This window comes from Lygodium microphyllum, chromosome 3, assembly GCF_053477565.2.
Source record: "Lygodium microphyllum isolate KBCC chromosome 3, Lygodium_microphyllum_v1.1.10, whole genome shotgun sequence".
In the NCBI taxonomy this organism is placed as follows: domain Eukaryota; kingdom Viridiplantae; phylum Streptophyta; class Polypodiopsida; order Schizaeales; family Lygodiaceae; genus Lygodium; species Lygodium microphyllum.
The window spans coordinates 192,506,019-192,578,107 of NC_141137.1; the positions used below are offsets into that span (position 1 = coordinate 192,506,019).

The window sequence follows — 72,089 nt, forward strand, 5'->3', positions numbered from 1 at the left end:
TCTTATGTACATGCTTGGAATGCTCCACATACCCTTGGCTCCTTTGATTGGATGAGGCCCCATTGGCCAATGCCTTCATGTCCATCATGCTTCATGCCCATGCTCCATCTCCAAGTTAGAGTCTTGCTCTATGCCCTTATAAAAAAAAGGTCAAGGACCCTCCAATTTCCTCTTCTAGTGCATAGCCTAGCCCAAGCCATTAGAGTAGGGTATTATTTAATTATTCTAAAGCATAATTAAGATTTAATTAATAGACTAATTAAAGAAATAAAATAATTAAATGAAGCTCTAAAATGGGGCCTTAAAATTCTCCATCAATATCATCAAGGTCTAATTGTTTCCAAGATTTGTATTCCCGAAGATGAAATCTAGGGGTCTTTTTGCAAATTAAAAGCACCCAAAAGTCAACATTGTAGGTGGATCTTATGATATATTTGCCAGCTAGTCTATTAGAGAGATCCTCAATGCTAAGAACTCCCAAACCCCCATTCTCCTTAGTATTGCAATAGGTTTCTTAGAAGACCTTGGGAATCCTCTTAATATTCTCAAAGCCCACGCAAAGAAACCTCATACCAAGGGAATTCACCTTGTTGAGCTAAAATTTAGAAGGCTTCCAACAAGATAGAAAATATATCAATGAAGGAAGCATGCAATTGTTCATGACAAAGACCCTAGCTGAAAGTGCGATTTGGAAATTTTGCCAAGCACTCATCTTGTTTCTAAACTTATTGAGAACCCATTGCCATCAAACAGCACATAGGCCCGTTATCGAGGGTAAAATCAGGGGAACCGCGTGTATTTTTTAATTCAAAAAAATGTTGCGCGGTCCCAAAAATTGCCCCAAAACAACCCCCGGTGTCATAACCCCGGTATCACCCCCAATACCGCCCCTAGAAAAACCCCCGAAAAAACCCCCGATATAGGCCCCGAAAAAACCCCCTTGTAAAACCACCAGTACATTACTGTAGAATATACCAGGGGTTTTTTCAGGGCTTATATCGGGTCTCGTTTCAGGGTTTCTACAGAGAAATGTACCGGGGGTTCTACCGGGGGTTTTTTTGGGCCAGAGTTTGATGGGTTATTAGACCCATCAAACTCTGCCCATATAATGGCCATCAAAATGCCATAAATCAACAACGCACAGCTAGATTTTGTGCAGGTATACATAAACAAATAACATACTTCAAAACAATTTAAATGAGGAAAAAAAATTGAAGTTTGTATTCAAAATTTAGAACGTTTGTATTACAAAAAAGGCCATATATGGCACCTCGTACATGTTACAAAACCAAAACTACTATCAAATGACACCTAAAAACTAATCAGAATTGGAAACTTCATCTTTTTGGAGAGGTGAAGGACATCCAGTTTTCGCAAAGCTTTCCTTATTTTGCAACGCCCTCCTTAGATACGCATATCCTTTAGATGATGCGATATCTTTTTCGAGCCGCGTTGATCTGCGGTTAAACTTGGCTATCTGCATAAAAAGAACACACAAACATGGTTAATTCTTAGAATCCTATTTAATTGATCACAATACATAAACTTTTATGTGTGTGCATACGATACTTACAAAATCTCATTTCATAGCCTCCTTGCCGCTACTCCCCAAGTGGCTGGTTTGGGCACTTGTTTGTTGGGCACATGCCCGCACTTGTTGCTCAAAGAGGTTTGGGTTTCCGTCCCTCTCAATTGCAATCATGCTCCATGTTTCCTCTTCCAACCAATCGGGTTTTGCATACCCATCTTTATACCTGTCTCGTGCTTCCGAGCGACGATGCGACAGGAGTGGCCCACATACTGGAGCAACCACTTACTATTGAATTTGTTGTTCGGCGATGGTTCAGGAAACTCTTCTTTGGCACATTATACAAAGAAGTCCTTCGTACGTTGGTCCACTTGTTTCCAGTTTGTGAGAAGGTCATACCTAAATACTTTCATAGAACGTGAACGTACGAACACCGTAACCGCCTCACCATCATCATTTAATATGATGGATCCATTAGCAGCAGCCAAATATGAATGGCCTGCTGGAGTCTTTTCACTGTACGTGTAGTGACGCCAAGGTACCATCTACATATAGTGAAATTTATAAGTATATATGTGTTTTAATTTTGGTTTATGCACACATACACACAAATATGGATGTATGTGTGTATGTTGGGTGTGTATACACACCCAATTAGTGTGTATGTGTTTAAGTAGTGTGTATACACACACACATACACCCAAAGTGGGTGTATGTCTGTGCATACACACTAATTAGTGTGTATTCACACACATACACCCGAATCGAGTGTATGTGTGTGCATACACACAAATTAGTGTGTATGCACACACACATACACCCAAATTGGGTGTATGTGTGTGTATACACATTAATTAGTGTGTATGTGTATGCATACACACTAATTAGTGTGCATACACACTAATTAGTATATACGTGTGTATATATACACCAATATGTGTGTATGCACACACACATACACCCAAATTGGGTGTATGTGTGTGCATACACACAAATTAGTGTGCATGCACACACACATCCACCCATATTGGGTGTATGTGTGTGTATACATACTAATTAGTGTGTATGCACACAGACATACACACTAATTAGTGTGTATGTGTGTGTATATACACCAATGTGTGTGTATGCACACTAATTAGTGTGTATGCACACACACATACACCCAAATTGGGTGTATGTGTGTGCATACACACCAATTAGTGTGTATGCACACACACATACACCCAAATTGGGTGTATGCACACTAATTAGTGTGTATGCACTCACACATACACCCAATTTGGGTGTATGTGTGTGTATACACATGAATTAGTGTGTATGCACACACAAATACACCCAAATTGGGTGTATGTGTGTGTATACACACTAATTAGTGTGTATGTATGTGCATACACACCAGTTAGTGTGTATGCACACTAATTAGTGTGCATACACACCAATTAGTGTGTATGCACACACACATACACCCAATTTGGGTGTATGTGTGTGTATACACCCAAATTGGGTGTATGTGTGTGCATACACACCAATTAGTGTGTATACCCATGCATACACACTAATTAGTGTGTATGCACACACACATACACCCAATTTGGTGTATGTGTGTGTATACACACCAATTAGTGTGTATGCACACACACATACGCCCAAATTGGATGTATGTGTGTCCATACACTCCAATTAGTGTGTATGCCCACGTGTACACACTAATTAGTGTGTATGCACACACACATACACCCAATTCGGTGTATGTGTGTGTGCATACACACCAGTTAGTGTGTACGCCCACACATACACACTAATTAGTGTGTATGCACACACATACGCCCAAGTTGGGTGTATGTGTGTGCATACACACCAATTAATGTGTATGCCCACGGATACACACTAATTGGTTTGTATGCACACACACATACACCGAATTTCGGTGTATGTGTGTGTATGTTTGTGCATACACATCAATTAGTGTGTATGCACACACACATACACCCAATTTGGGTGTATGTGTGTGTATGTGTGTGCATACACACTAATTAGTGTGTATGCACACACTAATTAATGTGTGTGTGTGCATACACACCAACATGCACACACTAATTAGTGTGTTTATGAACACACACATACACACTACCTTGTGTGTGTATGTGGATGTGTGTTGATGTGTGTGTGTGTGGATATGTGTGTGAGAGAAAAGGGGGTGAGAGAGTTGCCTACTTGGAGGATTTGTTGGAGGGATGAGAGTTCTGGAGGTGTAGAAGAAGAGAGCAAAGGTTGGAGGAGGTGAAGGAGAGAAGAGAGGAGAGGCTCGCGCGCTGCTGCTACTGCAGATCTCGCTCGTCTTCTCCGCTTTGGCGTCGGGCGTCTATAAAACAAAAGAGGGGGAATATTTTAGGGGTTTTTTTTTTAAAGTACAGCGCCGATAACACCCCTGGTACAACCCCTAGAAAAACCCCCAGTAAAACCCCCGAAAACTATTCGCATGTTTTCTGGGGGTTTTTTCAGGGGATTTTTTGAGGGTTTTGCCTCGATTTCTATCTGGACAGTCCAGTGTGTACCAAGGTTTCCATAGTGCTCCAAATTTTTGCTACTATAAGGGTACATAGTGCTCCACGGCGCCTCGCGTCCCATCATCCTATTATTCTCTCATGGCTCACGTCCCATCATCCCTTAGTTCCACAAGCTCGACGACATCCCACAGTCCTCGCTATTGTGCACGGTCTCGACGATGTCCCTCGGTCTAACTCGACTATGTGCATACTCGCTCTCGACAATGTCCCACAATCTTGATTTATATTGTTCACGGTCTTATCAATGCCCCTATACGGTTCCCATGATATCGATGTTCCATGGTCTCGACGATGCCCCTATACGGTCCTGACAATATTGATGCTCCACGATCTTGAAGATGCCCCTTTACAATTTTGAAGTCGACCTGTCGTGTCCAATTAAATTAAATGGGACCCATATGGGAGCTGCCTCCACACGGCGGGTCCTGGACTTTGACTAAAAGCTCCCTATGTGTGCGATGTACATGTCTTCTAAGAGCATGATTTGATGTGTGAGAGAGGTGGTGAGTGTGAGAGAGATTATTAGAATTGAGTATTTCATCAAGTAATTCGAGAGTATAATATGTTTTTGTGCATGCACGCTGGTTGGTAAATAGTGCTTGAGGCAGCAAAAATATGGATACCGGTAATACTGCCAGTGGTCGAGTGCTTTGTCCATGCAATTGGTGCAAACAAATAGTTTCACACACATGACGAGTTGCAAAGGAACATATTGAAGATTGGGGAAGATGGAATGAGAATGTGCTAGATGAGCAAATGTGGGCTCATGCCTCTAATAGACCAGTTGATTTCTCGTTGGTAAATCCATTACTTCATAAATGGTCACACTTGAATAAGCCAACATATTCCAAAAAAGAGCAAAGACAATCTGAAGCGCAAGCAGATGAGCTCATGGAAGAGCATGTACAAGAACCTTTAAAAGATCCTGATATGGAAGAGATGATAGAGGCATGTTTTGGTCTTTCAGATGGTGAGGATGGTGACACCGAAGAGTTTGAAAATGACCCTAGTATTAAGAGCTTGCACACATGCCTGTGTGTGAGGGCTCAACAGCCTCAATTCTTTGTACTTGCTTGACACTTTTAAACTTACAGTCAACATACGGATGGAGTGATGCAAGTGTAACAACATTATTTAAACTCATGAAGACCACAATCCTATCGACAAAAAATGAGATGCTAGAATCTAGAGATATAGTGAAAAAGATTTTGGTAGATGTGGGGATAGATTACACTACTATACATGCATGTCAAAATGATTGCATATTATTCAGAGGTGAGTATGCAAATTTAGATGTATGTCCAAAGTGTCAGGAAAGTCGATATCAACAAGATCTCTCAGGTACGACTATACCAGCAAAGGTTCTTAGGCACTTTCCCATCATTCCACAAATATCACACATGTTTAAATGTCCTAGTATTGCAAAATTAATGGCATGGCATAGCACGTCAAGGTCCTCATATGGAATGATGCGTACACAAGCAGACTCACCTGCATGGCAACATATTGATCTAAAGTGGCCACAATTCAAGAAAGAGCCACAACACCTTCGTTTGGGATTGGCTATGGATGGAGACAACCCATATGGTTTGCATGCTCTACCACTTGGAATACTTGGCCAATGGTGTTGGTAAATTACAATATACCTCCTTGGCTATGTATTAAGAAAGGACATCTTCTACTTGCATTGCTCATTTCTCGCAAATATAAGGTAAAAAATATGGATGTTTTTTTGGCTCCAGTGATGAGTTAAAACAACTATGGGAAGGCATTCCAATACAAGACTTATCGCACCGTAGTGGATATCGCCATTTCAATTTGAAAGCAATATTGATGTGGACCATGCATGATTTCCCAGGATATGGACAGTGCAGTGGACTTGCAACTAGTGGTTATCATGCTTGTCCAATATGTGGACCTGGAATCAATGCACGGTATTCACAATCACTCAAGAAAATGGTTTATCAAGGTTACAAGATGTTTCTTCCCCCTAATTATGTGCAACGAGTGGGATTTCCTGGAAGGCCACCAAAAACATGGGATGTTTCTTCTTAATATGATGTATGGCAAGCAAGTCCTGGTGCATTGGGTATGAAACGATTGTCTGTATTTCACTCCTTGCCAAATTGGAGAAAACGTCTCATCAATCATCTTTTAGATCCTATGCATATATTTAAAAATGTGGGGCAGACACTATGGGAACATTTGTCAGGAGAGTAAGACAATAAAAAAGCTCGTGAAGATTTATAAGAAGCTGGGATTCTAGTTATGCAATCATATTGACCTATAATAGGAGAAGGCAATGTAGTTACATTGCCAAATGTGCCTTGGGTGCTGAGTCAAGCTGAACAAAAAAGGGTAAAGCATGTCATAGGTAACTTTCATACACCAACTAGTCACATGCACTCTTTAAGAGGATCTTTTACAAAGGATAAGAAACTTAGTGGATTGAAAACACATGATTGGCATAAATTCTTACAATACATTCTACCTGTTGCAATAGGGTGCTCAACTTCAGAGATTCGTATGATCGTTTACAAAATCTCTTGTTTGGTGAGATGGATCTCTCAAAAGGAGATTAAAATAACCAGTATAGAAGAGAATAGAATCAATGCTACAAAAGTAGTTTGTATGCTTGAGAAACATTTTCCAACAAGTATACTTACAATACAAGTACATCTTCTAGTTCATGTCATGGACGAGGTTGCAAAAGCAGGGGTGGTACATAGTAGATGGATGTTCTTTCTTGAGAGATTCATGAAAACTTTGAAGAGTTTTGTGCGTTAACAAGCTCGACCTGAAGGAAGCATGGCAGAGGGATGGCTAGTGTAGGAGTCAATTGTGTATATCTTTGAACTCCTTGGAAGAAGAGATATACCTATGCCTGTTCTTTGGCATGATCACAACAAGGATGAGAGAATGACAGGCGAGGTGCCACAGGGGAAAGGTCCGGATCACAAAATGGATTCCACACTAGAGGAGAAGATCAATAGATTTTGTATGCTCAATCATCCAACCATGGAAAAATGGATCATAGCTTATGATCAAGAAAGAGAAAGCAGAACTATTCAAAGAGATGAATATAGACGAACACATCAAATTAACCAAGTGTCAGACAATATTGAATATCCACCTAGTCTAAGGGAACTTCCAAAGTTCATTTCCATTGGGTGGCTACACAAAGCACTTCAAGTAGCATCCTTGGCAGGAGAGACTGTGACACAGATTGAAAAGGAGTTCTCCATGGGATGTAGTAGAAGATATAAATCTTATGGTGCTTTAAGGTCACATGGAAGACATTTTAGAGTCTAGCGCATTGAGCAAAATCGACAAACATTTGACTCAGGGGTCATGGCATCATTTGAACAAGAGATACATGGCAGACTGTCAGTCCTGTGCATGAAAACAGAGAAATGCAGGGACTTGCAGTGAAACTGACCATACACAGATGTCATAGACACCTTCATATATGCCTTGAACAAGTTTCATGAGCATTGGATATTGGGTCTTCATAAAATAGCCATTTTAGTGCCGAAATGCTGTCGAAATTTCCAAAAATCCCGCAAAAAACTTGTTCAACCACGCAAACTTGTACATAAGCATACTTGCACTTCACTTGCATCCACACAAACCCACTTGCATCCATAAAAGCTTAAAAAGACCAAAAAATACACTCCAAAACGTCAAAAATCGCCAAAAAGTGTCCATTTGAGTCCAACTTGTCCTATGCACCTACGATCGGGTTCTAGATTAGGCATAGGCAAGGCCACTTGCAACCACTCAAGGTAGTGAGACACATCCACGGATAGCCTTAAACAAACAAGAGATAGAGGGAAGTTTCTCCTCTTCCTCTGAAACGAAATCCATGAGTGGATGAGGCAATATGTACCACAATGGAGGGCTCCATGAGCCCGATAGAGAAGTAGGGACCTCTCATGTTGATGCTACCCCAATCTATCAACTGGATTTCAACATAAAACTCAAGTATGACTACACTAATGCCTGGGGTGCGGAAATCTATCATGATCCAATGCAAAGGCAAGTGTACAAAACGGCAGATTGCCCTACTCCATTTGAAAAGGCTCCTTGGGTCAACTACCAAGGGGACATGTATGTTGGAGAAGACGGAGCAAGGTACGAGATAACGGAACATCCCCATAAAGTGGATGCCACCAGATTCCTCCATACTGACATGAATGACGGCAGAGATATATCCTTAAGAAGGGGAATTGGACCGGATTCGCCCGCAATCTCGAGGGGATCGAGAGGACCAGGTACGTCCACTAATCCCTTTGATGTTATTGATACAAGCGCAAATGAACAAGTCAGTGAAGAACTGGAAGTGACGATGGAATTCACCTTTGAAATGGGTAGGAGAACCTTAGTCAAGGAAATTCGGGTTTGACGAATCTTCCAAGATGATGCTAGCAGGGTTGTTTATAGAGATGAGCGGGGCTATTGCTATGCCACTCGCTCAGCCACGGGATTGAGACTTCCGGTGAGTTACACCCTAACCATGGAAGAACCACATGAGGGAGCAACACGAATAAGAGACGCCTAGAACAATGAGTATCAAGTGCTCACCCAAGCAGAAATAGATGCCCTTCGGTGGAAAGGAAGACATGTGGATGTTTATGAGCCGAAATCAACGACAAGACTGGGCATGAGTGCCTATGGCAAAGAAACTGTAGCTCCAACAAGACCCATTGATAGGCTTCAAGCCATACTCGGAGAACCTCCATCCATACATCCTTTGAGAGACTCCACGGGAACGGTTAATCCCATACCAAGACCACTACAACCCATGACCTCACATCCTACTCAAGTTGAGAGATATCCAGGGGGAAAATATGGCTCTAGTGCTATTTCCATGCCGAGAATCGAGTCTGAAGCTAGGAGACCCCCAAGAAGAGCAACAAACAAAGGGAGAAAGGTAAGGCCCTCGGCCTTGCAAAAGCTTGTCAAGAAATATGACGGGAGTGGAGATCCCTTTGATCATGTAGCGGCATTCAAGCAAGCAGTGCATGCTAGGAAAGTCTCAGACACTCATACACAAGTAGAGGGATTTGAGTTGACCTTGGAAAGCAAGGTTCTGACTTGGTTTCATACCTTGGAACCCATATCCAAAACCTCATTTGAGAGATTGGAAAAGGACTTCATAGGATCTTTTTCCAAGATGGGATTGAAGCATAATGCAGTTGCTCTAATGTATTCATTTAGACAAGGGGAACACGAGACCGTAAGGGATAGCGTGAGTAGGCTTAGGCAATATGTCAATAGGTGCCCATTGGATGTAAAGCCTAGCCAAGGCAGGCTAATCTCCCTATTTCTTGAAGGCCTAAGAGATAAAGTGTTGCACGCTCATTTGTATGCCCAATGTCACAAGACCTTTCAAGAGTGCTGCATAGACGCTATGGATTATGATGACAACTTCGAGGTGTCAAAGACTCGGGGCAAAGGCACAACTCACAAGAGCCAAGACTCCGGGAGCACTGGTTCCATGGCTATCACCCAAGAGAAATTCCCTTCAAAGGAGGAGATAGTTGAATTAGTCTTGTAAAGACTAGGACAGGCCTATCGACCTATCAATCGCTTTAAGAACTATGCCCCGCAAGGAGGTTACTTTTGGTGTGGAAAGTGTAGTGGACCCCATAGGACGGACCAATGTGACACCATCCCAGAACCCTTCAAGAATACTCCCATCAAGAAGTGGTGTCAAATGTGTCAACTACACGCACAAAACCAAGGACTGTAATAGAATAGGTAGGCAGCAACCTAACCTAGGAAACCAAGCAATGCCCGCATACCAGCCTAGGATAGACCAAGCTAGACCAGCTCTAGGGAACCAACCAGTGCCCCCAGGCACTACAGGTCTTAGGTATATGTCGGCAGAAGTGCCATCCATAGGACTTGAGTTAGTAAGCTCCCAGCCTTATTTTGAGGAACCAGAGTACTACCATCCCAAACCATTCGATTACGCCCAAGAGCCCCAACTAGTAGAACTTCCAACTCATGGGGAAGGAGAGCCAGGATCTCTGATGTTTTTGCAAACCCCGCCTAGATCGAGAGTGCCACCAGTGAGAAAAGTAGAACCTTGCTTTGGATGTGGAGGCGACCATTGGTTGCGAGACTGCCCAGACAAATCCGTGATCAGTTACAAGGGGGAAAGGCTACCTCCCATAGAGCATTATTGTATTGGCTGCAGTGTGGAACACCTTTCCAAGGTATGTCCCCACATACCAAATGCCAACCCACCAGGAAACCTAGGACCAAACCAGGGCTTGAATTATATAGAAGTAATTCCGTCTCCATTCACATAAGAAGAAGAGAAGGATAGAGCCTCTCTAAGAGTAGTGACTCGTGCCCAAGCTCCAAAGAACCCTGAAAAGGAAGAACCATAAGCTTCAGAAGCCACTCAAAAGAAATCCCGCAAGAGATATAATCGAAGGGGTAGACCTAGAAAAGAGGAAAAGAAATCAAAGTCCGGCTCTGAACCTAAGCAACCGGAAGACAAAAAGGGAGACTCTACTGAAAAAAAAGGAGAACAAGAGCCTGAGAAAACTGCCAAGGCAAGAACTTCTTCATCATCTTCTCAAGAAGGAGGGTCTGTCTTGAAAGACAAGAAATACGAGCCTTTAGAGGCCGCTGTGAGAGCTCATGTGAGTAGAATAGAGGTTCAACTAGACCTGCTGGAAAAGCTGAAGCAATACCCCAATGCAAGGTAGGAAAAGACCCAGTTAGAAGCAAATCGCCAACGAATTTGGGAGGCTCAAACCATGATTGAAGGGCCGATGCCAATTCAACCTAAGGGTCCCAAAAAACTAAAGCCCAACCTAGAAACCATACTGGAAGTCTCTTCAAGACGAGAGAGGGCTAAGACAGAATCCAACGCAGAGCCACAACATGATTCACAAGCCTCTTGGGAAGCCACTTTCCTAGAGGAGATACCAACGGCTGATGAGGAAGTAGCATCAAGCCTTTGGAGAGAAGTGAGGGGAAAGACGGACAAGACAAGGAGCGGAATAGGTTCTCCTCCATTCTCCTTCATGAATGCCAATCGACCGTTAGAGGACCAATGGGCTGTAGATTCTCTGAATCGACGCATAGCTACACAATCTCTCTGCAAAGAACCAATGATTGAGAATGGAGTAGAGAGTGATCTCCTAAAAGAACAAGAAAATGGGGGAGACCTAGAGGAAGTAATTTCAAAACAAGCCCTAGCAACCTTAGTGCCAAGCACCCTTCCTATCAAAGACCTATTGCGAGTAAAGCCAGGAGTGTGGACAAAAATGTCTCGGAAACTCTGTTTTTCTGAGCTTCAAGTCGAGGCTAAACCTCTAGGGATTCCTCAGAACTCAAAAGAACCTAACAAAAAGGAGCTTGTCTCTATAAACAAAATGAGTAAAAAGATGGGGACATCATAGGGAAACACAACTCTGCCAGTAGAACACGAAAATGTCATTTTCATGGCTATCCTAGATAGTGGTGCTGGTATGAGTGTGGCCACCAAATCCATATGGGAAAAATGGGGAAGGCCCACTGTGAGAAGCACTAGAATGAACCTGCAATTAGCAGATGGAAGGCTCGAAAACCCAATAGGAATACTTGAGAATGTAGCTCTGACCACATGTGGGATAGAGTATACGCATTCATTTGCAGTGGTGGACTTCGGGAAAGAAGCCAACTACGAGCTAATTCTTGGATGGCCATTTATGTGTCAATTCAATATTGTCCAAGATTGGGGTTATGACTATATATACCTCAGACACGAGTGTGCCACAACAAGGGTAAATCTAAAAAACCATAGTTACAGGGGCGTTACTCATATGCCCATGGAAGAGTTTGACTCAGGATCTTCTGAGTGCTCCTTGGAAAGCTCGGACCAACCTGAGAACCCTCACCTATGGCTATGTGGGGCATCCAAAACAAGTATGCAAACTGACGGATCTCAGTGGCAAAAGGAAGTAGAAAAAGAGGATTATATCCCTTGCCCATTCCCAGAAGAAAAGATGGAACCTCTAGAGTGGATACACAGTCTTATCTCATTGGACACCATGCATGTTAGACCAGGACCCAAATTTTGCGATGAGGAGGAATATGACATTCATCCTCTCCACATGATAACCTTGGTAGAATCAGATGAGTCAGAGATCAATATCCCGCACTTGCTGTTGGATGAGGTCTCAGTAGAGAGTGTTTTCCCAGATACACCCAGTCTAGGGAGCAGAAAAAGTGAATTAGAAGAAGAAGTTAGCAAAGAGGATTGGGAAGTCCTCGAGGAGGAGCTAGACAAGGTCCGCTTACTCCTCAAAAATAGGGAGTCAGTCAACATATCCATAAATCCAGGGAAAAAGCCTAGACACTTTTGCAAAAGCCATCAGAGGCAAAGGAAATAGACAACCCAGAGGAGAGAAAGTAAGGAGCAAAACGGGGAATCGAAACCTGTTCCAAACCCTCCACATCTGGAAGGAAAATCAGAGTATCTTTGCTATGTGGGAGCAGAAGATTGCGTGAACATGGAGCAACAATGGAAGCAAGGTTTCCAAATGGTAAAGCCAAAACTTGACCCACAACCCCTGAAAGCCAGAAAGAAAAGAAAGATACGTATAAAGAAATTGGGCAATAATCCTTCGTTAGTTGAGATAGGTAAGTCCGCAACAAAGACTGAGAGAAAGGCCCATTGGGAGGAGCAAAAAAGGGTATTCAAAGCTCACTCATCGAGCGATGACTCTGATGAAGAGGAGATTACAGAAAATCAAGTAGACGTGCCCAGTGCTTTCAAGAGGTATACCATACAGGATAGAACCATTCTCCTTCAAAAACCCAAACAACAGAAGCCCATAGAGAATGAAGAATCTTATGAGGGGCCAGAGGATTCCAAGCAAGTGGATCTTACTTTGGACGGAGAGGAACCCAGGAAGGTGTGGATTGCCACGGACCTTTCTCATGAGGAGGAAGCACTTCTCCTTTCCACCTTGAGGGAATATAGGGATGTGTTTGCATGGAGTTATAGGGACCTAAAGGGAGTTGATCCAGCCATTTGCCAACATACCATTCCCATGAAAGACACAGCCAAACCTAGCCAATAGAGACCGAACACATACAATGATAACTTCGCCAGGAAAATCAGAGAGGAGATTGATAAACTGCTGGAAGCGGAGTTTATCTATGAGATCGAACATACTGAGTGGGTGAGCCCCATAGTGATAGTCCCAAAGAAGAATGGAAAGTTGCGAGTATGTGTAAACCTCAAAAAAGTCAATGCTACAACCATCAGGGATCACTATCCTCTCCCTATCACAGACCATGTCTTAGAGCGAGTAGCGGGGAAGCAAGCCTATAGTTTCCTAGACGGATTCTCAGGCTATAACCAAGTTTAAATCAAGCCAGAGGATCAACATAAGATGGCTTTTGCCACCGAGTGGGGGATTTATGCCTATAGAGTAATGCCCTTTGGCTTGACCAATGCCCCTGCCACCTTTCAGAGACTAATGTCACATGCCTTTAAGGAGTACCTGCATGTAAACTCTATGCAGAGTGTCTTGTTTGTGCTTTCCGCTAAGCCATTAGCTTGAGGGTGGTAAGGTGCTGATCTTTTGTGTATGACCATAAACTCAACTAGTAGGAATTCAATGACTTCATTCACAAAGTGCACTCCTTAGTCACTCACTATCTCCAATGGAAGACCATATCTGGTAAAGATGTTTTCAAAGAGGAATTTAGCAATTGTGCGTGTATCGTTTCTAGGCGTGGCCTTAGCCTCTACCCACTTCGTCAAGTAGTCAGTGGCTACAATGATGTATTAAGCCCCTGAACCCTTTGCAAGAGGTTTAATGGGTCCTACAAAGTTGATTCCCCATTTGACGAATGCTCTAGCCAACATGATTGGCCTCAAAGGCATTGAGTCCTGAGCTCTAGGTGGTTTGGTTCTTTGGCATTCTTCACATCAAGCCACATATATTTCAGCATCCATATGCAAGATTGGCCACCATAGTCCTGACCACATGATTGTCCTAGCTGTTATCAAAAATCATTTTTGATAGCATCAATACTCTCAAATATGACTTTATCTCTCTAGAACTGATCATTCTAGAGAGAGAGAAAGTGCCATGGAGAAGAGGTAAATAGGCAATGTGAGTGTCTCTGAGAGGTCTAAAGGCAAGAGCAACTCACTAAAGTGTCTAGGAAAATCTTACCATAAGTCCATAAGATTATATAGGGCTTAAAACGGGTAAGAAATGCCCTCGAAACGGACAAGTAAAGTCAGAACTGCAGAAACGGAGGCTAGAGAGAGAGGTAATGTATTTGCATGTCTAAATTATGAGAAAATAAGATTTAAATGCATGGGAGGGCTTATTTTTAGTGGTACAAGTCGTGTATAACTAAAAATATCAAAAACTAGGTCGCATGCACAAAAGTTGCGATTTCGGCTAAATAAAGAAGCTTTTTTCGATTCTGCCCGCGATGGGTTGTAGACCAGATCCATTCCGGTTGTTTTGAGTACTTGAACGACCCTATTCTGAGTTTGGAGCAGAAAGTTATGGCAAAAACAAATTGCAGCCAGCATAATTCTGCGTGACACAGTTTTTGCCCGACTTCATCCTCTTCAAGGTGACAGCCATATGTGCTACTGCTTCTCTCTCTAGAGTGCATCCATCCTTGGATGTGCTTATTACAATATTACTAATACTCATTAACTCTCTTATTAAACCCCTATTAATCAAGGAGAAGCTGTCGAATCAAGTAAGTATTGAAGTTCATACAAGGAGTTGTGAGTCTGCTACAAACAACTGTGACTACGACACGGGATAACGGAATCTAGAGGTAATTTGATGCTTATTGAATGATGTGATTCATGCTCATGCTTATGTAAACCAGCCCTAATCAAGAGGGATTAAGGAGCTTTGATAGCTCAAGACACAACTATGTAATTGCTAAGAATTACATTAATGAAAGTCCTTTCGAGGGGGGGCCAGGCTCTAAACATGCGGTCCTCTATGCTGTGTATTGTCTATGGTTTTTTTTCAAGTTTCTATGCTATGTTTATGTTTATGTTTATGTAATGATTATGCATACATGTGTATGTGCAAGGATTAGTGGCTCCATCACTAAATCCTTACACATTAAGGGAAACTTCAATCTACTCTTAGATTAGTGCTACTGTCAAGAATCTAGTGCTTGCACTAGCCATGGATCTATGCCTTACATTGGCCGCAGGTATACATATGTGTGTATGCAGGCGTACATGAGTTGCCAATGGCATAAATTTAAGGTTAAGTGTGCCTAGGATTCTCCTAAAAGGAACCCTAATGAATTGTGATTAAGGTTGTTCATAAAAACGGCTAAGCATGTTAGGCATTTATTAAGTTATGTTGCATAAACGAAAAGACTTTAAAAGATTTCTAAACCAATGCCGTTGACATTACCAATGGTCGTCTCTTTTCGTGCAATTAGCACTCTTGTTTTTCTTCCTAGCTTAAGTGGTATTGCGTTCCCTCGCAACTTAAGATACTCAAGGAAATTCAAATCTTGTGGGCAAGAGTTTCCCAAAACACCGCCTGCAAATTGAATTTGGCTAGAGTACGTCTTTGCTCAGAGCTATCAAGCTCCATGAGACAAATTCTCTCTAGGAACAAACTTCATTTGCATGAAGATGTGTGTGTCTTTACACAAGCTTCTCTTAACCTTGCGCTAAGGTTGTCTTGAGATCGTTCCTTTCTTTTGTAAGAAAGGAAAAACCTAAAGCTCTGATACCAATGTCAACGGCGTCGGTTTAGGAATCTTTTAAAGTCTTTTCGTTTATGCAACATAACTTAATAAATGCCTAACATGCTTTGCCGTTTTTATGAACAACCTTAATCACAATTCATTAGGGTTCCTTTTAGGAGAATCCTAGGCACACTTAACCTTAGATTTATGCCATTGGCAACTCATGTACGCCTGCATACACACATATGTATACCTGCGGCCAATGTAAGGCATAGATCCATGGCTAGTGCAAGCACTAGATTCTTGACAGTAGCACTAATCTAAGAGTAGATTGAAGTTTCCCTTAATGTGTAAGGATTTAGTGATGGAGCCACTAATCCTTGCACATACACATGTATGCATAATCATTACATAAACATAAACATAAACATAGCATAGAAACTTGAAAGAAAACCATAAACAATACACAGCATAGAGGGCCGCATGTTTAGAGGCCGGCCCCCCCTCAAAAGGACTTTCATTAATGTAATTCTTAGCAATTACATAGTTGTGTCTTGAGCTATCAAAGCTCCTTAATCCCTCTTGATTAGGGCTGGTTTACATAAGCATGAGCATGAATCACATCATTCAATAAGCATCAAATTACCTCTAGATTTCGTTATCCCGTGTCGTAGTCACCGTTGTTTGTAGCAGACTCACAACTCCTTGCATGAACTTCAATGCTTACTTGATTCGACAGCTTCTCCTTGATTAATAGGGGTTTAATAAGAGAGTTAATGAGTATTAGTAAGTTTGTAATAAGCACATCCAAGGATGGATGCACTCTAGAGAGAGAAGCAGTAGCACATATGGCTGTCACCTTGAAGAGGATGAAGTCGGGCAAAAACTGTGTCGCGCAGAATTATGCTGGCTGCAATTTGTTTTTGCCATAACTTTCTGCTCCGAACTCAAAATAGGGTCATTCAAGTACTCAAAACAACCGGAATGGATCTGGTCTACAACCTAGCGCGGGCAGAATCGCAAAAAGCTTCTTTATTTAGCCGAAATAGCAACTTTTGTGCATACGACCTACTTTTTGATATTTTTAGTTATACACGACTTGTACCACTAAAAATAAGCCCTCTCATGCATTTAAATCTTATTTTCTCATAATTTAGACATGCAAATACATTACCTCTCTCTCTAGCCTCCGTTTCTGCAGTTCTGACTTTACTTGTCCGTTTCGAGGGCATTTCTCACCCGTTTTAAGCCCTATATAATCTTATGGACTTATGGTAAGATTTTCCTAAACACTTTAGTGAGTTGCTCTTGCCTCTAGACCTCTCAGAGACACTCACATTGCCTATTTACCTCTTCTCCATGGCACTTTCTCTCTCTCTAGAATGATCAGTTCTAGAGAGATAAAGTCATATTTGAGAGTATTGATGCTATCAAAAATGATTTTTGATAACACTAGCAGTGATGTCAGCGGAGAAATGGCCCCCTGCAACACCTGCATGTGCATGTTCGAGTATCGGAATGTACTTTTCCTTGGGCACGTAGAGGCATAAAACTTGGTCCTTGCCTCTCTTGTAGAGTTGCTCTCCAATCAGCTAGTAGTTCTGTGCCTCTTGAGCTATGGCCCTCAGGCGGTGTTTTGGGAGATTCAGGTCCTCACCTTTAAGGTAACTCACTATGTAATTGGCCCAATGGGGGGTTGCCATCATCAGATACAGAGTTACATGAGCTGGGGGCTCTCTATGGATACACTCTGGACACTTCTTGATATACTCTGCTATGTCCTTGGTAAGGGTCGGCCACCAATAACCATTACAGAGAATGTGGTTTTCGGTTTGATTCAAGTCTGCATGGCTTCCTCCAATGGTCACATGTGCCTCTAGGATTACTGAGTTGAAGTTCTCTAGATCTAGGCAAAGTCTAAGCACTTTATCCTTTCCCAAACAATAGAGTCTACTCGAGATCAGGGTGTATCTTTCCATGGTTCGCAGAGTGTCTTCAGGGTTGCTAAAATCTCTTGGGATGGCCAAAAAATCAATGGACAAAAGTCTAACAATTCGTTCGGCCCATTGGGGAGCCGTTTCTACCTGGAAAAGGGTGGCATCTAGCAAATCATCTTCAATACTAGTTGGGCTCTCACCATTGGTTATGTGAGACAGATGGTCTGCTCTCATGTTGGACTTTCCTGGCCTTACACAGACAGTGAAATTAAACTCTAATAAGATAATGAACCACCTCACGATTCTTCCTGTGTTACAAGGTTTGTTTACTAGGTAAAGCAAAGCTTAATGATCCACATAGAAGACAAAAGGGTTTGCTAGAAGATAATGTCGAAATTTCTTTACTGCATAAATCATTGTTAGTCCCTCCCTCTCAGTGGTGGTGTAATTCTTTTTTGCAGAGTTCAACTGCCTACTTGAGTATGACATAGGCAAATCCATGTTGCGCTCATATGGTTGAGCTAAGATGCACCCTATGGCATAGTTGGAAGCATCTATGTGTACATGGAAAGGTTTCGTCCAATCTGGAGATCTTAGGATAGGGGCTGTGATCAAGGCTTGCTTCAATTTCTCAAAGAATTCCTCACACTCTTCCGTCCAAACAAACTCGACTAACAGGGCATAAAGAGGTCTCGCTATCTTGGCATACATGTAGATAAATCTACGGTAGTAGCCACAATGGCCAATAAAGATTTGGACTCCTTTGTAATGCATTGGTCTTGGAAGCTCTAATATGACCTTGATTTTGTCTTGATCTGTAGCTATTCCATTTGCAGACACTATATGTCCTAGGATTCTACCCTGCCTCACCATGAATTTACACTTACATGGAGTACTATGGGCTTATCACATCGCATATAAAACTGCTATGGGAGCAACACCATTTGAGCTAGTGTTTGGATTTAACGCTATCCTACCCATAGAATTTCTCGTACCAACCCTCAAAGTTGCAAAGGAATTGAAATGGACGAGACATGAGCTCTCTGAGCGAGTGGAGCTATTAGAGAAGCTGGATGAGACAAGACTACTAGCAATTGTAGGGATGTATGCAGAGAAACGAAGACGCAAGCAATGGCTCAACAAGAACCTAAAAGAAAGAAACTTTGTAGTAGGGGATCTAGTTCTCCTGTACACCCTTAAAAAGAACAAGAGGAAGCTCAAAAAGCGAGGGTTAGTACCTAATGTGATTCACTCTCTTCTAAGTAGTGGGGTAGTTAAGCTAGCAACCTTGGATGGGGAAGAGATGTCAGCTTTCATCAATGGGAGTCGACTTAAAAAGTTCTATGAGCCTTTAACCCAACCAATGCTTGAACAAATCCACCTAGCTGAAACCAAAAAGGAAGCTCTAGAAACACTAAAAAGGGAAGCTCAAGAAGAAGGCCGACAACGGAAACTCAAGATGAAGGAGAGGAAAGAGGCACAGATTTATGTAGTCGACCAAAGTGAGTCCAACAGTGTCCCTCCCTTCTTAGTTCAACTACAACTACTCAACAACTGCACAAGCTGCATAGTAGATGCAATGACTGACTCAGGAGCAACGTGCAACCTCATGTCTCACACAACTTGGAAAAAACTGGGAAAACCAACTCTAAGTTCAAACAAACTTAACCTCATAGACTTCAAGGGGGAGCGATCACCAGCTATAGGAGAAATCTTGTTGAAAGTACGAATTCAAGACCAAGACATGTTTATCCCGTTTCAAGTACTTCTGACTAATGGCTGTGATTGGCAACTCCTATTAGGCAGGACTTGGATGCAATAGACCAACTTCCAAATTGATTGGATCAAGCAAGAGTTCCAACTCTAGGTGAGCAACTTGATCTTACAAGGAAAATCGGCCGAAAGGCTAGACCCTCCTTCAACTTCGGTTGAAGAGACACCCCTCACTCCACTAGCACCAATCCATGAAAAACAGGTGAAGGCTAAAGTCGCCACCACATGGATTTTCGATAAGACAAACCAAGGTCACGGCTGGAAGGTCCCTACTACTTTGCTGAAAGCCCAAGGCTATGGAAAAAAGTGGAAGGACTTTTGGGTACCCAAATCCTCATACATGAGACATCCATCATCAAGGAGTCCCAACAGGAAGACCAAGGCATCTCATCCTTTCAGGACGCAGCCAGTTTACAAATGGGTTCCCAAAATCTCAATTCCTAAACCCAATCCTATTCCTAAACCACAAAAAGCCACAAGGGAGAAGCCTCACTTACAATGGAAACCTAAAAGGACGAACCCCTCAACTAAGCCAGCTTCTCCAACTCCCACAAAGACACCTAAGCAAACTTCAACCATGGAATGGAGACCCAACCTCAAACCAATAAGCACTTCCAAGCCATTGATGCTAGCCATTCCCCAGGGCATTAAGAAGCCAAATCACTCCACGCAAGTGAGGTTAACTGCAAGAAAATCCCCGAGTTAATCGACGATACAATGGAGGTCTCAAATGCTGCAGCAACTCTTGCAACACAAGCTATCGCAACCAGTGGTAGCCAATCATTTTACTATGGCCACAGAGGCTATTTCCCAATCCCTTAATACTGAAACAAAGATCACCTTCTCACATACTCATAATGCACAGATATCCCCAACCCGTACTTAGCGTATTACAGGCAAAGTATCCCACCTTTCCCCGCACAAAGTCATTGATAGTAGAAGGTGTCCTCTCTAGCAAAAGCCACTTGACTTGGATGGTTTTCCATACGACTCAAATACCAAAGGCATCATGCACTGCATCACAAGTACAACATGCACTTCTTTTTAAGCATACATAGGGCCAACCAAGGCCACTGCATAGACACATTGCCAAGTAGACACCCATGCATAGTGTGCCCAAGAGTGCACCACATCTAGGAAGGGGGGAGGGCAACAGGGGCAGCGGGCAAGCGGGAGGATCAAAAATGATGAACAGAGTGTGCGACAAGAGGAACCCTGGGTCAAACAAATTTCAAAATTTCCAAATTTAGATCCAAGCACATAGAAGGACTCTACAAGACAAGGGCAAGTCACACATGAAGTCAAAATTGCAAAAAAGTCACCAGAGGGGCCAAAAACCCTAGTCGTGTCCACGATTCAGGCTATCTGGAGAGTTTTTTGACAAAATTTGACTAGCCACAAGTCAAGGGCATCAAGAATATCAAGTCAAAGTTGAAAAAATATGTGCACAAATGCCAAAATTTCAGTCGTGTCCACGAGTTTGCATGGATACAAAGCTCCAAATCTAGATTTGAGCACATGAATGAGCTTAGAATGAAGAGATAAACAAGATGGTCAAGTCAAATTTGGCAAAAAAGTGCTGAAAAAGTTAGTCATGTCCATACTGAGTCGTGTCCACCAATCCAGAAAAGTAAAAAAAGAGGCATTTCAAGCTCATTTCAAGCAAATCAAGTAAGAGGAGAGGAAGGAGAGCTACAAGCAAGGAGTGTGGGAGATCGGTGAGCACCCACTCACTACGTACGAGAGCGCATTCGCACATGGTAGGTCACCCCCACACACACTCACTTTCCATTTACCGAGCCCTCCAGCTCTTTGGGTAGGATTAAACATAGGTACCCCCGGGGTGGTAGGCTTGAGAGTTGCTCCGCCACCATTTCCCCAGTGCACTAGTAGCGCGGAAGCGCTGTCGAAATTTTTCGCAGCCTCCGATAGCGACACAAGTACGTAAGTGAGTGTGAGAGCAAGCGAGAGATGTGAGGCTACGCACGAGAGATGGGTTCCTCCTCGAAATCCGACATCTCACTGCACCAAAGCCCCTCTCCCGACACAGTCCCCTCACTATCACTCATTAGAAGCACATACACAGCAGGTTGGGTGCCACCTGAGATAGTTCATAGACATGCAGAAGCAGCACTCCTCCACGGCGTCTTCAAGACTCCCCAGCAAAGGCCGATGGTCGTCTTTGTACCCACCGAGGCCTACTGGCAAATAGCCAGGTCCCAGCCTACCCAACGTATACTAGAAGTAGCCAGCTTCTGGCATTTTTTCGGGCTGAGGCCTTGGGGACCGGACTACGGGCGAGCATGGGAGCTTCAATGCAGCCTAGAAAGAGACGGGCTAGCAACAGTGACCGGCTTTGATGGCCACCCCGTGCAATTCACACTAACTCGCCAGATGGTAAGAGAAGCCCTACACACCGGTGGAGCCTCGCTCGCGGAAGGTAACCTTGCACAACACGAAAAGAAGATGGTGACCGGCCAAGACCGCCTCACCTTTGCCAACCTTAAGCACAAGGAGGTGACCTTAGCCCTCAAGTTATGTATGCAGTTCTTCGGGATGACTCACACCCAAAAGTACACTATGCCTGAGCTCCGCATGGCACTGCACCTCACAAAAACCTTCTTGGATTGGGACATGCTCGAAGTGGACTGGAGTGACCACATCCTCCGCAACATCCACCGCATCCAAGAAGGGAGCCGTCTTTTAGGGACCAGCAAGTTGAAAAAGAAACTGCCACTAGCCCTGGGAGCGCCATTGATCCTAACGAGGTTGGCCTATTACGCCATGGGGCTATCTATCACCTACCGCCTCCGCTTACCTACGACGCCACAATGCCCTTCTACAGGTGTCCTAACATCATGCGGTCCCCAGTAAAGAAGCAAGAGAAGAAAGGGAAAGCTGCGAGGAAAAGAGAAGATGAAGACTCCTCAGAGGAAGAAGTGGCCCCCTTACGCAAGCGCATGAGAGGCGCAGTCCCACCTGAGCAAGCACCACTTGTCATGCCCTCAACTCAAACCACACCTAGAAGAGAAAGTGGCCAAAGTTTCCAGAGTCCCTCAATCAATGTAGATGACTTTATCGACCTCGAGACTCTCAATCGCATGATTGATGAGGACAATGCCGAGGCTGCAAGGAGGGTTAGGCTAGAGAAAGAAAGAGAAAGAAAGGAAAGAAAGAGAAAGAAAGGAAGCGGAAGAGCTTGAAGCCGCCAAGGTTGAAAGCCTGTGTGTGGCCAAGGAGGAGAAGAAAAGACGGAAGGCAAAAATGAGGACCAAACATCGCCAAGAAGGGACCTCCACCTCTATAGCTCCCCACCCCTCCTCACCTAAAGAGCTGCCCATGCCTACTCCCCAAGAGGGACATGAAGAGGCGCAGCCTATGAAAGTGGAAGAAGAAAAGGTGCACAGGGAAGGCAAGGCTCCCATGACAGAAGAGGAGAAGAAGCCAAAGCCAACCAAAATAAAAAACTCCCAGCCCTTACCTAGAAGAATAAGACGAGCACCAAGGCGATGACTTCTGGGATTATGATGAATACGCCGGTGACTCGAGCCATGAAGACGAACGAGAAGAAGAGCAAGAAGAAGAAGAAGAAGAAGAAAGCCAAAAAGACCCCTCCCCTCTAAAACAGTTCAATGTCCATCATCTAGAGACGGAGGTGGATGCATGGGTACAATATGAGATCAAAGACCGCCTGGAGGCTGTGAAAAGCAATGTCGTCTACCAAGCCCTCCTCGCCTTTCAAGAAACAGGAGAAGACATCAAGGCAAATATATAGATGGAAAGTAAAGCCAAGGAAGCTCACCGCAACGTGCCCAACCCAGCTTATGGTCAGAAGGCGATGCAAAAAGCAATGAGTGGCATGCTAGAGCTTAGCATGGCCACTATGTACAAAGACGCCATGAGCAGGGCTGTGGAGGCCAACTATGAAAAATCCATCGAAACTACTATGCCAAATCTATCAACATGGCCAAGATCCTCGATGAAACGATAGATCAGAGGGACCATTACTACAAGGAGGGGCAGCATTAGAATGATCTTGTCAAAGATTTACTAGAGCAGAATGCCCAGCTCACAAAACAAAAAGAAGAATTGGAGAGACAGCTCAACGCAGCAGAGGAGGCCCGGCTAAACCATCAAGAATTGTATGACATAGCAGCCGGGGAAGCCTCAGAAGCAGTCAAGGCACAACGAGCCCTTGAAAGGATAATAGAGCACCTGGAGGCAGAGCAAATACCACAGACGCTGAGACTAGCCGAGCTTCAGAATGCAATTCAAGCCAAATATGAAGCAATGAAGCTATTGGAGAAGAGCTACCAAGAAGTGAGTGAAGATCGTCAAGCGATCAACACATTGCTCTCTCTCTCCAAGGTCCAGCTAGAGACAAGTCTGCAAGCCAACAAAGTTTTAGAAACCAGAATGTAGTACGCTACCACAAGCTCTACAGGTAGTACGAGTAAATAGGTCGAGCTCAAGCAACAGCTAGCCCTTCATAAGGCTCTAGTCGATGCTCAACAACTAGAGAGCTACAACATGTTCAGTGAGCTACAGAGTGTGAAAGCTGAGCTCGCCTCCCTCAAGCAATCTACCCTGCTGTAGCCCATGCCTACTCAACAGAGCCTACACGCCTCTAAGGCCGCAAGTACGAACTCACCAAGGCCAAGTCCTTTCGAACCAATACCAGGCACCTTTAGCGACATACCCTTAGAGCTTGAATATAAAGAACTGTCAGTCCCTACCCCATTAGAAGGCCTATTACTCACGAGGAGACCGGGGGATGACAAAGGTGTGGAATATAGAAGGAAACAGATGAATGAAAGACACGCAGCCTTTAAAAGGCAATGTTATGAAGCCCTCTCCACCCTTTGGCCTAAGCCACATGAAGTCACATCTAAGATCTGGCCATCCATTACAGTGATGAAGGCCCAGCTGGCAGCTTATTTGCAACAGTGGCACGAAGACAATCCAATGGATAAGCTCAAGCCAGGCTACCAAGAAGTAGATGTTGACTGATGGCAGGTCAAAGAGGTTATGGACAAACAGCCCCAGTGGCGTTTCCAATTCCTTTCCAGGTGGAGGACAATCAAGGAATACAAAGAGGCACCCAGGGCACTCAGAATTGATCCATCCTTTTGCCCAGTGCCCAAAAGATACACATGGGATCAGTATGAGGTGCTCCTAAAAGATAATCCAAATGCCCTCAACTACCCTCTCTGCCCAGTACGCCCGCATGACCAACCCTGAAATGAAGTATGGTTTCTAGAGGCATGCACGGATGTTGAGGCCAAATTCAAGGATGCCATGGACCTCTCATGCCAGATGCTCGTCAAAATTGTCCAGCTTCTGTCCACGTGCATCAACGTCTTTCAAGACATCCAACACCAAAGGACAGACTGATACAAATATGACAAGCCATATCAAGGCTTAGCATTCAACCTTAACGAGCTACCCACAGAGGAATAGTTATGGGGATTTTATGCAAGGCTTCAACACCTACCGAGCCACTTCATGGGGACATGGGAGGAAATGATGACTATCGCCTTTTTTGACCCCACTCCCCTGGCTTTCTATGCTACTCGCCAACCACTGCAGACAAGATTTGTGGCGCAAAGGCAAATGCAGCGCACTACCACTGGAGTCCAGAGTCACCTCCCCACTAACGTTTATATCCGCCAAAGAGAAATTTATGACACTCTCAATCCAGGGTCCAGCCAGGAGCGAGATCAGCTCGGGGACGAGCTACGCGAGAAAGGGGGGAATGATCGGGGACAATCCAATGGGCAAGGCTAAGCAAAGGATCAAGCGCCAAAGAATGCCCGCCTCAGAAAAACCGAGAATTATTCCGGGAAGCTGGCCCGTAAAAATAGCTTATGTAAAAAACCCGCAACTCATTATTGTAAATCTTCTATTTTCCGGGCTCTACGAGTTCCAAGTTGTATATTTACTTTCCCATAATGAAGCCTAGTCACGGGGATGCTTAGATGCCTAGAAATAGATCAAGTGACTAGTGCCCGGGCGCCCAAGTGTGTAGTGGACACTTGTTTTTTAACAAAAAGGGCAAAAAAGCCATTTTGAGGAATCCATTTGAAGCTATCTCTAGTAGAGTGAAGAGCTCTCTTCTCTCAAACTTTAATGGCTACCTCCATCATCCTCTCCACCATAACCTCTCTACATTGTATGAGCTAAGCTCTTTTCTCAACATTAATGAAGCTTTCTTCTTCACTACTCTCTTCTCTCTTGTGTGTGTGAAGCTTCTTCTTGCTTGTGTGTGTGTGCTCACCCACCTTTTTCCTAAGCTTTTGTGGGTTTAAGGATAAGCTTTCCCATAGCTTATTTCAAGCCCATATGAATATTAGAAGAGCCTCCTTGTGCCATTGAAGGAGTATGGTGTGTGTGAGAGAAGCTCACCATTGAAACTTGAAACACTCATAGTGTGTAGGGTGCATGCATAGGAGTGAAATAGTAGGTGAATGTTGCTTGAAGTGTTGTAGTGGGCTCACCAATGCTTCATTGCACTTGATACAATGAGGAAATGAGGAGTATTGGTGTGTGTGATTTTGGGTGTGTGTGTGTGTGTGTGTGTGTGTGCGGGGAATGCTTGTGGATCACAATAGATCATTGTTCTCTCTCCGGGTGAGAAGAGCTTCCATGCTCACCGATTTGGGCCGTGTCCTTGGATTGACAAGGGATTAAAACCCCTATCGTTGGTCAAGACCGTACTACCTATAGCTAAACGTGGGTGGTGTGGAGCCCCAACAATGATCGATTGTGTGTGTCTACAAATTCATCTTGGAACAACAAATTTTATGGGAAAGTCACAACACTCCATTTGTAGGACATCCGAATTTTAATAAGACTTATGCTACAGTAAAAAGCTCATTTTTGGCCAAACATGCGAGTTGATACTTTGTTGTATGTACGTGAATGCTTACAATTGGTATCATAGTAGCTCTATTTCTCAACAAAGATGAAGGCTTACAAACAACAATTGAAAGAACATGCAGATCTTATTCAATGACTCACTGAAGATCTTAATAAGCTCAAGAAGGGTGACAAAGAGGAGTCCGATGGAGGAGGAATTTAGGTAGATCTAGGATCCGCATTAGGGAAGAAGAAAAAAAAGACGAAAGATGAAGATGATGATGCGGGAGAAGTAGCAATTAAGCAAGTCTTCAAGAAGGCTAAGCTGAATGAGTTTGATGGCATAAAGAAGACACGTGAAGATTTAGAAGCATGGATTGAAGAACCTGAATATTTCTTTTCTTTATGAGACTTCACTTAAGAGGAAAAGGCAAAGATAGCAATCTTGCAACTCCCTAGTGTTGCCAAGCTATGGTGGAAGTCATACATGCAGAGCTATATGGAGGAAAGCGTAGTTACATGGAAGGAATTTTGTGTACAAGTTGAGAAGAGGTATTTTTTTCCTTATTTTAATGTGGAGAAGAAGATGGAATTCTATGGTTTCAAATAAAACAAAGGTGGTAAGCCAATTTTGACTGTAGATGAGAACAATGAGAAATTTCTATGCTTACATAAAGTTTGTTGAAGATAAAGTTTATTGAAGGCTTAACAAGAGAATTGAAGTTTTAGGTGAAGGGAGCAAGTTGTACTAATTTCTTGGATGTTGTAGCAAAGGCTGAAAACTATGAAAAGTGGGAGGCTTTTAACAATAATAAGAGGATGATTCCAACCGATCATTGTTCTAATGGTGTTGCGACAAACCCTCAAAATCCACCTAACCAAACTTTTCTTAATAATCAAGGTAGTAACATGCAGCAGTGGCAAGGACCACTTCCTAATGGGGGAAATGGAAATGGAAACTAGAAGAAGCAGACTCCGATGCGGTGGCAGTAAGATCTCAAATTTCTTGAAAGAGCTCCAAGATTGGGTTTATGTTTTTGAGGTGGAGAGCAAGGCCACCGAACTTTTGAATGCCCAAACAAAGTGATCGATAAGGTTGTACAAGCCAAGATGGCTAAAATGGAGACCATTAATAATGTGGAGGACAAAGGGATGCTATTTTGGACTAAAGTTCTCCTATTTTTGGCCATGCTTTTGGAAAAAGGGGATGACGCAGCCTACACAAGGAGATGACGAGATTGAGATTGTGATTGAGAATGCATGTGTGATTGTGAGTGAGAGTGAGGCAAGATTGAGATTGAGATAGCTTGGGGTTGGTCGAGAGGTTATGATACAAGCTATGCTCACCTTCTTATCTCTCAATAAAGAAAGATTTCTCTTTCATCTTCCCTATTTTGCATATTTTGTTGATTTTGATCTATCAATCTTTTCTCTTTGAGGGTCACGTTACATTGTTTACATTGAAACAAAAGACATAAATCTTAGGTACCTTTTAAATACACCAAGCAACTATCCAATGCTCATTTGTAGGTTGTGATAAGTATTGACCAAGAGGGTTTGAAAACAAAAAAGAATGTCAAAACCATTAATAAGGCCGAAACATTGTCGACACCCAAGAATATTTTCATATGAATGACATGTGAGACAACTTTGTGTTGTAAGAGCTTTGTATCTAGTAGAGCTTGTGACACATGGAGTTTCTACCTCATGATTAGTAGAAAAGCTAAACATTTCAATAGCCTCAATAAAAAGGCACATAAGCTTGAAGAGGGTTACATTTGTAGGCTTTTGAGGATATCTATGGGGTCCATTGTTACCATGAGCCAAAGATAACTGCAACATATAGGCTTATTACCAAGGGTTGCGATTTTTATTTTCACTGCAGTCCCGATAAAACCCCAAGAGAAACCCCCGGTATAACCCCTGGAAACCCCCCCGGAGAAAGCCCTAGTATAACCCCTGATATTTCCCTCGAAAATTACTTCTTCTTTTTTTGGATTTTACGTGAAGATTTTTGGCTTTTCTTGTGTATGCACCCATTTTATGTGGAAAACCCCTCAACGTACAGGAAAATGTTTTTTTTTAAAAACTTACATTTACTCATCATATCGATGATCATCATCAGAGCTAGTGCAGTATTCCTCATCATCTTGTAAATCTTGTTGCGCAAATATATCTATGAATATATCAAGCTCTCCTAAAAATTCATCATCGTTGAAAAGATGCCAATCAACTTGGTTTTTTGATATTCTTTCACTAGCTTCATATGGTGAGTCCAAGTCATCATCATCTTGATCTTCTAGCTGGTCGTTAGTAGGATCATGATTTTGATCATCCTCATGATCAAATTGGTTATCAACATGTACTGCAACTTTTGTACCGTGTGTTGATGCAGATCCTTGGTTGTTGGGTGACACAAACTCCACAATTTGGAGGTCACATTCCATAAATTCATTTTCCTCATATATCTGCTTGCTACGTGGAGCTACTTGGATCACATACCACCACGTGGGTTTTGTAGGAACTGGATGGAAAACAACCTGTGCATATGAAACAAAATAATTATTAACTTAATTATATATATTTTTAATAACAAATATAATATCTATAGATAGTTTAATTGTACATACTTGCTCACATGTTTTTGCAATTACAAACGTATCACTTGTATTTGTCCATAGCTTAGTGGAGTCTATAGCTACAAACCTAGATGCATCTCGTTGTACTGTTGGATTTATTCCTTGTGTGACTACCTTGAGCCATTGAACAACAAGTAGAAACATTTGGAAACTTCTATAATCTAGTTGAAGTATATTCTGTATTCTTCCACAATACTCAACCTTTGAAAGTTGCACTTCACCATCAAGCAAAAAAATGTTCTCCAAATTAAATTTTGAGTTTATTTTCCTGCTCCACAGAGTCTGCTAAACCTGCACCTGTCTTCAAAAGCTCCAAATGCCCTGTAAATCGTCGACACAACTGATAGTCTCAATCGTGTTCACAAATCCAGAGAAGAATCCCTCGTCCAAATCAATTTCTATTTCTATGGGAGGTTGTCATAAGGCTATGGAGCATGTGTATACCCTCAGTTTCAGATTTGGATGTGTATTGTGCGCGGTGTGCTAATTCCGCCGTTTCGGAGTCCTGATTCCGTTTTTTGCCTATAAGGCATACCAAGTGACCATTTCTTACTATGGTTTCACTTGCAACTTTGCATCAACACTTATCCTTACTCAAAAACAAGGTTATGCATAACTCAATACCCAAATGACCACTTTTTGACCATTTTGACCTTACAATCACCGGTTTTCACTATATGTAAATGCTTAGCGCTTTGTATCCCCGTTGGTTGCCTGTATGGTTGCCCCTTTCAGGGTAAAAACACTATTGATAACATGCAACACAATATCCACTCATTCCCATATCATCCACACTATCTTCCCCATGCTATGCAAGTTATGCATGCACATGCAATGCTTGTTATGCACAAAAATGCTAAAAATGCTTCTAATGCTTGATATGCTTATGCAATGCTATTCACATACTCATCCTATCTATTGCAAACAAAAAACCAACATAATGACTAAAACAAGATTAGCAAAAACAACTTGAACAAGACAATGGGCGAGAGGTGCTCAACCGCCAAAATAGGGTTTTTTTTGGGAGTGTTTTTTTTCTCTTTTCTCCTTACTTCTTCACTCAACCCCAGGATCACACACCCATGAAGAGTCCAAGATAGCACTCCTAACTAATGCTAAGAAGAATGAATGAAAGATCATTGTTCACCAACCAATTATAGGGTAGTATCCTCGGCAACGGCGCCAATGTTGGGGCTCCACGCCACCCACGCTTAGCTATAGGTAGTACGGTCTTTACCAATGATAGGGGTTTTAATCCCTTGTCAATCCAAGAACACGGCCCAAATCGGTGGGCATGGAAGCTCTTCTCACCCAGAGAGAGAACAATGATCTATTGTGATCCACAAGCATTCCTAGCACACACACACACACACCCAAAATCACACACACCAATACTCCTCATTTCCTCATTCTATCAAGTGCAATGAAGCATTGGTGAGCTCACTACAACAGTTCAAGCAACATTCACCTACTATTTCACTCCTATGCATGCACCCTACACACCATGAGTGTTTCAAGCTTCAATGGTGAGCTTCTCTCACACACACCATACTCCTTCAATGGCACAAGGAGGCTCTTCTAATCTTCATGTGGGCTTGAAATAAGTTATGGGAGAGCTTATCCTTGAACCCACAAGAGCTTAGGAAAAAGGTGGGTGAGCACACACACACAAGCAAGAAGAAGCTTCACACACACAAGAGAGAAGAGAGTAGTGAAGAAGAAAGATTCATTAATGTTGAGAAAAGAGCTTAGCTCATACAATGTAGAGAGGTAATGGTGGAGAGGATGATGGAGGTAGCCATTAGAGCTTGAGAGAAGAGAGCTCTTCACCTCTACTAGAGATAGCTTCAAATGGATCCCTCAAAATGGCTTTTTTGCCCTTTTTGTTCAAAAACAAGTGTCCACTACACACTTGGGTGCCCGGGCACTAGTCACTTGATCTATTTCTAGGCATCTAAGCATCCCCGTGACTAGGCTTCATTACGGGAAAGTAAATATACAACTTGGAACTCATAGAGCCCAGAAAATAGAAGATTTACAATAATGAGTTGCGGGTTTTTTACATAAGATATTTTTACGGGCCAGCTTCTCGGAATAATTCTCGGTTTTTCTGAGGTGGGCATCCTTTGGCGCTTGATCCTTTGCTTAGCCTTGCCCATTGGATCGTCCCCGATCAATCATCATAATACAAGTTGCCCTTATAAAAATGACCTTCCTCTATGGTGCTTTACATCCTCTATGCATCATTTAAAAGCTTATGTGATTAAGTTTGTCGACAAAATCAAGAATCAAAAATTGAATTTCTTAATCGATTCAGGTAGTACACATTGTTTTCTATCCTCTAAATTGGTTAAGAGATTAGAATTGAAGTTAACCAAAGTGATTAAGAGACCTGTGGAATTAGCCAGTGGTGATAAAACTTTCACAAATGGGCTAATTGAAAATTTTTCTTTCTCCTTGAACAATCAGAATCATGAAGGAAATTATTTTGTCATTAACATGGCTATGCATGATGTTGTTATTGGCATGGATTGGATGATTGAGAATCACGTTTTGACTGATTGTGAACAGCAAAAAATTTCTTTTAAATCTTTGGATGGGTGTAGCCATACTATTCATGGAGAAGAGAGGGATTCCAAGAAAAATCTGATTCTGGCCATGAAACTCATAAGGGGACTTAAATAGGGGTGTGAAACTTTTTTTATTTTTGCACAAGAATTAAAACTTGAACTTGAGAAAGAAAAGGGGGAAGATTTATTGTATGTGAGAAATCTTCTTGATGAGTTCAAGGATGTTTTTTCTGATGACCTCCCAGGTATGCCTCCTCCTAGATCACTTGACCATCAGATAGACCTATTTCCCAGAACCAAACCCTACGCACGAGCTCCTTACAGATTCAACATGAATGAACTTAAAGAAATGAAACTCCAAGTAGATGACTTAGTAAAAAAGGGATTAATTAGACCTAGTATGTCTCCTTGGGTTGGTGCTATTCTTTTCCAAAAGAAAAAGGATGGGACATATAGATTGCGTGTTGATTATAGGGCTCTAAACAAACAGACCATTAAAAAGAAATACCCCCTTCCTCACATTAATGAGTTGTTAAGTCAACTTAGTAGAGTAAAAGTGTTTTCAAAGCTAGATCTAAGATCTGGATACCACCAAGTTAGAATTAAAGAAGCGAACATTTCCAAAATAGCTTTTTGCACTCGATATGGTCACTTTGAATTTACTGTTTTGGCCTTTGGTTTGACTAATTCATGTGTTTGACGAACAATATATTTCATCCTTATATGGATGACTTTATTTTGGTGTTTTTGGATGATATTTTTGTTTATTCCAATAATGAAAAGGAGCATGAAGTGCATTGAAGGAAGACTCTTGAAGTATTGCGTGCTTATCAATTGTATGCAGAATTGAGTAAGTGTTTCTTTGCTAAAGAAAAGATTGTTTATTTTGGGAAGGGTGATCTCTAAAAATGGCATTCATATTGATCCAAGTAAGGTAAAAGCAATCATTGAATGGCCAACACCTAAATGTGTGAGAGATGTGGGGAGTTTCATGGGTTTAGCACATTATGAGCGATCACATGTCAAGAACTTTTTTAAAATTGCAAGTCCTCTTACTACGCTCACTAAGAAGAAAAAACTTTTGTTTGGTCTCAAGCATGTCAATCTACATTTGAAACACTAAAAGAAAAGGTGGCTAAAAATTGTATCTTGGAAATTCCAGTATTACGGAAGCCTTTTGTGGTAAAATGTGATGCAAATGGGGATCAATTTGGATGTCTTTTATGTCCAGAGGGAAGAGTGGTTGCATATGAATGTAGAAAGTTAAGAAGGCATGAAGTGAACTATCCAATGCATGATTTAGAAATAGGAGCTATTGTTCATGCTTTGAAACATTGGTGTCATTTATTGCTTGGTATAAAATTTGAGTTGAGGACCGATCATCAAAGTTTAAGGTATATTTTTACATAGCCATTACTCAAAAATAGGCAAAAGCGATGGCTTCAACTATTGTGTGAGCAAGAATTTGACATTCATTATTTGGCAAGAAAAGAGAACAAGGTTGTCGATGCTTTGAGTCAAAGGTCTATGTGCAATTTGCTTTCTATTGTGCATAGTGATTTGATTTATCAAGTTCAAAGTGAAGTGCATAATGATCCTTTCTATTCTAACATTATCTCTTTTCTGGATTCTCATGTGGGAGAGATGTTTGAGGGCAAATTTCATTTATATAAGGGCAAATTTTATTATGATGATCGATTGTGTGTGTCTACAAATTCATCTTTGAAACAACAAATTTTATGGGAAAGTCACAACACTCCATTTGCAGGACATCCCGGTTTTACTAAGACTTATGCTAAAGTGAAAAAATCATTATTTTTGCCAAACATGCAAGCTGATATTTTGTTATATGTATGTGAATGCTTACAATTGGTAGCAAAGTAATTGTGATTCTCAACGGATATGGAGGCTTACAAACAACAATTGAAGGAATAGGCAAATCTTATTTGACGACTCACTGAAGATCTTAATAAGTTCAAGAAGGGTGACAAAGAGAAGGAGTTTGATGGAGAAGGAATTTGGGTACATCTAGGATCAACATTAGGGAAGAAGAAAGGAAAGAGGAGCAATGAAGATGATGAAGACGATGATGCGAGAGAAGCAACAATTAAGCAAGTCTTCAAGAAGGCTAATGAGTTTGATTACATAAAGAAGACAAGTGAAGACTTGGAAGCATGGATTGAAGAACTTGAAGATTTCTTTGCTTTACAAGGGTTCTCTGAAGAGGAAAAGGCAAAGATAGCAATCTTGCAACTCCGTAGTGTTGCTTGGCTATGGTGGAAGTCATACATGCAAAGTTGTACAGAGGAAAGCATAGTTGCATGGAGGGAATTTCGTGCACAAGCTAAGAAGAGGTAATGTTCTCCTCAATTTAATATGGAGAAGAAGATGGAATTCTATGATTTCAAACAAAACGAAGACGGTGAGCCAATTTTGACCGTGGATGAGTACAAGGAGAATTTTTTGCACTTACATAAATATGCTCCAGAAGTGATAGGTGATGCATTGAAGATAAAGTCTATTGAAGGCTTAACATGAGAATTTAAGTTTTAGGTGAAGGGAGTAGGTTGTATTGATTTCTTGGATGTTGTAGCAAAAGCTGAAAACTATGAAAAGTGGGAGGCTTTTAACAAGAATAAGAGGACGATTCCAATCGGTCATCGTTCTAATGGCGTTGTGGCAAATCCTCAAAATCTACCTAACCAAACTTCTCTAAATTGTCAAGGTTGTCACATGTTGTAGCGGTGAGGACTACTTGGTAATGGGAGAAATGAAAATCCAAACCAAAAGAAGTGGACTCCAGTGTGGTGGCAACAAGATCCAAAAGTTCTTGAAAGAGCTTGAAGATTGGATTTATGTTTTTGATGTGGAGAGCAAGGCCACCAAATTTTTGAATGCTCAAACACAGTGATTGATAAGGTTGTACGAGCCAAGATGGTTGAAATGGAGACCATCAATAATATAGAGAACAAAGGGATGCTATTTTGGACTAAAGTCTTCCTATTTCCAGCCATGCTTTTGGAGAAAGGGGAGGACCCAGCCTACACGAGGAGATGACAAGATTGAGGTTTCAATTGCGAGTGCATGTGTGCTTATGAGTGAGAGTGAGGGGAGTTTGAGATTGAGATAGCTTGGGGTTGGTTGAGTGGTTATGATACAAGCTATGCTCACCTTGTATTTAGTCTTCTTTCTCAATAAAGAAAAATTTCTCTTTCATCTTCTCTGTTTTGCGTATTTTCTGATTTTGATCTATCAATCTATTCTCTTTGAGGGTCACATTACAACAAGGTGATTCTACTTTGGATGCATTATGTCTCTTAGGTTATTTGTACCCTAGTTGAGCAAGTCCTCATTCCTCTATGATCTACAAATGGACATTTTTTCTTTGTCAATGGCTCTTTGGTATCATAGTGCAATAAGATACAACATTTTGTTATTGTATCTACAATTGAAGTAGAGTATGTTGCAACGTCATTCACAGCATGCAAATTTTTTAGGTTGAGGAGAATTCCTTCAAATCTTGAATACTCCCTAGCTTCTAGTACTATGTTACATTGTGATAACCAAATTGAAATAAGTCTTTCAAAGGATTTTGTGCAACACAAAAATTCAAAACACATTGTTGTGATCTATCATTCTATTTGACATGAAGTAAGAAAAGGATGAATTGTGATCAAATATTTTTACAAAGGGCCTTGACGAAGACACTTTTGCTAGTTTGCAACAAGTAGAGCATGGTGTTGCAACTTCTTGAAATTTCCTTTAGAGAATACCCACAATCCAACTTGTCTATACTTATCACATTTATTTTCCTATTGTTCTACCTATAGCATTTCAAACTTTATGCACTTGATCTTCATATACCTTGCACATACCTCACTATTTTAATCAAGCTCTACGTGAACACTTTTGTACATATGTGTAGTACTCCTAGAGGGTTTTTTTAGTCAAAGAAATTAGAGACCTTTATCTTAATGGGGGTGTTGAACAATGTTAATATTTCATTGTCCACTCAACCTAGATTTCATATATATATATATATATATATATATATATATATATATATATATATATGTATGTATATATATATGTATGTATGTATGTATGTATGTATGTATGTATGTATGTATGTATGTATGTATGTATGTATGTATGTATGTATGTATGTATGTATGCATGCACATTTACTCAATATGAACATCAATTTGGAAGTGTAGATTGTGTCTTTGTTGTCTCTTCTCTTTACACCCTGAATAATGAGGAGCACCAACTACACATAATTGGGAGGCCCATGTTGAAAAAGATTGCTTTCTTTCGTTGGTTGGCATTGCTATGCATTTTGCTTGAAATTCATGCTTGGTATTTGGAAATCCTTAAATTTATAATGCAACACTAGAAAGACAAATAATTATTATGTAAAGGTTCCTAGATGAAGGCCCATAGCGAGTTTAGTTTTGCTTTGGAAGGACCTATCTATTGTAATATCCCCCAATTATGCTACCTACTAGCTAAACTAGTTGTAGAACTCTTCCTAAGGTTGCCATCTCTAAGTCGTCCATGTTGCCATCATGCATGTCTCACATCTACTTTTCCATCATCACCCCTGCATGTCCCATGCTAGTTGTCATGTCTAGCTCCATCACTCCATCTATGCCTCATGAGCTACCAATAGACCCCAATCTAATTGTTTGCCAAACCTCACACTTTAACATCACCATGAGAACAAGTCAAGATGTTCTCTTTAGAGCCAAACAAACCCATAAAGAGAACTACAACACAATGGTCAAATACCAGCACTCTAGTGCTGGAGATTTTATAGAGCGTTGATACTATAGGGAAAAAATGCAAGAAAATTTTCAAAAAAAGGCAAAGCCCCATGATGTTGGTGTTACCGACGCTTAGTATCAGTAGTACCAACGCAACATAAAAATGTTGGTATTATTGGCATTTAGCGTCGGTATTACTAGCGCATGTTTTTAAAAAAATGGCAGTATTTTTAGTGCTTGTTTTTTATATATTGAAAAAAATGCGGCATATATGGCCACAATGATTCAAGTTGAGGTTATGAGCACTCCAACTATTAAAAGAAATCTTGGTTGAGGTTAGATGATGGGAATGCATTGCAGGCTTATAGAGCAATCAAGCTAGTGTAGTGCACTGCATCCAAGAATCAGGGTGTGAGAAAATTATCACTTGAGATCAAAGACTATCTCGAGCGACATGGAAGAGGATCCAAATTACATTTTTTTGTGTGGATGTGTTTGTTGTAAGTTTCAAACATGTTGACACCATCAATTTACAGTGGATTGTGTGATAGATATGGGGCTAAACACATTGGCCAATATGCAGCATGGTTTGTTTCACAAGTACAAAGAATGAGTGTAGGTCAACCACACTTAGAGGTGATGACAAACCCACATGCTACTTCAGTGCATCATAGGGATGCTAGAAGACAAACTATGGCAATTGCTACAAGTATCTCTGTTGTTCCCTTAATTACACCTAAGATGGGAACATATGACGTTGAGGAAAATCAAAGATTTGAGACAAGAATAGAAGATATGCTCAATGATTTTTTTTGTGATGTTTTGCCCTAAGAGGATGTGAGAGTGAAGGAGGACGCAAAGAAAAGACAGGAAGGTGAATTTGAAAGAAAAGAGAAATGCTACAAACTATATGTGTGTTGTGTCAAAGTTATGTGTGTTGTTGGGTTTTCTCAATCCTCAAACCATATATGGTTGGTCTAATGTAAGTGTAACATCTTTGTTTCAACTATTGCGTACAATTCCCCCAGAAGGAAATTGCATGCCAGAGTCATGCACCAAAGCAAAGAAGACATTATCCACTCTTAGACTAGATTACAAGGGTATACATGCTTGTCCCAATGACCATGTATTGTTGAGGAAAGAGTTAGTGAGTGAAGTGTGGTGTCCTCCATGTTGTGCATCACAGTATCAAGAAGATGTTCAAGGAAACAACGTTCCTAGTAAGATTTTGAGGCATTTCCTACTCATTCCATGCATCAAGCATATGTTAAGGTGCAAGCAAATTGCGAGTCTTGGGTCATGACATGCAGAAAATAAATCTATATATGACACTATGTGAGTACCATGAGAGAGTCTTGCATGGAAACATAAAGATTCAAAATGGCCTATGTTTGAAAGAGAACCTTGCCACTTGAGATTGGGACTTGGAACGAATGGTGTGAATCCCTTTGTTCTCCATTCAAAAAAATGGTCTACTTGGCCAATAGTTTTTGTGAACTACAATATTCCTCCATGGATGTCAATTAAAAAAGGGCATCTTCTTATAGTATGTTTGCTTATACTAGGTAAGAGAAAGGTGAAGGACATGTCAAGATATTTAGCTCCTTTGATTAATGAGTTAGAAGATCTATGGAAAGGAATTGAAGTGGTTTGACAATTCAAAGAATAAGCATCACAAAGTCTTTAATTTGAGAGCTATCTTGATGTGAACTATGCATGATTATCTTGGTTATGGGGATGTAAGCAAATTTAGTGTTCAAGGATATCATGCATGCCCTATATGTGGTCCAAAATTGCAATCTTGTTATAGTGTTCATCTTAAAAAGATGGTTTATGAGGGCCACATTAGGTTTCTTCCAATGGACCATCCAATGCGAGGATGAGATTGAAGACTAGTTCCAAGCAGAATGATAGTGAGTGATTGGAAACAAGCATGGGACAATGTCAAAGAGTTCTCCTAGCAAGGGATGAAGGGAGTGAATGCCTTCTATGCATTGCCATATTGGGAAGAACTTTTGATTAACCACCTTTTAGATCCAATGCACTGTTTCAAGAATGTTGTAGTTGTTGTGTGCCAACACATGTGTGGTAAAAAAGATAGTTACAATAGCAAGGCAAATCTAAAGGAAGCAAACATAATGTGAAGATATTGGCCTTGTGAGAATGGAAGTCTTGTAGATGCAGCATAGATTCTCAACACAGAAGAGAGAGGTGTTTTTAAGAGAGTGATTGAGACCCTCTAAACACCCACAAGGACCATGCACAACTTGAAAGGTACATTTACCAGTGCTAAAGAAAAATATTTGAGTGGTTTCAAGACTCATGACTAGCACAAGATGCTGTAGGTATATATGAACTTTGACAAATGTTAAATGTTCATGACTAAGTTGTCATATGTTTGTCATGTAGTTTATTCTTCCAATAGCAATAGCTTGTGTCATCAAAAATCTATTTTGATGCACTTTTAACCTAAATAATGATTTTATCTCTCTCGAACTGATCACTCTAGAGAGAGAAAATACCAAGGAGTACAAGATATTTGATAGCAAGGATGTATCTAAGATCAATGGGAAGGGTCTAGAGGTTGGAAAATCTTGCAAAAGTATCTAAAAAATCTTATCCAGAGTCTAGGTCAACTTTCAAAGGTCAAAATGGATAAGAAATGCTCTTGAAACAAAATAATCATGACCCAGAAGGTGGAAATGAGGGCCAGAGAGCAAGGGAAGAATGGCCATAGGCCTAACAGAGGGCTAGGATGATGGGATGGAGGCCCAACCTCTATCCAATGGCTAAATTTGTGATGCATCTCCAGAAAGGCCTCTTTTGCATGCTTTATGGCCTTGCCTCTCCACATTCTTTCCCAACCTTTTCTCCATAATTTTAGCACACATAGCTTCATGCACACACATGAGAGTATTAAAACTCTATCTCTTTTATTTTGACAGCTATTGGAGTGCTGACAGACTCCATGGAAAGCTCTTAGCATCCTCTACAAGGTGATATAATACACTCATATCATCTGGATAGTATTAGTGCTTCCATCCCTGGTTGCACATAACTAATATCTCTTACTACTTCATAAAACTTCTTATGTATGCTAGACTAGTTGGCAAATGGGAGCTCTAATGGGGAACCAATGGCTATTCAAATGAGGCAAGCTCATCTACAATGGTAAACAAGAAAAACAGGTAATTTTGATACATAATTATTAACTCTACTCATGTTTCATGGAGCTTAATTCCATAATAATATGGGGAAAGATTCATGATTGCTACAAGCTCTCATAAGATTGTAATTATTCAAGAATTACTTAATGAGAACTCCTTTCGAGGGGGATGGGCCACATAAATGCAGCCCTCAGTAGTGTGCCATTTTTTCTTTCAATTTCTTTAAAGTTATGTTATGCTTTATGATCTTGTGAACCACTAGAGCAAGTGGATAACCATTGCTAGCATTTATGTGCTTAAGGGAAAGCTACTGAGGCCGGCAACGAATGCACAATCGGGCTGCCTCAAGGCTCGTGTGCACTCATGTGCTGGGTCATTTGGGGCAAACAAATGGGGCACCACCTTGTTTTATGCAAAACAAGGAAACAAGGGAAAACCAAAACTCATTGTGTGCCTAGTGGCGGAGCCTAACACTGCAATCTAAATCTTAGCACTATGGATGCAATGTGCTAGGTCTTGATTGCTGTCAACATCAATTAAAAGAAAATAAAAATCACATAGGCACACACACATTTCTGTGAGTCCATAGATGATAATATCATGAAGAGAACATGCCTTAAGAAAAAACAGGGCTCCTGCAAGAAGAGATTAGACTCAAATCAGCCTGCTTCACATTCAAGGGGCACCGATTTGAGAGAACCAAGTTCCAATTAAACCTAGATTTATCTTAGCGTTTTGGCACTAGGGAAAGATGTGTGCTAGGTCTTGAGTGCCATCAACCAGCCCTTAAGACTTAGGATTACAAACCACAGAGCTTCCTTTGCAAGAATAGTACCCTCAAATCACCAAATCGCCTTTTCATACGCACATACACATTGCCCTACAATTAGAATTAGAATTTGTGGTAGGGGAAACCAAGGGCAATCATAGTACAATCCAAATGGGGTTATCACAAGGGATTTTGCAAGGATCAGAATCCTTCCACAATTGCAAACCGGATCATCCGAAACAAAACATTGAAAACAACCACTTGAGAGAATTTCAATGAGATTACCATAGATTAATTGCAAAACAATCGGGGAAGTGGAGACACTTCCAATGATAGAGGGGGAGTAGATGGCCTCCTCTCCATAACAACTTCACCAAGATTAGATACAATGAAACAAAGCACACAACTGGCGGCACGGGAAGAGATGGATCAACCCTAAGTGCTACGCACCTAGCCAAGGCCCCTAGCCCAATGCTTGTAGCACAAGATCCTTTCACAAACTCCGCACACAGAACTCTCACAACTACTAATTCTTGCCTCATGCTCTTAGAATGCTAAGCAGCTCTTGGGATACTCACCAATTCTTACCCTTGGAGGGGGGGGGGGTATGGCTCCTTCTATAGGGCACAAGATCATTACATTAGCCAAATTATTCAATTAGGGTGGCTAACCCTGGCTTAGAAGGTTTATACAATGCGAGAGTGAGGGGGGGTAAGCTTTGATTAGGCCAGTTAAGAAATCTTTTTAAGTGGCTACTTCATCTTGTCAGTCAATTCACCATCCTACGCTCTCCATTGGCTGCAATTCAATCCTCCAATAGGTGTAGGATGGGGGGTAGAGTTGATTTATGAAATAAAAATAGGGTACTTACCTTATGAAAAATAGAGAAAAGGGGGGGAAGAGATGCTGAGGGGAGCTCTTTGTGTAGAGATGAAGAAGAGAGACTTGATTTTGGTTTTGATTTTGTGTCTATGTGTGCACAAATTAGAGTGTGTGTGAGGAAAAAGGGGAAGAGTGAGCCACTAAAAAAAAGGCCAAAATGTGCATCATTAGACTTTTTGATTTTTTTGCATGTGCATGTGGTAGTCTAGGGAGGTGGGATAGTGGATAATTTATTTAATCTAGTAGGCATAGGCTAAAATAAAATTAAAAGGGAATCTCTAGTGGAAATAAGGAGGAGCTTACCGGTGAAGAAGAAGCTTACAAAAATGTGTAAGTAATTGGGCCCCTCTTGTAAGAGCCATGCATGCAAGCAATCATTGATTATAAGAGATTCATCCATTAGTGACTTGCCATGTGGAAACTCTTTCTTTTTTGAGACTCACCTTGGAGGAAAAGAAATTGGAGCCTTAAAGGCTAGAGAGAGAGTGAAGACAACCTTTTGCCCAAGCTTGACCACACTTTTGAAAAAGGGAAAAGAGAGAGAATGTAGCTTTTCAGCCATCTAGAGAGAAGAGAAGAAATGCGCATTTCTTTCTTGGGGCTCCATGTGTGAGGCTTGGCTCCTTTTGAGATGGATAGGCCCTTGTTCATATGGTTTAGCCTTTGGCTTTGGTGGTTGCCTTCATGTATGCCTACATGCACACATGCACATAGTATTTGATCATTGATTGGCCCTTCATGCATGGCCATGTGCTTTTCTTCCATGCCCATGTGGCCTAAGCCCCTGTTCACACAGTGTATGCCTTCTTCATGGCACATAATCTTGTACACATGATACATGGCCTCCATCTTTGATGTAGCATCATACATGGCTTACATGCATGTAATGTATGCATGTGCTCATGGTTCTTGACCCCAGGATGATGTCATTCTTTGCTTAGAACCGATTCACACCTGCAAGTGCAATCCTCCAGTCCCCATCTAAGAGTTGCTTCATATGCCTTTGCCTGAGGATAGATCCCTTTGCATAGCTAGTCCCATAGTAGCTCATTATTTTTAGGATAATACTTAAGATAATAAAAGCATAATTAAGATATTTAAGGGATAACTATGTACAAAAAGCTTAAATTAATTCCAATAACGAGGGTTCTCAAAATCCCATATCATTAGCCCTCCCCCAGACGCAAGAGGCATTCATGCCTCGTGCTCCAGTCCTTTGGTGATGTCATCTGCTCCTTGCAACCTGCTTGTGCACTCATCCTCTCCACCAATGGAAGGGTGATCCATGGTTGTGCCTAGGTTACAAAGAAATGTGTCTATGCATGGCCATGTAATTGGCCCTATACTCATGCTTGAAATGCAGGGAACATGCTGTGTAAGAGATGGATCTTGGGCAATTAATCCAAAGGGCTCGTCGTTGTCAAGGCTCTCTTGTGCTGCATCTACTTGGTCCTGTAGAATGTGTGAGAAGTATGGCTTAAGTTGCCATCCATTGACCCTTGTTTTGTGCAAGCCTCCAAAAGCATCCATGAGCTGGTAGCTCCCATTGTCAAATTTCCTTACCACTTTGAATGGCCCTTCCCAATGTGGCACAAACCTATCACTCTTATTGTAATCAAACCTGTTGTTGTAGTGCAGAATGAGTGATCCTTGAGTGATGTTCTTTGGTGCTAAACTGGCATTAAATTTCCTCTTTCTTTCCTCAACTCGCTTAGCATAATGCTCCATTGCATCTTCCCTACTTAATGCCAGCCTCTCCAAATCTAGGAGGCGTTGCTTCAACATTTCTTTTCCCTTCTTTTGAGATCGCAATAACACCTTCAAGCTAGATAGCTCGATGTCTATAGGCAATAGTGCTTCTTGGCCATGCACTAAGTGAAATGGAGTGAAACCCAAAGATGCTTTAAAGGATGTGCGGTACGCCCAAAGTGCAGCATTTAGGTGTTTGTCCCAGTGTTGTGTCTTGTTTCCCACATGCTTAGAAATGATCTTGCAGATCAAGCCATTTATCTTCTCTACTAACGCATTGCACTGTGGATAGTATGGTGTGGAGTGCCTGTGCTTGATGTCCAACTTAATCATCAGCTCCTTCACTAAATCTCCCCTAAACCCAGGTCCTTTATCTGAAATGATCTCAAGGGGTGTACCAAACCTGCAGCAGATATTGTTGAACACAAACTTGGCCACATCTTTGGTAGTGATCCTACTTGTTGGTGCTACTTCTGCCCATCTTGTCATGTAATCAACTTCCACTATGATGTACTCTTTATCGGCAGCAGTCCTTTGCAATGGCCCAATGGAATCAATGCCCCATTTTTCAAATGGCCCAAAAATAGTAATCGGTTGTTGGGGACCATAAGTAAGTCATCTAGGTCCTGTGCGCTGACAAGCATCACATGTTTTGCACCAGAAATGCGCATCCCTTTGTAGAGATGGCCACACAAACCCTGCCTGCAAAACTTTCCTGTAGGTAAGCTCATAGGCAAAGTGCCCATCACAAACATCATTATGACATGAATGGAGGATTCTATGAATATCCTCCTTAGAAGGGACCTTTCGAAGCACTTGGTCCTTTCCCATGCAGAAAAGATCCTCATTGATGAGTCGGTACCTCACTGCCTTCCTTGCAAGCCATCTTCTCTCCCCTCTTGTGGAATGAGGCGGTGGTTCTCCTGTCTCCAGGAAGCATAGCACATCTTGAAGAGACTCCCTCCCTTGCAGCTTTGGTTCTTGGAGCTTGACAGCTCCTACTATGACCTCTTGCAAACACTCACTGGCTAGGGCATCAGCTTCTTGATTTTTAGCCCTCCCCACATAGTGAATCTGACTATGCTTGATTCTTCTCAGCAAACCCTTTACCTCTCAAAGCTTGGCGGCAAGCTTATCACTTTTACAAGACCAAATCCCTTGAACTTGTTTAACAATCAACATGGAAACCCCATATACATTAAGTCGATTGATCTCATTTGAGACACACCATTCTAGCCCTGCAATCAGAGCTACATACTCTGCTTCATTGTTGGAGGAGACGTTAAGCAAAACCATGCCTCTCTCCATTACCTTTTCCCTCAAAGGATTGAACACAACAATCGTAGCCGCTGATCTTCCCTTCTTCCTCTTGTAGGCACCATCAAAATAAAGAGCAAAGGCTTACTCTATCTCTTTGAGTGGAGGGGGTGGTAGGGGTGGTGAACTCTTAGACTCCTTCTTTTCCTTCTTTTCTTTGAATTGGTGGGTCAAGATGTCAGCTAAAGCTACCCGTGTAGAATCCTCCACCATAACTGTGTAATCAAACTCTTGCAACTGCACAATCCATTTTGAAATCCTAGTAGAGACATCCATGTGCTGCAAGACATATGGAAAGGTGTCTTCTATGGTAATGACCACAAAATGTCGTGGCAAAAGATAAGCTCTGAACCTTTGAGTAGTAGAAATAAGTGCTAGAACCACTTTCTCCACGGTAGTGTAAGCCTTTTCTGTTGGCCTTATCACTCGGCTAGCAAAATATAGAGGCCTCATCAGAAGAGTCTTTGGATCCTTTTGCAAAAGAATAGCCCCTACAGAGTCGAATCCCACACTTGGATTCACAAATAATGGCTGATCCCATAGAGGAGGAAGAAGAGTAGGGAGGGAGCTCAATACTCTCTGACCTCCTAAAAAGATTCCTCACTCTCATCTCCCTAGACTAATGCAGGTGCATTGGTAAGGTGTCGTAAAGGAAGTGCTAACTGAGAGAGCTGATGGATGAACCTACCAAAGTACCTCACCTTCTGAATGAATGAAGTGAGCTCCTTGACTGTGGTTGGTGAGGAAAGCGATAACAATGCACTGACCTTAGAAGGATCAACTTGTATTCCAGCTATAGACACTACATGTCCCAACAATGTGACTTGTGTTTCCCCAATGTGGCACGTGGCCATGTTCAACTGTCCACTCATTTGTGCAAGCCTACTCAAGCCTTCATCTACCCTCACTAAGTGCAATACCCATGAACTGTAGATATAGAAATCATCAATGTATACCCTAATTGACTTCCCAAAATAAGGCTGAAATACCAGATTCATAAACCTTTGGAACATGGCTGGAGCATTGGTGAGACCAAACAGCATCACCCTATAAGCAAAACACCCCCATGGTGTAATGAAGGTGGTCTTCTTCTGGTCCTCCTTTGCGATACTAATTTGAAAGTAGCCGGAGTAGCCATCACACACAATATACCTTTCATGTCCTGCTACCTCACTCAAGATCTCATCTTAGAATGGAAGAGGAAAGTGGTCCCTCTTTGTTGCTGCATTCAAGGGCTTGTAGTCAACACAAACCCGTCATTTTCCATTCTTCTTTGGGGTCACCACCACCGGGGACACCCATTTTGAATCCTCCACTCGATAAATGAAGCCAGCTTGGAGTAGCTTCTTCACTTCTGCCAATAATGCTTCTTGTTGCACCACACCAAGTCTTCTAAGTTTCTGTGCCACTGGTTTGCAGTTAGGTTTCAAGTTTATGTAATGTTCCACCACATTTACACCTGTAATGTCACAATAATCAGAAATAAAAAGGGAGGGGTGCTTCCCCAACATCACCTTGAAGTCTTCTTTCTCCTTGTTTGTCAGATCCTTTGCCAACATCATCTCCATGTCTTCTTCCTTCAAGACATCCTTAGTGCTCTCACCACCCACCAAAGTAGACTCCTTCAGGACAACCCCCAAAACTTCTAGCAAACTGTCACTCTCACTTTCTTTACTACTACTACCTTCAGTCGTGGATGAGGAGTCCTTTGTGCTCCACTCATCCTTTGCAGTCTCTAAACTCAAGTTCTCTTGCCTACCCTCTCTCAAGTTGTACACTATTGTCCCTCCTAGCTTGTCTCCTTTCCCTGGTGGCTTAAGGACTAAGGTGCCCTTCTCCCAATCTTGCCTACTACTCATTGCAATCAACCATGGTCTACTTAGAATAACTGGGTAGCCCTCTTCCTTTGCTGGTATCACATACATGCCTGTTGCTACTCTTATCCCACACACAATGACTCTAATCCCTTTGGAAACTCCAACACATTTAACTGATACATTATTTGCAATCTTGGCCTTGAACTCAGACTTCCCTTGTACCTCTAAACCCAATCAATGCATCATCTTCTCACTCATCACACTGACTTGTGCTCCGCCATCTACATACACGTTGCGAATCCTTTGGCCCTTGATATAGTCCTCAAGAACTGGAAACACATCCTCTTCTTTCTTAGCCTCTACGGCTCCCATTACCTTTGAAGTACGTGTGCTTACCATTTTAGACCACTGTCACCACATTTTTGGGGACAGGTGAAGAAGCTGAGGCCATGTGAGTTTAGGCCCTTGGCTAGAAACATCTTCTACCAGATCATATGGTTCCTCCTTTGAGCCAAGTGGGAAGTCCTTAATGGTGATCTTCCTTTGTGTGCTTGCTCTCTTTTTCCTTTTCTTCTTTGAAGTGCCTTCTTCCTCAGTCTCCATGCTTGCTGAGGGTCTGGTCACCTCTTCACTGACTCGTGCTTTCTTGGTATTTGTTCTCTCAACTAGTACTACTTCGGGATCTTCCACCTTCTCTTTGCCCTTGGACTCTAGGTGGATCACATTTACTGCTCTTTTACCAGGTTCTTTAGGCAATGGTGGGATTGCAGCTGCTGCTTGTGGTGGATGCCTTAGGATTTGTGGTTGCTCAACTGGTGGTGATTGTGGTTGAACAGGGACCTGAGGTCTATCCCTTAGTGGAGTCACTTGTCTTCTAGGTCCTCTTCCTTGGCCATGCCCAAAGTACCTTCTTGGATGGGGGAAAAAATACATACCATGCCCGTCCTCTCCATAGTTCCAGCAAGTGTGGTCTTGCCTTCTTGGTGGAGGTCTTTGCACAAGTTGTGCTTCTTGCATTCTCTCTTCATTGCAGAGTGGAGGTTATGCCCTTAGACCTCATACCAGATTGATGGATAGGTCATCGAGTTGAGTGGTTACTCTCTGAAGTAACTCTAGGTGTGGATCCTCAGAGATGTTTGGGATCATTGGCGGTGGCTGCTCATTGATGAGAGGCTAATGCTCTCTTCTAGCCAAGTTTGCTTGGAATTGCAGCTTGCCATCCTTTAACTTAGCCCACTGCTTGGCTTCTTTGAAGTTCTCTCGGAACTTCCCTCTTACTTTATCGTGCAACAACAAGGACAAGCCTGCCAAAAACCTTTCTTTTTGCAAAAAAATAGGTGCCCTTTCTCCCTCTAGCAAACTAGCTTCCCATTCAGCCCAAAGCTTTAAGAACTGGGCCTCGTAATTTGAATACGATCCTAGGGTATCCTGTTACAATTGAAGCAACTTTTCCCATAGTCTCTCAGGGCTGCTGTCATTGACATACTTTGCTAGGAAGGTATCTTTTAATGTGTCCCAATCCCCTTTCCTGGCCATAGGTAGCCCTTGAAACCAGGTCTTGGCTTCATCTTTCAATACTAGACAAAAAGCTCTGAGCTTAACCTCATCTTCATCTCGCCCTGAGGCAAGGAGTGCCATTTCCAAATCGTCCAAGAAGTAGCTGGTATTCTCATGCTTTCTCCCATAGAAATTAGGAAAGGCCAACATAGTGGCTGCTAAATTTTCTCTTTCTAGGCTCTTTCTAAAGCAACACAAAGATTAGCACATCCAAGGAAACTTGATGGTGGACCCACGGTAGAATGAACGGTGCCACTAAAGCGTTTATGGCTACTAACCTAGCCTCCCTGAAAAGTCTTCTCAAGGCTGCTTCGAAGCGAAGCTTGCTGCTCACAAAGATGTGGATCCTTTGATGTGCAGATGGGTTGAACGGCCCTCAAATGTCCCTAGCACTCATAGCAAGACATACACATATACATCAAACGAGTTCTCATACATCATAAACGCGATAATTACTGGGTGGGGTGCATCCATTACCTCACTCAAAGCTGTTGAACCAAACAGAAAAAAAATTCTTTGCATGAAATGAATTTTCCTACTTATGATAACCCAAACATTAATTTGTTGAGTTAAATGGAAACGGTTAAAAACAAGACCGTCTGGGGGGCCTAGATTGTTCATAACAAACAAATGATGAAAAGTACAAAAGAAATGAAGTACAAGATGATCAGAAATCCTAAATCAAGAGCAAGGTAGGGGTAATTGAGTATCATCATAATCTCGTCCCCCTGATGGAACTCCTGTATAGTGTCATTGACGATGTCTACCTCTCCCTCAGACTCGAAGGAGTAGCCCCTGACAAGCAGATTCAGCCCCGCATGCAACTCCGGGATGAGGCTATAAGTACTGATGAGATCGGTCTCGTACTCGAGAAGATCGAGGACCAGCTGGAGGTATGGCTTGCCCACTCTCCACGCATCAATGACTAGTTGCAAGAAATCATCAAAGGTGATCTTAACTGCTCTTTCTCTCTTTCCTTCACGCTCCACCCAGGGACCCCTGTTGATATAAGGTAACACGAACTCTATTGCCTCCCAGTGGGATGGGGTGATGCGTACATGCTCACGTTGCGCGGAGAAAAAATGATTTAATTGAAAGCTGTGAATTCTTACCTCATCAACCAGGTGGAAGTGCATAGTTAATGAGATGAGATTCAACTCATCCCTCTTCCTCAAGTGCAGTAGGTGTACATGAAGTGTCATGCCAATGATATACACAACTTTTGTTTCAGAAACTTTTTCTACAATGATGCCTTGGGGACCCTCAGGAGACAGTTCATGAAAAAAGTGTGCAATAGAATACAAGCTAGGTAGGCACCAATTGATGTGCTTGACTCTACATTTAGGCTTAACACACAGGGGAAGGCTTAAAGGGAGGGGGTGTCATTGGGCATAGCTTCTGGGCCCACTCCTTACGGTATTCCCTTGCGGTAGGGCGGCACTTTGCGGCCACACCACTAACGGTTTGTGGTGCCTGAGAAAACTAATGTTAGACTCTCACATGCACTGTGAAATTGACATGGAATTTAAAATCAATCAATGAAAAGAACTCAATTAAACTTGTGAAGAACAAGGTGCCTATAAATGGAATAGGCAATTGCAATGTGAAGTAACAATGCTAGTGCTCTAAACGTGGCATAAAATCAACACCGAAGCTTACAAAGCCATCCTCAGTGGGGGCACCAAGAAATGAGACCGGCAACGAATGCACAATTGGGTTGCCTCAGGGCTCGTGTGCACTCACGTGCTGGGTCATTCGGGGTAAGCAAATGGGGCACCACCTTGTTTTATGCAAAACAAGGAAACAAGGGAAAACTAAAACTCATTGTGTGGCTAGTGACGGAGCCTAATGCTGCAATCTAAATCCTGCCACTATGGATGCAATGTGCTAGGTCTTGGCTGCTATCAACATCAATTTAAAAAAAATGGGAATCACATAGGCACATACACAATTCTATGAGTCCATAGATGATAGTATCATGAAGAGAACACGCCTTAAGAGAAATGGGGCTCCTGCAAGAAGAGATTAGACTCAAATCACCATGCTTGGCATTCAAGGGGCACCGATTTGAGAGAACCAAGTTCCAATTAAACCTAGATTTATCTTAGTGTTTTGGCACTAGGGAAAGATGTGTGCTAGGTCTTGACTGCCATCAACCGGCCCACAAGACTTAGGATTACAAACCACAGAGCTTCCTTTGCAAGAATAGTATCCTCAAATCACCAAATCGCCTTTGCATATGCAGATACACATTGCCCTACAATTAGAATTAGAATTTGTGGTAGGGGAAACAAAGGGCAATCATAGTACAATCCAAATGGGGTTATCACAAGGGATTCTGCAATGATCAAAATCCTTCCACAATTGAAAATTGGATCATCCAAAATAAAACATTGAAAACAACCACTTGAGAGAATTTCAATGAGATTACCATAGATTAATTGCAAAAAAATCGAGGAATTGGAGACACTTCCAATGACAAAGGGGGAGTAGACGGCCTCCTCTCCATAACAACTTCACCAGGATTAGATACAATGAAACAAAGCACACAACCGGTGGCACGGGAAGAGATGGATCAACCCTAAGTGCTACGCACCTAGCCAAGGCCCCCAACCCAACGCTTGTAGCACAAGCTCCTTTCACAAACTCCACACACAGAACTCTCACAACTACTAATTCTTGCTCGACGCTCTTAGAATGCTAAGCAACTCTTCGGATACTCACCAATTCTTACCCTTGGAGGGGGGGTATGGCTCCTTCTATAGGGCACAAGATCATTACATTAGCCAAATTATTCAATTAGGGTGGCTAACCCTGGCTTAGAAGGCTTATACAATGCGAGAGTGAGGGGGGGTAAGCTTTGATTAGGCCAGTTAAGAAATCTTTTTAAGTGGCTACTTCATCTTGTCAGTCGATTCACCATCCTACACTCTCCATTGGCTGCAATTCAATCCTCCAATAGGTGTAGGATGGGGGGTAGAGTTGATTTATGAAATAAAAATAGGGCACTTATCTTATGAAAGATAGAGAAAAGGGGGGGAAGAGATGGTGAGGGGAGCTCTCTGTGTAGAGATGAAGAAGAGAGACTTGATTTTGATTTTGATTTTTTGTGTGTGTGTGTGTGTACAAATTAGAGTGTGTGTGAGGAAAAAGGGGAAGAGTGAGCCGCTCAAAAAAAGGCCAAAATGTGCATCATTAGACTTTTTGATTTTTTTGCATGTGCATGTGGTAGTCTAGGGAGGTGGGATAGTGGATAATTTATTTAATCTAGTAGGCATAGGCTAAAATAAAATTAAAAGGGAATCTCTAGTGGAAATAAGGAGGAGCTAACCAGTGAAGAAGAAGCTTACAAAAATGTGTAAGTAATTGGGCCCCTCTTGTAAGAGCCATGCATGCAAGCAATCATTGATTATAAGAGATTCATCCATTAGTGACTTGCCATGTGGAAACTCTTTCTTTTTTGAGACTCACCTTGGAGGAAAAGAAATTGGAGCCTTAAAGGCTAGAGAGAGAGTGAAGACAACCTTTTGCCCAAGCTTGACCACACTTTTGAAAAAGGGAAAAGAGAGAGAATGTAGCTTTTCAGCCATCTAGAGAGAAGAGAAGAAATGCGCATTTCTTTCTTGGGGCTCCATGTGTGAGGCTTGGTTCCTTTTGAGATGGATAGGCCCTTGTTCATATGGTTTAGCCTTTGGCTTTGGTGGTTGCCTTCATGTATGCCTACATGCACACATGCACATATTATTTGATCATTGATTGGCCCTTCATGCATGGCCATGTGCTTTTCTTCCATGCCCATGTGGCCTAAGCCCCCGTTCACACAGTGTATGCCTTCTTCATGGCACATAATCTTGTACACATGATACATGCCCTCCATCTTTGATGTAGCGTCATGCATGGATTACATGCATGTAATGTATGCATGCACTCATGGTTCTTGACCCCAGGATGATGTCATTCTTTGCTTAGCACCCATTCACACCTGCAAGTGCAATCCTCCAGTCCCCATCTAAGAGTTGCTTCATATGCCTTTGCCTAAGGACGGATCCCTTTGCATAGCTAGTCCCATAGTAGCTCATTATTTTTAGGATAATACTTAAGATAATGAAAGCATAATTAAGATAATTAAGGGATAATTATGTACAAAAAGCTTAAATTAATACCAATAACGGGGGTTCTCAGAATCCCATATCACTACCAAGTTATGTTTTAATGCTACTATGAAGGAAATGATGCAATGATGTTTTCCCATAGCCTATATCATAGATTAGCCATAATCATACATATTGTGTATGCTTGCGTGAGAGTGCTAATGATATAGGACTAGGGAAAAGCATGCCCAATTTCCTAGTAACAAAGAACTAAAAGAACTTGTGCTAAGGATATGTTAATAAAGGGTAAATAAGGTTGATGGTTCTTTTATCTATGTTGCAAAAACTTAAAGAGATGAGAGATTGAACACCATTACATCTAGAGTGGGTACAATTGAAGTGCGGAAATGTATATACAACTTGTCTTCACTTTTAAGGTTGGTATCAAATAAGAATAATGACAATACAAATCCATACACTTGTACATGAAGTAGTTATGGCCGGGGTGGTAAACATGCAATGGATGTTTTATCTTGAATGGTTCATGAAGGTCTTGAAGGGTTTTGTTCATCAAAAGGCCAGACCTAAGGCAAGCATGGCATAGAGTTGGTTGGTACAAGAATCCTATGTTTGGACATCTGAATATCTTGGACGTGTTGATAAAAACATGCCAATGCTTTAGAGCACTAAGGATGATGAAAGATTGATTGATGAAATGCGTTAAGACAAGGGATTATGTTCTCGCTTGACGGATGATACAAGGGAGAAGATACAATCTTATTGCATTGCAAACTCCATTGTCATGGACAAATGGCGTGACCGATGTGCGGAGGCAAGAGCAATTGATGGTAGTTTGCGTGTTATGCCTTTGCAATCATGGGTTCTCAAGGCCATGCTAGCAACAAAGAGCAATGATGAGATGGTAAGCACTGAGAAAATGGACAATGCTTATGATGGTGACTAGCATGTGAGTGGCTTTTTTCAATTTTGGTTGTCACAAGTGCTAGAAATATGAGTGTTACTAATGCTTTCATCTTTGTTTTCTACCTAAAGGCTGATAAATTGGAGGCAATTTTGTCTTGAGCACGTCATTTTTGTGTACACCACATTAATCAACACCCTAGCACATATGATAGCGGGGTGTAGGGAGTGGTCAATTGGAAAAGTTCACATACTATGGACACATCCACAAAATACTCAAAGTCTCATATTATTCCTTTGAAATACATATCCTGGATGTGACATGGTACAAGGCTATGAAAGGGGCTCATTGACCTTCCATAAAAGTGGCCTAGAAAGGCTTTGTAGTGGTGGATAGTAAATGATTGTGGAACAATCATACTAATACTTTTGTCTTCCCCAACCAATGTGATCAAGTACATGTACATACACCTTTTAATGTAGCCCATATCCATTTTAATTTGTGATCTTAATCTATTATTTACATATTTTTAGGTATTTGACTATCCCATGCATGGTCATTTAAATTGGATATACGTTATTGATGTTGCACCTCAAACACATTGAGTACTTCAAGACATGGATGATTTATCCTCCATTGATGAGATAAACAGGAGATTGCATGATAGTGATGAGAGTTCTAAAGAGGAAGGGTCATCCACACAAGAGGAGACAAGCTACTACAATTCTACATTGACAAGTGGATCTTCATCAAGTGATTCTAGTGCTAAAGGTGTGTTCTTGGAGACCAAGGAATTGGATACAATGGTATCACCGCATGTTGATGGCGATGTACCACCATATATCACAATATAAGTGGACTACACCTAGAAGCTATTTTGGAAACAGATCGTGACACTACACCATATGAAGGCCTTTTCGGGGGGGAAATCAAGGGGGTTGCATGTATTTTTAGGATTAAAAACAATGTTTGCGGTTCTGGCAAAACCCTCGGGAAAAACTTTGGTCCCATATCCCCAATATAACCCTGAAAAACCCTCGATAAACCCCCTAGAGATTTTTGAGGGTTTTATTGGGGGTTTCACAAAATTAAGCAACTACTAGGGGTATTTCCAAGGGTTTATAGGAAAATGTTACTAGGGTTTTGCATAGAATTTCTTTTGGGCAGAATGTGGTGAGTTGTATAACCCATCACATTCTACCCATATATTGGCTATATATATGCCATCAAATAACAAAAGATAATACATTTTCAAAAACAATACACTTGCAAATAGACAAAAATGACAATTGTATTCAAAATTTGTGTATGCTTATAATTTCATAGACCATATGGGGATACAAAATCCATATGGTTAGCAAAAATGTGGTTAGGCAAACAAAATCTATATGGTTATTTACACTTAAAGCCTAGTCAAAGTTAGAGACTTCATCCCTTTGAAGAGGTGAAGAGCATCCGGCTTAAGCCTTGTGTAGGAATTAGTATGCATACAAAATCTTGTTTCATTGCAACCTTGCCGCCGCTACTCAGGTGGATGGTTTGGCTACTCACTTGTTGCACATGTGCTCATACTTGTTGCTTGAACAAGTTAGGGTTATCGTCCCTCTCATTGGCAATTTGTTGCCACATTGCGTTGTCTAGCCAATTTGGCTTGGGATGCCCTTCCTTGTACTTGTCTTGGGCTTCTAAGTGTCGATGCCCAAGGAGGTTTCCCACGTACGCAAGCATCCATTTATCATTGAATTAGGCTTCCTTGCAGGGCTATGGGAACTCTTTGTCGACATAGGATATAAAGAAATTCTTCCTATCACAATTGATGTGTTTCCAATTGATGAGGAGGTCATAGCAAAATATGTTCATTGAACATGAACATACAAAGCCCATGATTGCCTTGTAATCATCGTTTAAAACTATCAAGCCATCATAAGCTTTCAAATAAGAAGGCCCTTCTGGCATTTTGTAACTGTATGTGTAGTGATGACAAGGTGCCATCTACACATATTGATACGTATAAATATATGTATTTGAGAATATGTGAGTGTGTTGTCTATGTGTATACATATGTGCATGCACATACACGTACACACAATTAATGTATCTGTGTGCATAGACACTAATTAGTGTGTATGCACACAAACATGCAAACTAATTGTGTGTATGTGTGTGCATACACACTAACTAGTGTGTATGCACACTAACATACAAACAATTGGTGTGCTTGCATGTGCATACATACTAATTAGTGTGTATGCACACACATACACACAATTAGTGTCTACACACACACATACACACTTATTGTATGTGAGTGCATACACATTAATTAGTGTCTATGCACACTAACATACACACCAATTGTGTGTATGTGTGTGCATACTTACTAAATAGTGTGTACATACACACAATTAGTATGTATGCACACTAACATACACACCAAATAGTGTGTATGTGTGTATTTGTGTGTTTGGTGTGTGTATGTGTGTGTTTAGTATGTGTGCATGCATATCTGTGTGTGGTGAGAGAAGAGAGAGAGAGAGAGAGAGAGAGAGAGAGAGAGAGAGAGAGAGAGAGAGAGAGAGAGAGAGAGAGAGAGAGAGAGAGAGAGAGAGAGAGAGAGAGAGAGAGAGAGAGAGAGAGAGAGAAGAAGAAGAGAGGGGCATACTTGGAAAGATGGAATGAGGGTGTAGGAGGTGGGTGGGTGTTGCAGATCTACCCCCAAATGCTTTTTGTATTTCTTCGTAGCCGTGTGTGTGAAGATGAAGTGAAAAAGAGGAGAAAAATTTAGGGTTCTTTTAAAAAGCATGTCCCCGGTAAAACCCTTGGTACATGCCCCGGAAAAACCCCTAGTAATCGCTGGGGTTTTATTGGGGGTTTATCGGCGGGGGGTTTTTAGGGGTTTTATCGGGGCATGTACCGGGGGGTTTTACGGAGATTGCGGCAAATTACAAAAATGCCACCCTTGGTAACAAGCTCATATGTTGTAGTATGATGATCTTTACGAAGATGTCACATCTTCTCCAATATAAATTTAGAACATTGTAAAAGGGATTGTGTCTATCTACTCCTCAACATATTTTGTAACTTGCCCTTACTCTTCAACATGAAACTTTCTCTTAATGTTTAGGTCTTTGGTGGACATGCATATGCTACTCACATGCATATGCACACGCATGCACACACACACACACACATGATGATCTTTACACAGATACATAAACACACATATACTTGCATATGCATACACACACAAACCCTAAATGATAAACCCTAAACCCTTACACATATGTTTCGAAAATATATCATGATGATCTTTACGTGGTTACATAAACACACGCACATACCCTAAACCCTAAACCTGAAACTAGAAGTTGTTTTGGAAATAGATCATGATGATCTTTACAAACATACATAAACACATGCATACTCACATATGCATGCACACACAAACCCTAAACCCTAAACACATATTTTTTGAAAACAGATCATGATGATCTTTACATGAATACATAAACACACACATAAACCCTAAACCTAGAAGTTGTTTTGGAAACAGATCATGATGATCTTTATGTAGTAAACACACACACATACCCTAAACCTAGAAATTGGGGTGGGGGGGGCAAGGATACAACCCCATGCTGATGTGTGTGAGGGCAAGCCAATTTGTGTGTGTGTGTGTGTGTGCGTGTGTGTGTTTACTGCCAATAGTACCAATGTTATGTGTAGAGGAAACAAAAACTACCATGAACCTATCTCCATGTTTTTTGAATTTGTCAAAATAGAGGAGCTCAAGTTGTGCAACATTCATGTCGTGCAGATAGGTAGAGTGAGAGAGAGAGGGAGAGAGGGAGAGAGAAGGGTGAAGAGAGGAAGAGGGAGAGTGAGAGTGAGAGAGAGAGAAAGGTGAAGAGAGGGATAGAGGGTAGGACATGGGTTGTAGTTTTGATGTGTGTACATTGTGCCAATGTATGTAGACACAATGAGTACACATTCCTGCACTAGTTCATGAGATAGCACAAGGTTGAGGAGCTCCACAGAGTCTCGTATCTCTAGGTATTCTGATAAAGAATTACTAGAAGAGATATGATGTCGCATGCTTCAACCAACTAGCAAAAGTCATTGATATGACAATGATCATGAGTCTTTTGGGTCACATTCTTGTTGGGTCATTGAGAAGCACCACTCCCTGTGCTCACGGTGTTTACCGAAAGACACGAGTTGTGCAAGATGTTGTGGAGGTGGTGGCGGCAAGTGTTCAAAGACAAGTCGATCTTGTAAACTGCCAAGGTATCCAACAAGTGTGCAATGCAATCTAGTTACATAATCATAGCAGATGATGTCAAAGTATGGGAGGCCTATTCAACATAGTCCACTTTTGTAGTCATAGGAGACAACACCTGCAAATACATCATGACAGGGTACGTACTATGTAGGGAGCTCATAGGGTCCCCCTTACTACTATCCAAGGAGCACATAGGGGACACCTATGGAGACACCATCGTTTGGCATTACTTTTGATGTTAAACCACTAGATATGCCTAAGATGTATGTTTGTTGCACATGTTCTCTTTCAATGTTAGCACAATGTGTGCATAATCTTATACTAAGTGTGCATAATTGTGAGTACATCTTGCTTAGTTTTACTTGTAGCAAGACATACTATGACCTTGATGAAGAGGGATGGATCTTGGCTGATAGTAGGGAAAGTATGTAACTATCAGATCTCAAAGGTTTAATAGCTGTACAGATGCTCAAACATATGTTTACAAACTAGAAAAAAGTTCCCATTGAGGAAAACACGGTTCTACAAAGTATATTGCACAAGAGGTACGTCAAGTGTAACTTTTTTTTCTTTGCTTACATCAGGTTTCTTGTGTACGCTAGTATGAGTTGTCTTTGTTGTGTATGGTGTAGGTTTCCAAATCCACCAGGCTATGTTGTGAGAGAAGAACTTTTTCTCTCTTACATGGGCAAGATCTTGCAATCAAAGTGTGCAAACATTATAAAAGCAATCAAGAATACTTATAGGAAACCCTCTTGGTGTATGAAGGTGGTTTGGGAGGAGGTAAAAGCATGGCATCAAAAGAATGAGAGTAAGTGGCCCCAGCAACGCGAGGCACAACAAGTGCAAATGCAAAGTCAAGGCACTCACAGGATGGGAAGCAAAGGTAGATCTTGCTTCAAGGCATATTTCATAAGTATTTTATGTCCCACATCATGGGTGTATATGATTTTAATATTGGATTTACACTTACGTTGTGGTTTGCTTGTGTGTTGTGTGTGCAGAGAGAAGCTGTTGGTTTGCTTTCCCATAGATGACGAGATAAAGAGAGGGAGGGAGATTGGGACAAGTGCCTATCTGGAGGAGATTGCATCTCAGGGCACCCAAGTAAATAGGGTGGACATCCATCAAGTGATAATATTCTATGTTTTGTTGCTTGTAATGACCACAATAGTTTAGTCACTTCTTAGATCAATGTTTTATGATATGTTGTAGGTGCAAGTTATGCAAATCTTCACCACTATTTTTTATTTGATGTAAGTTGGTTTTAATTACAATGAAAATGTGGATTCAAGAACCCACATGGAAAGATAGAGAGCAAAAGAAAGTATAGAGAGTGAATGGGAGTGTGTGTTAAATGTTTACATAAATGCATATGTATCATGTAAGTTGTATATGTATGGTCCACCTCTTCTTGCATCTTCTTAAATATCTTTTATCTAATTGCAGGACCCACCTCTTCTCTCTCAGACAAGTGAATATCTAGGAGAGGCCTCAGACGTTGCACAATGATATAGTGATGACGATGAGGATGAGGATGACTCAAACAAGTATATTTTCTGTATAGGATTAAGAGAATTTATATTTCCTATACTTGTAGACTTTTTAGTATACTCCTTGTTTGATAATGAGTATTTTGCTTTGTTTATCAACTTGTAGTATGTTTTGATATTGCAAACATGCTTTTGTATTGTTCAACAATGTTTTCGATCAATAGTTGAGTTGATTACATTTTTAACCATGTATTCATGCAAGCAATATGTGTATGTGTGTGTATATGAGTAGTGCAATTGTAAGTCCATTTGCATATGTATATAAATGAAGTGCAGATCCACTAAACAATGGGCAAAAAAACACCATTGAATTAAGAGGAAAAAAAAACCTTGCTCACACTGGTAATACCGGTGCAAGTACAAAAATATGGTATCCCATATGTGTGGGTAACACTACCGGTCGAGTAAGATATGGTATAGCTAAGAAGTGTTGGTATTACCAACACTTTTAAAATTTTGGGTAGCACAGTACTACCAACATTGAATGGTTACGACATAGATATTGACACCTGACACTCCAACTTTTACTCGATTTTAGAGTATTTACCGGTGCTTTGAGTGCCAATATTCATAGGATATGTTGTAGTGGAGGTTTGATTTTTTTAAAAAAAGTACCAGCTAAGGTTTTGATCTTGGTTATTTACACACCCACCCAAATTCTTTAACAACTATTAATACAAAATCCTTGGTGTATAAAGAGGTTTAATATTATAGTAGAGCAATCTCTAGCAACAATATTTTTGGCACGAGAGAGAGAGAGAGAGAGAGAGAGAGAGAGAGAGAGAGAGAGAGAGAGAGAGAGAGAGAGAGAGAGAGAGAGAGAGAGAGAGAGAGAGAGAGAGAGAGAGAGAGAGAGAGAGAGAGAGAGAGAGAGAGAGAGAGAGAGAGAGAGAGAGAGAGAGAGAGAGAGAGAGAGAGAGAGAGAGAGTTAAAAGCTTTAAGGATATGAATTGAAATACTAAAGCTCTTAATGATCATAAGAGTTGGCCAAAATGAGACCATATACATCATTCTTTGATACTAATTTTTATATCTAGGATTTGGATTAGCCATGGTTGAAGATTTCAATAATATTTCAATAATAACATGCAACCATTATCCATCTCTCCTTAGAGTAAAACCTGGAGAGTTTTTCAAACACTTGCATCCTAATGATTATAGTTATAATGAAATACCCTTGGGAGAATGTTATCACATGGATGTCTTGGTTTGGAATCATATAAGAAATAGTATGCTTTTTTGTATATTGAAGGAAAGAAAGAGTGATGTGTATGGGAGTGATGGTATCAGTATACTCAATGATTTTTAGGCTAAGAGCGAGATGTTTGCATTCCAAGATCTCTCTTCAATGGAGGATGCTTTGGAGGAGAAGAGACAATTACTCCTCTTACATGGGAAGGCTGTTGAAGAGTAAACATCAAAATGGCAAAGCAAACAACTCTAGCCCCTATCCTCTAGGTAAGTTAAGCTATCTCCCGTGACCAAGGTTGATTCTTGGTGGTTGTCTTTCCCCCCTTTTGGGTATACATAAAAATATGAGATGCCCATCAAAAAATAAATTCAAACTTGAATGAAACTATAGAAGATATGAAAGATATGAAAATTTTGCAAGACAACCCTACTCGCCAAAAATCAACAATGCACATGAGGATTGTGATTGTATGGTAAGGTGGAAAATTAGGCCTTGGGTATAGGTGTGCTCATTGTGGTTGGAAACCTAGTGCAGCTCACCAACTTGTGACTCATCCCTCAATATATTATTGACCTCCAAGTGCATGTTCATCCATATGATTGAAGATTTCAATCACCTTTTGATGAGGTCAAGACAACTTTTTCGTGTATGAAGTTGGATGCAAGCTTTGTGGGTGTGCAAAAAACCCAATGGAAAGTTGGTTCTTCCAAAAGCACCTTGGGTCTTAAATAATGACGAGACAAAACAAGTGAATACAACCATCTCTAAATTTTGCACACCCACAAGTTGCATGCATTGTCTAAAAGGAGCATTCACTAAGGATGATAAGTTAAGTGGGCTTAAATCTCATGATTGGCATAAATTTTTATAGTTCATGATCCCTATGGCTATCAAAGATTGTCTCAATAGTGACATTAGAGAGACTATCTACAAGATTAGCTCATTGGTGCATTGGATCAACTCAAAATAGATAAGAAAAGACACTTTAGAGACATCTCGCTTTAATGCCATAGAGGCAATTTGCATGGCAGAGAAGTACTTTTCCACAAGTGTACTAACCATCTAGATGCACCTCCTAGTTCATGTTGTGGATGAGGTGGCAATAGCATAGACCATCCATTCTCGATGGATGTTTTTTGAGAGAGATTTGTGAAGGTGCTAAAGATTTTTTTACACCAAAAAGCACACCCCAAGGGAAGCATGGCAGAGGGGTGGCTAGTACAAGAGTCAATGGTTCTTATTGTGGAGTCTCTAAGTGCTAAGAATCCAGAACTGCCCAAGCTATGGCCACCAAAAATTGACGTACTAGTTATTGGTGAGGAGGCTCAAGGCAAAGGCATGATGTGCAAGACGGATGAAAGAATGTGTGATAATGTCATGAGATTTTGTATCTTGAATTCACATGCGATGGAAAGGTGGGTGGAATCTTACGAAGAGGCTAAGTGTGAACACCAAAGAGAACATGCTAATTTTAGGAGAAACCATGCTACAAGAAATCAACCATACTCAAACCACCTCCAACTACTTCCAAAATTTTCTTCACCCACGTGGCTCAATACTACCAATTCAAAAACAAAGAGTGATGGAATAATCATCTCAAAGGAAGAGGAGGAGCTAGTGTTGGGTTGTGATTGGCATGTAAGTTAACTTGTTTTCACTTTTCGTCATGTAGGTTGTAATGTTCCTTCAACCTTATGGTTATTTTCTTTATTTGCATTGTAGTACTACAATTTTGGAGCACTTTGATCACATGGATGTTCATTTTGAGTGGAGAGGATAGATTGAAAGCGGTCCACTTTTGATTGTGGTGTGAGAGCTAGTTTTGTTCAAGAAAGTTGAGCTAGTGCCAAGGATGACAATGCCAAAATTGTAATGCTTGATTACTTTGGAACCATCCAAGACATCATAAAGGTCATCTTCCAAAGATTTTACATGTTCACTTTTTATGTCAAGTGGTTCAAAGTAGTCCTAGAGGGACTGCATGCAAGTGTGCGAAGGGATAAAAGTGGCCTTGTTTGGGTAGACTCCACTAAGGTATAGACAGATTCTAGAGACATATTTGTATGCCCAGAGCATTGTCATTTTCAAACCAAAACCCAAGAAACCACGTTGGCTATATGTGCCTCAAGTTGCCCCTTGTAGCAAACCAATTTGTGAAGGATTGGAGATTGAATGTGGGTATGAAGCAAAAGAAGCAATACAACCAACACAAGTGGATAGAGAATAACCCGTTGGGGATGAAGAAGAGCAAGCACACAAAGATTTTCCAGTGGAACAAGAGGTGGATGAAGAAAACCAAGAATACCAAGGTATTGATGAGAAGCCTAAACTATTACCCTTAAATTTTAACAAAGATGCTCAAATGCACCTAGAAATATACGTGTTTGGCACTTCAAACCTTGCAACCAACAAAAGATTAGACCTTGGCAAATATGATACAACACCTCTACATTTTTAGGCAATATGTTTGTAATTATGAGAATGTAAATAATAGATGAATTGTTATCATTGGTTTCAATTATTTGATTGTAAACATGATCAATTTTTTTGTACTTGAAATTATGTTATGGTAATTGGCATCAATCTCCAACCCCCACTGTGGACCCTCTAGCTTCATTGACAATATTTTGTTTTGGAAGCATTGCTTAATCATTTTGTTTGTATGTTGTTTTTAGGCTATGGCAGATGATGACAAACCAAGCCGTTGGTCCAAGGACTTCTCTTCTACACCCATTGGTCCAACAACCATGAGTCGGAATGATTTTTGGTGTTTTCTCTTTAGTTCTATGCCTGAGTAGATTGGCGTGATGAACTGCTACATGTCAAGTAGAGGAGCCATGTCCGTTGACCTTGCACCTACCACCATAGCCAAGCCCTAACCTTTCACCACTTGTACCTACCCTCAACCTTACACCACTACCTACACTAGACCTTACACCATATGGTAGTTCATGAGCAACGCCAGCTACACCACTGAGTGGCATTTCACGTGCAAGTGGCACCACATGTCACCATAGGCATTTGCAAGCTATTTGTTGTGAAGGTGCTTCAAATGCTTTGACACCCCCACAAGAGCAACCATTTATTGCATTGCTACATAGCAAACCAACATCTTTACCCAATACTCCTTGGTCCACACAGCCACCAACTACGTCTCTTTGCTACACCATAAATGACAAGGGAGTGCTAGTCATGGATGCAATCAGCAAGGAAATGAAATTGCATATATGACAGTTGTGCAATATTCATTTTGGCCCTTAGGTATCGAAGAAGTGGGAAAAGTGTGATGTGGATAGAAATAATTATGTCATAGAAGAGATCAAGCGGCAATTCATCCCAATGGAGGGTCACCTAGTGGTGCCCAATCAATGGATCAAAAGCATGATGGTGAGTTGCATGTTCCATGAGAGGTCAAAGACTACGGATGCATTCAAAGAGGGAAAGCCAAAGCCAAGCTGGCTTGATGCAGAGGAGTGGAGGAAAATACAATAGGAGGTAGAAGAGAACCCCACAAAACCCCAACAACAAAGGGATGCAGCAAGGGCCAAGAACAAGAGCGTAGGGTTGTCACATCTTGGCAGTGGGGTTACGATACCCTATGTGAGGAATTTGTAAGTACTTATATGCATATTAGAAGTCTATTTTTGGTTGAGTTGATTCCTAAGTTTGACATGTACTAACTTGATATTTGATATGGGCAAATGGCAATCACAGGGCGGGAGATAGAGCTGGTGGATGAGCATTATGTGTACAAGCATGGTGTGCAAGTGCTATTTGAGTAGTTGGAGAGAAAGGGGACTCTCATATTTTGGGAAAACCTCCATTAGATATCATCTTTTGTACATATCATTTTTTATTTCAGATTGACACTTAATTTTATTTGTATATTTAGCATTGTTTGTATTGATCAAATGTTTATAAATGATGGTTTGCTTATGAGGTCTTTCCTTTGTCAAAGCATGCGAATCACTTACTTTTAAATGATGTGTTTTTATTCTCTGTCTTTGTCTCTGTGATCTCTCTCTCTCTCTCTCTCTCCCCCCCCTTAATAGAATGTTAAAAAAAAAAAAAACACTAGAAGTTAGCTTAATGATTTGGGCAAGTGTGTGCGTAGTGGTGTGTGTGTGTTCAAAACTTCTGGATGGCCATATATGTAAACTCAAAATGAGCACTTTAAAAAAAATATGATTAAAAATACAGAGTATAGTTATTGTGGTACTCTTTTTTGGTGCAAAATGGTTCATGCATCAATCTTTTGATTGCATGAACCATTTTCAATCAAAAAAAATTTCTCTGTAGCAGGCCTTAATATAAGAGATGGTATATGCCTCAATATAAGCCTCTAAATTTGCCTTGGTACAACCCTCAATATAGTCCACATTTTTTGCGTTGGTATATGCCTTGGTATTCCCCATGGTTACCGTGTCGATATATGTCTCAAAATCATTCTTTGTGTACATGTCGGTTAATGCCTTGGTTTAGGAAACAGAATATTGAGGCCTATACCGTGTAGTTGATATTGAGGAAAATATTGTGGTGCATTTTGAGGCCCGACCCTTTTTTTTAAAAGTGTGCTTCCCTCGATATATGCGATGGTATACCCTCCATACACTGTAGCGATCAATATGTGTGTGTGAGTTTCCTCCAAATTGGAGATCTTAGTCACTAGAACCCCCAAATTGTCCTACTCATCCTCATCATTCTCACAGTCCATTCAAAAGACATCCCTATCAAGAACAACTCGCTTGACTCACTACAACATATTACATGAATACCAGCGCACAAAGCGTCATTCAGTACTCTAGAATTTTGTAAAAATTTTGAATGTTGGGTGCCATTAAGAGTGTTACAACCGTTCAACGCTAATGATATTGGCGTATAACATTGATATCATTGGCACTCACCTAAGTTACACAAGCGTTGGTATTATTGGCGTCAAACTCTAATATTACTAGTGTGAAGTGTTGGTAATACTAGTGCTACGCAGTGTATGGTTTTTTTTGTGTGAACACTGATAATACTAGCATGAGCTAGAAAATATGGTATCCTCGCTTGCACTAATATTACTAGCGCAAGCAGTTTATATATATATATATATATATATAGTATGGTTTTTTGACTATTTACTGAGTGGACTTGCATTGCACATATACATACATATGCAAATGGACTTGCACTACACATGTGCATACACATGTGCATGTTGCTTGCATGAGTATAAGGTTATGAAAAATGAAAAACTTCTTCCATATTGTTACGGCTTACCCAAACCATTTATACCATCATACCTTTACCCTACTTGCACGAATACATGGTTAAACACTAATGAATCATTTTCTCGTAAAAAATGTTTCAGACCAAGAAATTAATATATTATGCATCCATACAAAAAAGGCTACTCATTTGATCATTAACAAACCATGAATGGTTGTACAAAAGCATGATTGCCTAATCAAAACATAATAGAGGCTGATAAACAAAGAAAAATGCTAATTCTTGAGCAAGGAATATACTAAGAAGACAACAAGTACAAGAAATATAAGTTTTCTTAATCCTATACACAAACTATACTAGTTTGAATCATCCTCATCCTCATCAATAACTGTAGGCACTTAAGTAGTCCTCATCCTCATCGATGTATTGTTGCGCAACATGTGAGGACTCTCTTGGATACTTGCCTATGTGCATGAGAAGAGGGGGACCCTACAATTAGATAAAACATAGTTAAGAAGACGAAAAAAAAGGTGGAACATACATATATAACTTACAAAAAAGAGGTCATACATGATACAAATGCACTCTCTAAACATTTAACACTCTCTCATTCACTCTCTATACTTTCTTTTGCTCTCTATCTTACTATGTGGGTAATTGCATCAACACTTTCATTGTAACTATAAATAGCTTGCATCAAATCAAAAATAGTGGTGAATATGTTCATAAGTATAGGATCTTGCACCTACAAAATATCATAAAAAAATGATCTAAAAAGAAACTAAACAATTGTGGTCATTTGAAATGACAACATATAGAATGTTATCACTTAACAAATGTCCACCCTATTTACTTGGGTGCCTTGAGACACAATCTTGTCCATATAGGCACTTGACCCCATCTCCCTTGCTCTCTTTATTTTCTCATCTATGGGAAAGCAATTGAAAACCTCTGCGTGCACATGTAACACACAATCAAACCACAACATAAGTGTAACTCCAATATTAAGACCATATACTTCCATGCTGTGGGATATCGTGAAGCGCAATCTACTTTTGCTTCCTAGCCTGTGAGTGCCTTGACTCTACATTTGCAATCATTGTGCCTTGCATTGTTGGGCCCACTTACCCTTATTCTTCTAATGCCATACTTTTGCCTCCTTTCAAACTGCCTTTGTACACCGCTTTCACAATATGTGCATGCTTAAATCACAAGATCTTGCCCATATGAGAGAATGAAAGTTCCTCTTTAACAACATAGTGGGATGGATTCAAAAACCTACACTATACACAACAAAGAAAACTTGTACCTAGAGTATGCAAGAAACCTCATGTAGAAAAACGAAAAATATTCACACTTGATGTACCTCTTGTGTAATATACTCTGTAAAACTGCGTTTATCTTAATGGGAGCTTTTCTCCAATTCATAAACATGTGTTTGAGCATATATACATCTATCAAACCTTTGAGGTCTGATAGATATAAATTTCTCCTACTATTGGCTAGGATCCATCCCTCTTCGTCAAGGTTGTAGTACGTCTTGCTAACCAACATGTACTCACAATTATGCACACTTAGTATAAGATTATTTGATTGATTATCATCTTGATTGCTATAAACATTGTGGTAGCATTGAAAGAAAACATGTGCAAAAAAAGGTACATCTTAGGCATTTTTGGTGGTGTAAAATTGGCGTTGGCCCAAACAATAGTGTCTCCATATATGTCTCATGTGTGATCCCTAGATAGTAGTAGGGGGGACCCTGTGTGCTCCCTACAAACAGTAGATACCGTGCTAGCATCATCTCTTGTGACTATGGAAGTGGACTATGTTGAGCACTCCTCCCATACTTTGGCATTGTTTGCTATGATTGTGTAATTGGACTGCATTGAGAACTCATCAAATACCTTGGCAGTTTACTTGATGTGATTGGCTTTGAAGAGTTACTACCGCCACCACCTCCACAACATCCTCTGCAGCCCATGTCTTTTGACAACGATTGTGAGCATCGGAAGTGGTGCTCTTTGTCGACCCAACAAGACTACAACCCAAAGGACTAGCAATCTTCATCATGTTAATGAACTTCACCAATAGATTAAAGCCCATGGCATCATCATAATACCTAGAGATATGAGACTCCATGGAGCTTTTCAACCTCTTGCTGGCACGTAAACTAGTGTGAAAATGTTTACTCATCGTAGCTACGTACATTGGTGCAACATATGCACATCAAAACCGCAAGATCATTCTGTATTCGTGTGTGTGCAAGTACAAAAAGAATAAATGACGGTAGCGTACTTACCTAAGGTATTGTTTCAAGGTCATGAGTGGTGTAGCTAGGCATCGGGGTGTCCAATTTGAGTGATCATCATGGAACACTTGTCTACCTCTCTCTTTCCTTCTCTCTCTCTCTCATTCTTTCTCTCTCTCTCCCCCCCTCCCTCTCTCCCTTGTGTGCAACACTTTCTCTCCACTTTTACCTTACACTCTCCATCTCTCTCCTAGCCTCCCTCTTTTGACATGGTGATTGTGCAATATGTCTACTCCCTTATTTCAAACAAATTCAATATAGGGGAGCAGAGGTCTTGATAAATTTTTTGTGCTACGTCGAGCATTGGTAATAGCAATGAAAATAAAAATATACCACCAGTAATATGAGTTGTGTAATCCACCAATAATACTAGTAGTATTATCCATTGGTAATACCTAATGATAAATTCAAGACCAAAAACCAATCATTGGGGGTCTTCTTTAGCCCTACACACCGCAACAATAATACCAACATGGCAAAAATAGTTACAAATGCTAGTAGTACCGACTGTGTAATCCACCAATAATACAAGCATTCTAGAGAGGAATCCCAAAGACCCAACATTTTTGAGATGTGAGTTGTAGCTAGCGCTTATATTAGTGACACTTGTGATAAATCATTGATAGTTTTGGCATATGGTGGTGTAGGAAAAAAAAAACACTTGCTAAACTCTCCACCCCCCTTACATACACACATGCACACATGTGTGTGTGTTTGTTTGTGTATGTGTATTTATGTGTGTTTGTGTTTTTGTGCATATATGAGTATTTGTGTGTTTATGTATGTGCATATATGTGTGTGCATGCGTGCATATGCATGTGAGTAGCACACACACACATATTCATATGGGGTTGTGTCCCCGGTCCCCCCCCCTTACACACACATATGTGTTTGTGTGTTTGTTTGTGTATGCGTATTTATGTGTGTTTGTGTATTTGTGCATATGTGAGTATATATATGTGTGTTTATGTATGTGCATATGTGTGTGTGTGTGTGTGTGTGTGTGTGTGTGTGTGTGCATATGCATGTGAGTAGTGTATGCATGTCCAAAAAGGACACAAACATTAATGGCAAATTACAAAATATGTTGAAGAGTAGATAGAAAGAATCCCTTTTACAATGAGCTTAATTTATATTGGAGAAGATATAACATCTAGATAAAGATCATCATGATCTATTTCCAAAACAATTCCTAGGTTTAGTCTAGTTGTATTGTGAGATATGGTATCAATGACATCAGCATGGGGGGATACAACTGTATTTGACTTTCCCATCTCCAAGAAAACACTTTAAGAACCAGAATCACTTGATGAAGATCCACTTGTTGATGTAGAATTATGGTAGCCCATATACTCTTTTGTAGATGACCCTTCCTCTTTAGAACTCTCATCAACATCATGCAAGATCATGTTTATCTCATCAATGGAGGAAAACTCTTCCATGTCTTGAAGTACTTGATGTGTTTGAGGTGCAACATCAATAATGTACATCCAATTTGTATGTTTTTGCACAAGATAGTAAAAGACCTAAAAATATATAAACATTATACTCAGATCACAAATTAAAATGGATTGGGGCCATGTTAAAAGTTGCATGTACATGTACCTGATCACATTGGTCGGGGAAGACAAAAGTTCTAGTATGATTGGTCCATAATTGTTTACTATCCATCACTACAAAGTCATTACGGGCCAGATCACAAATTAAAATGGATTGGGCCTATGTTAAAAGTTTCATGTACATGTACCTATTCACATTGGTTGAGGAAGACAAAAGTATCAGTATGATTGGTCCTCAATCATTTACTATCCACCATTGCATAGCAATTTTGGAAGGTTTATGACCCCCTTTCACAACTTCGTACCATGTCACATCCAGAATATGTATTTCAAAAGAACAATATGAGACTGTAAGTATTTTGTGCATGTGTCCATGATGACGGCTTTGAAATGCAATAAGATTGTATCTCCTCCCTTGTCTCATCTGTCAAGCAAAAACATAATCCCTTGCCTTGACGCACTTCATCAATCAATCTTTCATCATCCTTAGTGCTCCATAGCATTGACATGGTTTTAGCAACATGTCTAAGATATTCAAATATTCAAACACAGGATTTTTGCACCAACCATCCCTCTACCATGCTTCCCTCAAGTCTGGCCTTTTGACAAACAAAACTCTTCAAAACCTTCATGAAATGCTCTAGGTAAAACATCCATCATGTGTTCACCACCCTGACCATAGCTACTTCATCCACCATATGTACAAGTCTATGGACCTATATCATCAAGATGCTTGTTGGAAAAGTGTTCTCTATCATGCACATGGTTTCAATTGCAAGGATTCTCATCCTCTCAATAGATGTGCGATTAATTTCCTTGCAAGATATTTAGCTGCACAAAAAGGGCAAGTTAAAGCAATATACCCATACAATTTATTGGATTCACAAGATCTTCAATACTAACCCTACAAGTGAAGACAAGTTGTATATACACTTTTGCACTCCAATTGTACCCACTCCAGCTATTGCTTTTGGAAGTATAAACTACATGGCAAACATATGACAAAACATATGACAACTTAGTAAGGACCTTGAAATCCTGAACATTGAACATTTGTCAAAGTTCATATATACCTACAACATCTTGTGTCAATCATGAGCATTAAAACCACTCAACTCTTTTTCTTTGGCACTAGTGAATGCACCTTTCAAGCTATGCATGGTCCCTGTGGGTGTTCGAATGGTCTCAATCACCTTCTTCAAAGAACCTCTCTCTTCTTGGTTGAGAATCCACAGTGTATCTGGAAGATGTTCCTTCTCGCAAGGCCAATACCTTTGCATTATGTTTGTTTCCTTTAGATCTGCACTGCTATTGTCACTATCTTTTTGACCACATATGTGTTACCATATAGCAACTACAACACTCTTGAAACAATGCATTGGATCTAAAAGGTGATTGATCATAAGTTCTTCCCAATATGGCAATGCATAGAAGATAATCACTCCCTTCATCCCTTGTTGGGAGAATTCTTTGCAACTGTCCCATGCTTGTTTTCAATCACTCACTGCCATTCTGCTTGGAACTAGTATTGATCTCATCCTTGCATTGGATGGTCCTTTGGAAGGAGCCTGGTGCACCCCTCATAAGCCATATTTTTAATAGGAGCACTATAATTAGCTTGCAATTCTTGACCACATATAGGGCATGCATGATATCCTTGAACACTAAATTTTCTTACATCCCCATACCCAAGATAATCATGCATAGTCCACATCAAGATAGATATCCAATTAAAGACTTTGCAATGGCTTTTCTTTGAATTTTCAACCATTTTGATTCCTTTCCACAGATCCTATAACTCATCAATCAAAGGAGCTGAATATATTGATGTGTCCTTCACCTTTCTCTTCCCTCTTATAAGCAAACATAGTATAAGATGCCCTTTTCTAATTGACATCGATAGAGGAATATTGTAGTTCATGAGAACTATTGGCCAATTAGACCATTTTGTTGAACAAAGACCAAAGGGATTCACACCATCCGTTCCAAGTCCCAAACTCAAGTGGCAAGGTTCTCCTTGAGACACGGGCCATTTTGAATCTATATGTTTCCATGTAGGACTGTTTGATGGTGCTCGCATAATGCCATTTTTAGATTTGTTTTCTACATGCCATGACATAAGACTCACAACTTCCTTGCACCTAAACATATGCTTAATGCATGGAATGAGTGGGAAATGCCTCAAAACCTTATTGGAAGCCTTGTTTCCTTAAACATCTTCTTGATATCATGATGCACCACATCAAGTACACCACACTTCATTTGCTAGTTCTTTCTTGAAGAATACATGGTCATTGAGACAAGCAAGTACACCCTCATACTATAAACCAAGAGTGGCCAATGTCATCTTTGCATTAGTGCGTGGCCCTGGCATGCAATTTTGTTCAGGAAGAATTTTATGCAATAGTTAAAACAAAGTTGTTACACTTACATGAGACCAACCATATATAGTTTGAAGATTGAGAAGACCTTGCAACACATGTAATTTTGACACTTTTTCCCCTTTATATAATTGTTTGTTGCATTGCTCTTTTATTTCAAATTCACATTCTTGTCTATTCTCTACTTTCTCCTTCCCACATCCTCTCGAGTCAAAACATCACAAAAAAAATCATTGAGCATATCTTCTATTCCTGTGTAAAATCTTGGATCTTCTTGAATGTCATCCATTTGAATCTTAGGTGCAATTAAGGGATCAATAGAGGTACTTGCAACACCTTCCATGCATCCCTATGATGCATGGGCATAGCCCATAGGTCTAGCATCATATCTAAGTGTGGTTTCCATGTACTCATTCCTTGTACTTGTGACTCAAATCATCCTACATACTAGCCAATGTCCTCAACCCCATATCTTCTCACACAATCCTTTGCAATTTGACAACGTCGACATTTTAGGAACTCACAACAAACACATCCACACAAAATAATGTTGTTTGAATCCTCTTCCATCTCGATGAAGATAGTCTTTGATCTAAGTGACAATTTTCTCACACCCTGATTGCTTTCTATGACTGCACCTTGATTGCTCTATATGGCTACAATGCACTCCTGTTGTAGCCTCAACCTTGACTGCTTTATATGGCTATAGCACTCTCTTGTTGTATCCTTAACCTTTAATCGTTGTGGTCACATGTCACTTTTAATTTTATTAAAAAAAGCAAAAAAGTGCTAGTAGTATCGGCGTTCTTAGAATATACAAGTGCTAGTTAGACTGGCGCTATATTTTGCACTCCTACTACGGACACTAAGTGTTGGTATTATTGACATTTATATTTTGCACTGGTACTACTGGCGATAATGTCAATAATATCGACATCTTGTGACTTTGCATCATTTTTTCTACTTTTTCCTACTT

General features: G+C 40.9%; 1 protein-coding gene, 1 long non-coding RNA gene and 2 pseudogenes across 2 annotated transcripts; 2 read left to right on the forward strand and 2 right to left on the reverse strand.

Moving 5' to 3' along the window:
• Window positions 1-1,198: 1,198 nt before the first annotated feature.
• LOC148039382 (uncharacterized) lies at window positions 1,199-4,322 on the reverse strand. Its single transcript, XR_015690453.1, has 4 exons — window positions 4,087-4,322; window positions 3,746-3,893; window positions 1,574-2,073; window positions 1,199-1,477 (listed from the first exon to the last, which is right to left on the reverse strand). It is a non-coding gene; the product is annotated as an uncharacterized LOC148039382 (long non-coding RNA).
• A 667-nt stretch (window positions 4,323-4,989) lies between these two features.
• On the forward strand, window positions 4,990-7,410 carry LOC148039383 (uncharacterized; annotated as a pseudogene).
• A 552-nt stretch (window positions 7,411-7,962) lies between these two features.
• Window positions 7,963-57,654, forward strand: LOC148039384 (uncharacterized). Its single transcript, XM_087675558.1, has 2 exons — window positions 7,963-8,372; window positions 57,536-57,654. Exons 1-2 carry the CDS (start codon window positions 7,982-7,984, stop codon window positions 57,562-57,564), a joined length of 420 nt encoding a protein of 139 aa, XP_087531684.1. The 5' UTR covers window positions 7,963-7,981; the 3' UTR covers window positions 57,565-57,654.
• On the reverse strand, window positions 46,286-48,744 carry LOC148039385 (uncharacterized; annotated as a pseudogene).
• Window positions 57,655-72,089: the final 14,435 nt, after the last annotated feature.

Bases quoted from the DNA above. Each gene is read 5' to 3' on its own strand.
- LOC148039384 (XM_087675558.1), top strand. From the start codon at position 7,982: ATGTACCACAATGGAGGGCTCCATGAGCCCGATAGAGAAGTAGGGACC. The intron at 8,373-57,535 runs GTACGTCCACTA...TGTATGGTGTAG, and splicing joins GAGGGGATCGAGAGGACCAG to GTTTCCAAATCCACCAGGCT.